We start from the raw sequence: 64,759 nt of genomic DNA, 5'->3' as shown, positions 1-64,759 counted from the left end.
AAAGACTTACTTCTGGCATTGTGGCTTTACATAGCAGTAAATTGCATTCCATGTATGTTGGGTGTTATTGGTACGTTTCATCCTTTGCTGTAATACTAACATAATTTATTATTAAAATGAAGCAAAAAATGTTTCAGGAAGATTTTACTGAACTTCCTAGTATATATATAGTTGAGTAATTTTTTTAAAAAACCTTTTTAAAACTAAATTCAACAACTACTGCTGTTGACTGAATCATTCACTCCATTCCAGCAGGGAAGAGAGATGAGATGTTAAAATGTTATCTCCTTTTTAGAAACAAGCAAACAAAAAACAGCATAGCAATATTCTGGTGGGATTAATAAATATGTCTCTTCTTTTTTCTAGATCTCATTAGTTATTTCAGTTTATCATATTCCACCAAATAAGATGATCCAAAGAATTCCATCAAAAGTGAAAACTGGTGTCTTTGGTGTTGATGTTCAGAAAGTTGCTCTGTAAGTAAAAAAAAACATTTTAAATTTATCTACATTTACTTTATAAACACAGCTATGAGAAATCCTTTAACGTCTTGTGATGATATTTTATTAAAGTATCTTTACAGCATGTTATATAGGTCCCTATATATATGTTATCATGACATGATTGGTATTGATATATCATTAAATCATTCTGTTAGTTAATCCTTATATGACTAGATTTCTAGAAGGACTGACTGTTTATTTCAATTGCTTTTCAGTATAATCAAGACTTTAAAGGAGTTTAGTTAAATATCTGTAACTTTACATATCTCCCAATATAATAATGAGTGTAGTGTTTTTATATATTTGTATATATATTATATATATTTGTCCATAATCATGCCAGGCGCAGAGGAGGAGAGAAAATAGTAATTCAGTGAAGAAGTAGTGAGAGTAATAGCCCTAACTGAGAGGGAGTGAGAGAAAGTAATAGCAATGAGAGAAAGGAAGGGGTGATAGATGAATAAGGAAGGGGTGGGAAAAAAAATCAGTGTTTCAACTCTGTGTAAGTATATATGTGTGTGTATACAAGGGAAGTATGTGAATGTTTGTATGTGTGATTATTTATTATGTACCTTATTTTGTACCTAATTTATATATATTATATTATCTTTTTTTTTTTTTTTACTTGTTTCAGTCATTGGGCTATGTCCATGCTTTGAAATGGACCCCAACACTTATTTTAATTCTATCACTTATCCTATTGACCTCGGCTCCTTTTTTGCCCTATATTTACTAAAACTACTAATTTGTGGGGACAACAAATTATGGGAACATTCACTGAATGTCAAGCAATGAAAACCAAACATAAACACTCAGATTTTTTATATTAAACTTTTTGCTCTGTGTGTGTGTATAAACAAAAGAAAGTAGCACTCAGTTCATTTGTTTGGAGCTCAAACTATTATTAAATAGTATATATACATAGTTAATGTCATAAGAATTTAGAAACTCCAAGACAATGTGATATAATTCTGTTGTTGAAGTTGTGAAATTCCATGCAGATAAAGCTATAAATTATGTGTAAACATTGGATTATTGAATTATAAAACCTTTTGAGTAGTCTTCAGCTTTTTTTACCCAAAGGTTTTTTAACCCAAATTTTGCACACTGTTATTTATAGCTTAATCTCCTTCAAGTTTCACCATTCAAAAAAAAAAAGTATATAAGACAAGATTCCACACAGTTTCTGCCACTTTGTCTACCAATAGCATTCACAAAGCATTGGTTGGCTCAAGATTACAGTAAAAAATATTTGTTCTACCTAATTATAACATTTATTAATTATTGAAACATTTGTGGTGTTATTAATATTATGGTATATTAAAGAACCAACTGTGTTTATGGTGGTACTGCATGTGTAAATTAATCAAATATCCTAAATAGTTGTAAATGACTGTCATTACTTGTATATTTTCTGTTGTGGACAGAAAATGAGGGATCTGCTCAGCCAGTTTCACTCATTGTTGTGTTTTTATTTGCAACTCATTACCTTTCTCTGTCTTTCTAATAGTAATAATATTGTATTTATAGCTACTAATTATTAGTGATTATACTAAATACAAGATTTTGATAAAGTTTTAATTTTAAATATATTTTAGTTCAAGTTGTCCCAGGTGAGTTGATGTTAAAACATTAGCTTATTGGCTTTCTTTACTTTTATTGTATATTTTTAATAAGAACTTAAACAATAGGTTTTCTTACTTGTGGAAAGTGTTTTTACTATTAACCCATTAACATACAGATTATTCTGTAAAATACAAAGCTCATTTATTCACATTGTTTTAAATTAATCATGCATAACCTTGTAGCTTCAATATTTTGATAACGTAATAGTTTATTTTCAAAATAATATTGCAGGGTAGGTGTGAGTGACCAGATATGGTAACTCTGAACATAAAACAAGTTGAATATTTTGGCCAGATATGGCTGGTTTAAAGGCTAAAGGGTTAAGACATTATGAAAATTATTTTGAGTTCCTATGACTGACATATTAACATTTAGTTTGAATTTTAATACATCTTTGATGATAAGAAACAACAGACATTTTTTTTTAGAATACATGTTTTGCTGTTGGTTTGTATCTTTTCACTTAAATGTTGTTTTTTAAAAAAAAAGGAAGAAGTCAATAAAAATGTAATAATTCTTTCTGCTTTTGGTACAAGGCCAGTAATTTTAGGGGAGGGTAAAGTTGATAACATTGACTCTAGTACTCAGGTGGTACTCTATTTTTATCAACCCTGACAAGATAAAAAGCAAAGTCAACCTTGGCAGAATTTGGACTCAAAATGTAGAGAGCTGGAAGAAATGTTGAGCATTTTGTTTGATGTACTAACAACTCTATCCAGGTCACTGCCATGGTGTAATAATCCTTTCTTAATTTGGCATAAGATCAGAAATTTTTGAGGGTTGGGGAAGTCAATCGCATTGACCCTGATGCTTGACTGGTACTTATTTTATCAACCCTGAAAGGATGAGAAACGAAGTTGACCTTGGCAGAATTTGAACTCAGAACATAAAGACAGATGAAATGCTGCTAAGCATTTTAAATGGTGTGCTAACAATTTTACCAACTTGCTGTCCAACATTATTACTGAGAGAAAATATCTCAGGGGAGCGTTCTGCATATATAATACTAAAGTCTCATGTATGTAATGTAGTGAATTGATAAGCAGTCATTAACTGAAATTATCCATGCCATTAGTTGACAAATCCTTCTCTTGAAGACGTTTAACATCTAAAACTTAATAGCAACAAGCAAGAGAGATAACTCCAATAAAATCAGTTGAGTGAAATTTTTGAACAATTTAGACAATGTGGATTAGAATGAATCTGGTTGTTAAATATGTTTTGTGTCATTTCATCTTCCTTTTGTTGATTTAGTGTCCTTAATCTTTTGGAATCTGACATATTTACCTTTATTTTTAGCCATCAAGGAAAAGCAATACCAGACATCATTCCAATCTGCACTCGAGAAATAGAAAAGAGAGGTATGTAAAGCTGAACCGATCTAAACTCATGCATATTACTATAGGAAACATATTATCTTATTGTCCTAATTACCAGTGGAGGTGGATGCTTTGAAAGCATAACAGCTACAGTAAGAACAACATGAAGAAAGTTCAAGATACTATTATCTCAGTTTGTAACAAAATGTCTCTCACTCTCAGAATGAAAAGCAGATTGTATGATGTTTATGTACAAAGTGAAATGCTACATGATAGAAGTGGGTCTTGAATGCTGAGAACTTTCAAAAACTGAAAAGAAATGAAACTTGCCTACTCTGTTGGATGTTCAATATAAGTGTGCATGAACGATAAGGTACAAATGTCTTGAGAGAAATACTGGATATAAGGAGATTCGTATGTCATATGCAAGAGAGAAGACTGTGCTGGTATGGGCATGTGATGTGTATAGATGAGAGCAGCTGTGTAGAGAAGTGCTGATTGCTCAGTATGGAGTTTGTGGAAGAAGGAAACCAAAAAGATATGAGACAATTTAAAGATTTTGAACTTCAAAGAGGAGATGGCAAAGAATCAAGGTGATTGGTAATATACAGTGCTTAAGGAATTGACCCATCATTGTGAAACTGAGATTCTGGGGGTGTAAGGTGTATGCACACAACTGAGTTCATTGCCCAGTATGTCCTTCTCATGCCTCTATAAACATCACATCATCTTTCTATCACTGATCCTTCCATCACTCTCCTAACTACTACAGTACTCTGTTGCTGTAATTAAATGAGAGCAGAACTACATATTTCATCATCCTTTTCTGTGTGACTAGTTATTTTCCTCCCTTTCTCCCTCCAAATCATTTCCTTTGACATCCACCTTTCTCATTTTACATTCATTATCCACTTCTTTGCTACCAATTATCACTCTCTCTTTTGAAGCACTTCCTGATGACTCATTCCTATATACATCTGATAATGTCTATCCCTATTGCCATGTTTCTCACTCTCCCGTTACATTATGTCCCTCACTCTCCTTGAGCCTTATTTCAGCCCCCATTTACCAAATCCACTCATAAACCCATGGTTATAGTAGAAGACACTTATGGAATAAGACTGAATCCAAGGCCATGTGACTAGAAAACAAACTTGGTGCCCCCCCACACACACACCATGTGAGCATTTTATTTTAAATCGTTATTTTCTTTGTATTTTATTTTTCAATTTAGGTCTAGATGAAGTTGGTATCTACAGAGTGTCAGGAGGATTAACTGAAGTTAAACAATTAAAATGTGCATTTGAGAAAAGTAAGTTACTAATTTCCCAGTTCATGTGTTGTATTTCTAAAGAATTAGTTTTTAACTTTATGAAGCCAGAAACTTTAATGGCCAATCATTTAGGATTAAAAAATTTTTTTTTTTCCAATTTAGTTGATTTAAATGTAAAATTTAATGTAAATGTTTATTTATCATCATCATCTAACTCATTTTCTTTTTTTTTTTCTGGAAGCTGGAATGGGGTGGGTAGGTCTGTTTTAGCACAATATCTTATCAAAAGGATTTACTGAACAAGTGCGAATGTACAAACAGACAAAAAGGGGTGTGAGTGATTAGGGAAATGTTATACACTATATTATTGCATATTAAATATTAATGAATTAGTAAACACACATACACACACACACACACACACACACACACACACACACACACATATACACACATGTATATTTGTATTGTTCTGTTTCAGATACAATGAAAGCCCGGCGTGTAGTAGAAGATGCTGACTGTAGTGTTCACACAATTGCTGCTGTTTTGAAACTTTACTTTAGAGAATTGCCTGAACCATTATTTACCAATCTTCTGTATGACAAATTTATTAGCATTTCTGGTAAGTCACTAATCAAGTTCACAAGTCTTATAATTCTTAAAGGAGTAATTGTCTGAGCCAACAGGAGCTAAACATTTCTTGTTAAGGTTATCTCTATAGATTTAGCAATTATAACAATTATAACCAGCACTCCTAAAAAGCTCCTGAAATATGCATATATTGCCCATTTTTCATCGTTCTTGTTGTTTACATCAAGTGTCTCAAATACGAGACAACATAGTAAAATTAGTGCTGGCCATAATTTCTATAGAAGATCTGTAGAGATAACCTTAAGAACTGATGTAATAGCACTGGTAACACAGTAGAACATAGTTTTCATTTATAAAAAACATTTAATATACTTTGTTGTATATTAGGGTTGCATAACAAAATATGGTGTCTCTACAGGTCATTAAACAGTTTTGTTAGAGGCATGGGCTACGCAGAGTGGGACAAATTTCAATAACTCAGACAACTGAGTAAACAAATCAAATTGTTTTGGAGTTATATGAAGAAAAAATCATGCTAAAATACAGTGGTTATACTAACTAACCATTTTAGTATCTTTTTTAAAAATATCTTATTTCAATCAAAATCTGTGCAGCTTAGAGGTTAGGGTGTTGCATTCCTAATCATAACATCATGGGTTCAATTGCTACACCATGTGATGATGCAGTGTGCCCTTGGGCCAGGTGCTCCATTTCATTTTGCTCCAGTTTTCTCAGCCTTGTATTGGGTGTAGCCTTTTCAATATCCAACTCTTTCATCCTGGATGTTCCACTGCACCAAATGGTGGAAGGTTGAGTGTGTGTTGATGTCTGCTCATGACTACACAGTCAATGTATTATAGATGTTACTATTAACATTAAAACTATTGGCCAAAGTATTATAGATGCTGCCAGTCATACTTGTTTATGAGTCACAGGTATGAAAATAATTATTAGCAACAGAGGCAGTATTAGTACCAAAAAGCAATCTTTATACCCAACTTAATGTGGATGTCTTGTTAGAACATCAAATACATAGACACATGGTGCATAACAGCACAAATCATAACAGACCATTCTCGTCTGCTATGATTCATACCTGCACTTTAATTGCACCATACATCTATACGAGAGGACCTCTCAAGGCTAATACTGCAGTATTTGGTGTTCTGACAAGACATCCACATTAAGTTGGATATAAAAGTTGTCACAGGTATGATTTTTTTCTTAATGGAAAATTCTAAATGTAGATTTTTTTCTATCTGTTCTCATTGTAGTAGAAATATACTCTGTTATTATGGTATGTTATATAGATGGATGTTAATACATATATGTATGCATACTCCAGTGGGTTTCAACCTCTTTGACTTTGTGACACATTGTAGATAAAATAATATTGCTGTTAAGTTAAAAAATTTAGGAAAAATTATAGAACAAGATATTACTTATGTTTAATTAATCACATTTTATGTCTAAATAATAATACCAACAACATAATAATGCTGATGTTACAATAAAAACAGCAACAGTCTCCATCTCACTGTCTCGTTTCACATTGAACAGATATAAAAGAACCCGAACAGAAAGAAAAAGAACTCATTTCACTGATTCATTCTCTTCCTGAGGTCAATTATAACATACTTCTACATATGCTTGATCATCTCAAATGGTAAGTTACTAATACATTCTCTCATTTATTAGTTTTAATTATTAGACTCTGACTGTGCTGGAGCACTGCCTTCAAGGATTTTTTTCTTTTTGTTTTGTTAATTATACTGATCTCCTGGTACCTATTTTCGTGATCTATATCTCTTGATTGGCTAAATTCTTTTGAGTCATACACCTTTAGAAAATTACCTCCCCTTAAAAGTCTGAACTATCACAAGATATTTACACTAGTGTACCAACATCATCATCAGCAGCTTTTAACGTCCTCTTCTGTGCTGACATGGGTTGGATGTTGTGTCAGAATCCAACAAGCCAGAGGACTATGTTGAGCTCCAATGTCTGCCTTGGCATGATTTCTACCTCATGCCATCCACTGGGTGCTTTATTTCATGGCACCAGCACCAGTGAGGTTACCAAGTGATTCACAAGCCATCTCCCTCTCTACTACACCTGCCACTCAATCGAATGGAAGGAGGGTAATGTAGAGAGGGAGGTGACTTTATGTCACATGTTGAGAGGCTAAAGAATAACAGAAGGACAGGAACAGATGTCTTACTATAGAGGAAATACATGGCTACTGCACATAATATAAGGGTTGGTGGGGGTAGCTGGGAAGAGAGATAAATATGGTGATGATGAGGTATCACAGCATGCCCTCAAGGTGCAAGAAGGTGAGTATAAGAGCGAATAGAATACAGAGAGAAATTTAGGAAGGGTGAGAAGGTGAGTTTATGAGAAGGTGAGAGGAGAATGATAGATAGTTATAGATAAGTACAGAGGTGAATGTAATGAATGGTGAAGAAGGGTGGAAGTGCAATCAATGGTAAATATCAGTTTAGAGGAAGAGAAAAGTGAAAGAAATAGTTGAGGGTCAAGAAGGAAAAGGTCACAAGCGGCAGTGTAGAAAGGGTGGAGAGTAGCAGTATAATAAGACTGTAGATACATGTGAAACAAGGAGATGATGTGCGGTGTGGGAAAGTGAAAGAGCACTGTACATTGACAGAGATATGGTGGGAGTGGATATAGTGAGTGGTAGATTAAGCGGGGTAGGCATTGATAGCAGTTATGAGAGGTTATTGAGAATAATTGTAGATATTAGAGGGTATTAAACACGAGGTATAGCATCATAAGATGTAACTCAAAGTGAAGGGTGAAATAACTGGCGGCACAGAAAGGGTGATCAGTGGAAAGTAAAGTAGGAAGGGATGATATTGAGAATGAAGGGTGTGTGTTAAAGGGAAGTGGTTTCAGTGAGAGGGGGTTACTGATAGCAGAAAAGAGGGATGGAATGTGTGCAATTCTATAATCATATGATTACAGCAGCTGAGTAGTTCCGTAATCAAAAGAGTAATGAAGGGTTAATTGTAAGTAAGATGAGAGATGGGGAAGGCTTGACAAGGACAGGGTCCAGATGGCTGGATCTTCTGGAGCACAGTGAATTGACTATCATCTCAGTTCTTTGTCATTCTCCCCATGAAGCTCTACAACCTGAGATATGCACGCACACACACACACACACACACACACACACACACACACACACACACACACATATATAAAACCAATTATTAACAAAGTTAATCCAGTGAAATATGGAGGTGGATTCTGTAATGAGCAGCCATCTCATTATCCTTTGATATTACTGCCTTTCCCAACAAACTGATAAACATTCCCTCCCATGCATTTCACACCTTTCCCTCCCTTTACATGTACACATGACCCCTCTTGTCTTCTATCTCCTATCCTTCCACTTATTGCATATGTACACATACCATTTTATTCTGTTTAAAACAGCTACACAGTACACACACACACATACACATTATACATAACACATACACACTGCCCCACAGAAAAATACAATTTCAATCACACATGCTCATACATAAAAAAGCATAAACATCAAGTTCCTTGGCCATTAATTCCCTTGATTCAAAATCTCTTTGCTGTTCAGAAACAACACATGTTTGTCCTACTACTTCTAGTGGCTGAACATTGTTTTTTTCTGAATTCGTTTTTTTTTTCTTTTCTTTCTCTTGAAAAAGGGTCACAGTTCAAAGTATGAAATCTCTCTTATGGTTCTTCTTTGCAGCATAGAATTAATTACTTTGTACACTTCATTCTTTTCATTTTTGTTCTTGAAATCTTTTGGTAAAATTGTAAAGTACGTTGTTCACTTGGTTTACAACTGTTTTTCCATGCTAGTATGAGTTAAATAAGTACATATTATTGAGATATTGTTTTACAACCAAATGTCCTTCCTTTTGCTAACCCTTACCTGTTTTTCAAATAAAGCATGTTTTATTCAATATACATTAAAAAGCACAAAGCTAGCAGACAATTTCATGACAGGGAATTGTCTGCAGTGTTCACTGTCATGTGAACACAGAATGTAAAAATACACACACACACACACGTACACTGAACTGCATATGGTTTCCACCTACTAAATTCATTCACAAGGCATCAGTTGATCCAGGGTTACAACAAAAGACATTTACTCGAGGTGCCATGAAGTAGGACTGAACCCAAAACTATGTGGTTGAGAAGTCCACTTCTGAGCTGTGTCTATGCCTTAGCACTTAAGCAATGAAATGAAATTGCAGTTTATATTTGTCACATTTTTTAAAATACAGCTCTATTATAACTGCTACATCATGCTGCACACTGTTTAGAAATGATATGTCAAAATGACACATTTTGAATAGTTTTGTGATAATTTTAATATGAAATGGCAACGAAGATCATAGACTAAACAAATATGAAACAGAGTATAACTGAAGTTCAGTTTCTGATTCTCAGTTGTAACCATTTCACTTATGTCAATAATACTCTGGAGAAAGACATGAATATCATATATCATTTACAGCAACCTCTTGTGAAGAAACCATCACATGGACACTTGATCTGCTACTTTAAATTACAGATTGGTATCTTATAAAAAAGAAGGTGCATGGTTTAGTGGTTGGACTCATGATCATAAGATTTAGGTTTTGATTCCTAGACTGCACGATGTACTGTGTTCTTGAGCAAAACACTTCATTGCACATTGCTGCAGCCCACTCAACTGGTAAAATGAGTCAATCTGCAACAGACTGGCATCCCATCCAGGGAAGAATATATATATGTAACATCTTAGCTCGTAAGTTACCTCATCATTTCGTATTTGTCTTGCTTTTATCTGTTTATTTGTGGATTCCCTGAAGATGAATATATGAGGAATTCCAGCAGCTCTTACTTCTTTGTAGAAGAGCTCTCTCATATATTTTGAAACATGTGTAGGAATTAAAGGAACTTTTATTTATATGCGTTTTGCTCCATTTATTATTATTATTTATATCTTCTCAAAATGTATCACTTTAACTTGGTATCTCTACCTGTAAAACGGCTGTGATATCTTGGTTTCTAGTGTAATTTTGATACCTCTGGTAACTATTAACATATTTACATTATCAAAGGTTTTTTTAAAACTGAGATAATATTAATATATACATAAACTAATTATATATATATATATATATATATATATATATATATCTGCTAGAGAAACAGGGAAACCAGCCCTATGTTTCTTATGGAATAATGTGGACTAATTAACCACCATCTTATGAAAAATAAAGGTTACATCTCACAGTGTAGTCCCAGATATACAAAAAGAAAAAGAAGCAAACAAACATCAGGCATGATTGTGTAGTTAGAAGCTTGCCTTGTAATCATGTGGTTTCAGGTTCAGTCTCAGTGTGTGACACCTTGGGCAAGTGTCTATGTGTGTGTATACCTGTGGGTGTACATCACTGCCACTGTGTGACAACCAGTGTTGATTTGCTTATGTCCCCGTAACTTAGTGGTTCAATAAAAAGGAACTGATAGAATATGTACCAGAGTTTAAAATAATTACTAGGCTTGATCTGTTTCACTAAAACCCTTCAAGGCAGCATTCCAGCATGCCATAGTTTCCTTGCTCACTCGATGGAGAAGGGATTGGGCCATTGCTGAGTGATGGTTCATTATCTGGTGTGAAGTGTGTGGTGCATGTCGTGCACCTTGATAGGTGCCGACACAGCCAATGCACAACCCTTAATCTGGTTGCAGTTCAATGACTGAAACAGATAAAAGATACTTTATGGGCTGAAATGCTATTGATTATTGTTCTTCTTAATCAGAAGTGATTTGGAGCTAGACAAAAGCTCCTTATAAATCTGAAATCCATGTGGTTCTAAATGAAATCAAATTCTAATGTTTCTTTTCTTTTCTTTTCTAGCGTCCATGAGTATTCCTCCCAAAATAAGATGACTAATGGCAACCTATCTGTGATTTTCGGACAGTCTCTGATGCAACCAGCACCGACACCGGAGCCATCACCAGCAACGGAACCAGGTTCGGCACAAGAGGCTTTAGCTTACATGAATGCTCTTCACCAGAATAATATTCTGAAATATCTCTTGGACTTAAAATGCTCTGGAAAAAACTTTCTTAAACCATGAAGCTTCAAACTCATTATTTTTATGTGCAAAATAAAAAATTAAAAAAAAGAAACAAATGCATAATGCCTTCACACATTTTCATGATTTGTTTTTAAGTTGGAGAGGAAGAGAGACTGCTTGCTAGCCATTTATTCACACTGCATTTTTTCAAACAGTATCATCATTGTTTACTCCTTCATTACTTTTAAACTTCTTGCCAAGCTGATATACTTCTTTGTTTGATTACAAAGTACGTCAGCCATGATACTTATACAAACATGGCTATTTGCAAGCTTGATAAGATGAAACCAAGAGATAATGTCATTATTCATCATGATAATGTCAATCATGAAATTGTTATTATTATTATTATTATTATTATGAAACTCATGATAATGATAATTGACATGATTTGGTTTTAAAAAGGGTCGATGACTAGAAGGGATGTTTGCATTGATGACAATGCTATTGTTGCCTGTGTTGTTGCTACTGTTGCTAATGCTGCTGTTGATGATAATGATGGTATTGAAACCTGAGGTAATTAATCAGCATGGTGTTAAATGTTACATTATTCTTGCCTCTCCACCAAATCTCATCTCACTTTTTCATCAGCTTACTTGTTGAAACACTGGACTTCAAAACTCTCTTGTTTGCAATCTAATTGCTTTAAAATGTTCCTAAAACTTATACATTATTTCACTAAACCTCCACACATTCATCCTATATTTTCCGATTTTTGCCTCACTTTTTTTAATCAGTTATTGAGGCAGATATTGTATATGCTTATGTACATATCATTATTTTTCTCATTTGTGCCTGTGTGTATATGTATGTGTGTTGGTGTGCATATGTATGTATGTAGTGTATGTATGCATATGTATGTGTGTGAATATATATATATATATATATATATATATATATATAATCATGTACATCAGAAGTGGTATATTGTGAACACTGAAAGTTGGTGATGTAAACGTTCTAAAAAGTAAATTTGAACATTATTTTATGAATATGATATATTTAGATGTTAATATATATCATTTATAAATATTACAAGAAATCATTTATTGAAATGACTTTCTGTAGTTGAAAATTTCGTAAGAAGAGTTACTAATTTCATTTAGGATTGATAGTCACTCAATTTTAGTTTTTTAAATAGTTTTGTCACAGTTGTTTGAAATAAACAAAACACTAAGACTAAAATAACAGTTAAGTAGCATGCTTTGAACTAGCTAAGTGATGCTATCTCATAGCTTGGCATATGGCATGATTCTCCTATGAACTACTCACTCTCTATGCTGGGCTACATATTGTAATCGAAATCTTTAGTTCCATGCGCTAATTGCATTACCTGCTTGTACCTGAAGATTAACAATGAAATTTTGTGATTATTTATAAGTAATGCACTTTTGCAATAAACACTAAAATCTATTCTAACCCCTTGCAGACATACTTAGTACTGTCCGTCTATGCTGTATACCAGTATTAGGCTGTTCAGTTTGGTATATTTGAAAACACGGTGCTGTACAGAGCGAGACATCACACTGCTCACACACATAGTGTTTCAATACAGTCAGTACTGCTTCCCGTCTGCAAGGGGTTAATAAGTTTTCCTCAATCCCACTAAAGTCAAAGATACTCTTCATCCTTCTAGGGCCAATAAAATGAGTACCGCTTACAGAGTGGGGCCAGTCTTCATCATGTGTACCCTCCACTAAAATGTGAGACTGTGTATGTATGTTACAGACTATTATTCTTATAACTTTTAACTATCTTCAGGATTCGAACTATGTAATTTGTGCTTTGTTTCTGCCACTGAGAGAGAAAAAAACTTGATGTGGAAAAAAGTCAAATATGAGAATTTTAATCCTTTTTATCTCAGTATATTATTTAGTTTGGTTAAGGCAAATTTTTTCTTTATGTTCTAGCAGAAAAAAAAAAAAGCAAACAAGATATCTGTTTTACCTCACAAAGTTTTACTCTAATTAAAAAAATGACCTGGAGAGAAATCACCAGATGTCATTGCTGTATGGTTCAAGTAAAGACAATGACACAATGCAACAATTCTGATATGATAAAGTCATGAAAAACAGTCTTGCTTGTCAAATATTAGCAAAAGACATTTTGTGCATGACTCAGAGAAAGAATGTATGTGTGTGTGTGTGTGTGTGTGTGTTTGTGTGTGTGTGTAAAGCATTTTATATTATTAGGAAGTAATCTATTTCAAATAGGTAATTAACTTACTTAAACAAATATAATTGTTATTTCATGACTTTCGCAGACAGCACATAGCACATCCTGAACACACACACACACATATCCATAAACACATATACACACGTTATTGTTACCAAGTGCAATTTTACCAAAATTTTACCAACTGGTTTTTTTTTCCTTTTCTTTCATGTTAAATATAAATATATATATATAATTTGTTGAATGTATTTATGATTTACTGCAATAGATGTACACAATATAATGCATCTGTAAATAATATCTTGATTTTTGGGAGCATAATTTAACAAACAATAAAAGTGAAACTTTGTATTTTTATTTGTTCTGTTTCTGATGGTGTAAGAATTAAAAATATCATTAATTTCAAGTTCTCACCATTCATCTTTGCTATCAATGTCCTGCTTATGAACGACAGTCTTGTTACCAAGAGAGACAAAAAAGGTGTGTGTGTGGTGGTGGTGGTGGTGGTGGTGGGGGGGGGGGGTTTAAATGCTTTATATTACAATATGAGTTGGGTGTATGCTGAAGTTTTTTTCCACTGTTTTATATCATTAAGGGTATATGATATGTTCACCATCAGTACACATGTGTGTATGTATACACACAAACACACACATATATATGACATCGATACATTGCATGTTCTCATAATTACACTTACATCTGCATAAAACCTTTTAAACTAGAAACCTTCTGAAGACAACAGCAGATTTCCTTACCAGTTGGAAGAGGAACATTGAGGGTGAAGCCAAGAAGTTTATTGGGAATTATTCAAAATGATTGATTTCTTTGTGATTTGAGGTGAGAGAAGAGAAAAAGTTGTTTGAAATAAAATTATATTTTTTTATCAACATTTCTCCCCCTCTTCTTATCTCTAAGTCATCATGGTCACTTAAAATAAACAGCTTTTTGACATATTATTCCCCATACCTGCTATATCATCATGTCTAATTATTTGAAATCATTATCTAATTTGCTGGAGTGACAGAAATGGTATATACCAAAACTAATTGAATCAAAGCATTTAGTTTAGTTCAGAGTCTTTCATATCTGACAGTCAATAAAATGCTTAGCATGATTATCTCCTTTCCCTTTTTAACAAATTTAAGAAATTAATATTTATTGTTATATTTTTCTTATTTTGTACAGTAATAACAAACCATAAAAATTTGCAGCTTTCCTGGTCAGTATCGACCTACTGTTGTTAGGTTTAATTTTCATGACTAGACATGAAAGCTTTGAAATTTGACAATATAGGTTTCATGACAGCCACAAATCCTTCTAATTATTGCTTTATGAATAAAAATTGTTGAGGAAAGGTGTCAAATGAAGCAGCTGAACTTTCAAATCTTACTATTTATCACAGATGTATCATAATGTTCATTGAAGTGTAGCATCCAGTTTCATAATTAATTGTAGTTTTTCAGTCCTTCAATTAGACACTGTTTTGTGATTTATTGTATTTCTTTAGTCATTGAATTAGTTTAACTCTTTTACTGCAAAAATCAGATATATTCACTCAAAATTTCATTACTTTTAACTGCAGAAAGCAATTTTATATATACCAATCTAGCTTTTATTTAGGAATGTCATGTTTGAAACTATTTTTTGTGGGATGTGTTAAGTTTATTGTGGCAACAAAACTTGCAGAAAATACCAATTCTATTTTTTGGTAGATGTTTAACATCATTACTGGAATAGCCATGAAATTTAATTTCAAAGTTAAAAGGCTAATTTGTAATACAGATTTCTGTCTTAACTGCGAGTATTTGATTTGTCTGGCTAATAAAAGTTACCATTTCTTAAAGTTTAACAGAATTTTTCAATATCTGTAATTAATTTTGTTGGTGAGTTGGCAAAAACAGAAGACATGAACTAAAGGTCATTACACTATTTTTAGCCTTAACTCTGTTACCTAATACCACCTTCTGCTGTCCAACTTTGCCTTTTTTATGTACAAAATTGGTAATAACTTCAATCATTTCAACCTTACCCTTGCAAAAATTGGCCTTGTCACTATGCAAACCAATGACCGTACTTAACCGACAACAATGGATTATACTTTCACAAATATCTTACATTCCAAAATGAGATCTTTGAAAATATGGAAATATATATTTTAAACCCAAGAAAGAAAAGTCTATAAAATAAATTTTAAAATATTCTCAGAAACATCTCCCATTATTTCTTTTGTTTAAAAACAGCAAATTTGACAAAATCAGTACATGACAACATATTTACCTCGACTACATACATACATATGTGTGTGCATGCATATATATATATATATATATATATATATATATATATATAAGTGTTCGTATGTAACTTGAATCTAAATTTGAAATTACTCCTATGTTACGTGTACCTAAATATAAAAATAAGATTTTGTTTCAGCTTTCATGTGTTCAACCATATCAATCCTAGAAGAATGAAAAGCTGAATCAATTTTTGCTCTCTAACAGAGTACTCCTGATTAACTTTTTCCAGTATTGTCATGTTGATCAAGGAAATGTAATATCTCTCTTCCTCACCTCATTTTTTTTTTCTACATTTATAATTGTAAGAGTATATGAATACATGGAAATATATCCATATATAGATATAAATATATGTATATCCTCCCAAATGTACAATGTAATGTAGAAAAGCACAAACCATATTCTACTTCTCCACTTTTGTTCTAAAACAGCCCCTACAAGGTGTTCGGGAGCTTTTATAGTTAGGTGTGTGTAACCATTAAATGCACATGCACACACGTGCATGCGTGCGCACACACGCACACACACACACACACACACACACACACACCCACCCTGAACTCCCTTATAGTTACCAAGTCTTTCCACGAAGCCAGTCTTGTGATTAACTCTGAGAAATACACACACATGTACACAAGTGTATACATAAATTGCATAAATGAGTGTATACATTTTATTACAATAACTTGTAAAATTGGATTTATATAATTTTTATTGGCATATATGTACATTATATTATTGTTGCTGTTATTATTATCATTATTATTATTATTAAGTAGCATTTTTAGAAATTACTTGTTCTGCAACAACTTATATTATTCATTATTATTATTATTATTATTATTGTTATTGTTATTGCTGTTGGTTACTGGATACCAGATAAATGTCACCTCCATAGAAATAGTGTTTCCTTATAGATTAATTTTGTGAATATTAGTTCATGAAGAGAATTTATGGCACCCATGCCATTCTTTGTTTGTATTAATTGATTACTACATGATTTATAGTCCTTTGGCATGTTTGTATTGGTTGATTGCCACACGAACATCTAGAGAGTTCCTGGGCATGTTTTAGCTATCTTAGCTAAATTTATGTTGGAAGTACTGTAATAGTAAAACAGAAAAAAACATTGAGCTGGAGGGTGTTGGCTTGGGAAGAATTTATCATGATGACACTGATGACCATCGTCAGCATTACATTGTCATTGAATCCCCTGTGGCTAGTTAGCTCCAAGTCTACTCTGATTGATCTGACCTATTGATCAAAAGTACTCCAGTGATATTTTCATACATAAGTACATCTAGGATTACATTGTCCAGTGTCTCCTGCCTTGCTTGAGATGCTAGGGTGTGATTTGAAGGATATAAAGCTGATATTTTTAGATGGTCATGAGACCACTTAGAGAGCCTTCCCTCATTGGTTCATAATGTCCTTGGACTGTTACATGGTTGATGAACTGTGTGGTGGGTATTATCATAAACAGACTGTAGGTGGGTGTAACCAAGGATGGACTGTGTGGTTGGTGTTACCAGAGAGGGATTGTGTTGTATGATAGATACCTGTGTGGTAGATCTTAAGATAAATGCACTTATATATGATAAATACTTCGTGATGGTTGCCTATGTGATACATGGGCTTGCACAGTAGAAATCACACAGCCAACTAACAGAAGTGAAGTCTGATATAGAATGACCAAGAAATGTTGATGCATTTATATACATATAAGAATAACTTACTTCAAATGTTATTTAAAATTCCAACACCTAGATAATTTATAGGAAGATAAACTTTAAAAAAGGGCCCCATTAAGCATATGAATGTTCAGTTTAACACAAATGCACAAACATATCAAGCCTGCATCTCATCATAAACAACACTGGATTTGGCTTTCATAGATCCTCAGGGACAGTTTTTCTCTATATTTTATGCATCACTTTCATGTTTTTATGTTAGTCATGATCAACTCAATTATTCCAGCTGTCAACTGAGACACCTACACACTAACATATACCATATATATATATATATATATATACACACACACACACACTTATGTACATTCATATATACATACAAATGCTTGTGTGTGTGTGTGTGTGGATGCAGGCATGTCTGAATGCTTAAGAAATTCTTTTCAAAACCATGAAGTCCTGGGTTCAATCTCACACAAGGTTATGATGCCATGCATCTTGGACAATAAGAGCATTTATCTTAGCTTCAGGTCAACTCTAGCCTTGTGAGTGCAATTTGTTTGATAGAAACTGTATAGAAACCTGTCAGACAGACTGTGCCTGTAATTCAAAGGTCCAGAGAATTACATTAAAGGAGAAATGTGTCTGTAGAATATTCAGCCACTTTGCATACTAGTTCAATACATAGGTTGCCTAGTTGTTAAAGCAACTGGACACACATATTGAAATTGATGCAAGAATCCATTATTATCATCATCATCATCATATATATCATTTTCATCATATACATGACTAAAATGTTCAATTAATTTCTCTCTTCATATTTTGTTGCTAATTCTGAAATTCACACCTGCCACCAGCTTCATTGCACCACTGAAACAAGGGAAACCAAATATGATTTATTAAAGTAGAAAATAGCATGATTATTTTAAAAGACACATTTTATAGTGAGGGGCATGTATTCAGGATTACGACTTTAACATGTTCCTGTAGCATTATTTATAACTATTGCAAAGGCAGTGGATTGACAGAAACATTAGAGCATTGGACACAAATGCTTTGTGTTATTTGTCTGCCTCTCTACATTCTTGAGTTCAAATCTTGCTGAGGTCAACTTTGCCTTTCATCCCTTTAGGGTCAATAAAATAAAGTACCAGTCAAGAAATACTAGAGTCAATGGTATCAGCTAACACCCTGCTTCCCCCACTGCCCCAAATTTCAGGCCTTGTGTCTACATTTGAAATAATTATTTATAAATATTGTTATTCAAACATATTACGTTTATATAATATGAAAATAAGAATAAATAAATCAAACCTAAACCAATAGAAACAATTATCATAATGTTTGGTAGACCCTGTTTCAGGACCTGGGGTATGCCATTGTTTGTTGCTTAGAGATAGTTTCTTTTTTGCTTACAGCTATCACTTTAATGAATATTCTTATTTTGTATGAAATATAAAGTAATCCAGCAGACCATGATGACATTCTGGGTACATGAATGGATTTTCTGGGGGGGAACTTTTGTGCTTTTACTGAACAGGGTTTGTTGTTTGTGTACAAGTTCATATTGTCCTGTAATATATAAAAGCATTGATAAATTTCTTCAAACCTCAATTGTTTTCTGTTATATTTTTATATTTCATTTCTTCTGCTTTCTTTCTCTGTCATCATTTACATATTATTAACTGTAGGAAAGGATGGAAGTTTCATCTTTTTGATAGAATCAAGGCTCTGCTTTCAGATGCAGCATTGCAGAAGGGCATCTGAGAGCGGAGCCTTGATTTGAGAATTCCAAGGTTTTGAGGAGTTAGGAACCACCTCTTAACCACTGTTGTTCTCATGTCTACCCTACCTGGAGTAGTAGCATTTGTAAGGGACCCAGCTATGGATTAATTAATATGTAAGTAAAGTGACCCCTTGACAAGGCCTAATACTTGGTAACTACCTGAGTTAGGGTTGCATTGAAATGATGGGATGCTGCTTAGTGGATGTGAACTATTGTGGCAAATAAACTTATTGAATCAATGGTGAGTATCAGTAGATGAACATACAACAAACTGTCTATGACCAGAATCAACCTGTTCAACTAACAAACTATTGCTACCATCTGTAGTCATGGCATGCACAGATGTGACATTCAGTTATTATGTGTGCGTGTGTGTAGCAGGAATATTCAGGAATCAATCACTATATCTGGTGTTACGATTTGCTAGAATATTACCCATAATAGCAAATCCTGACCAATCACAACTTTGCCTAGAACTGGCTCCTACAACAATTCTATCATATGTGCCTTTCTCTCTGAGACTAAGTAGCATTATAAATTCAGCAAGCCTTAGCTAATTGATAGAGGGTATTGAGAGACAGCATAAAGAGATGACCAGGAGATGGTGGAGAGCTATTGCAGCAAATGAACTTATTGAATCACTGGTGAATATCACTAGATGCTGAGCAAATGAATAAACAACAAACTGTCAATGACCAGAAACAACCACTTCAGCTAATGAACTGCTGCTATCATCTGTAGTCATGGCATGCACAGATGAGACCAATATGATTCTTTTTGTCCAGGTAAGTCAACCGACCAGATGGTGATGATAATAGTATTCAATGAAATACTACACCTACATCAATGACTGTTGCTGCTACTCACACAAACATTCTAGACTGCATTCAAAATGGCCACCTAACTCTGGCCCTCATCTATACATACATATATGCACATACATAATATGTGTGTGCATAGCAGGAATAGTCAGCAATCAATCACTATATCCAATCTTGGGATTTGTTTGAATATTATCCATAATATCAACAAAATCTGTCCCATTACAGCTTTTCCTACAACTGGCTCCAGAAACAATTCCATCTTTCTGTGCCTTTCTCTCTGAGCCTATCCATCAGTAATGACAACATTAACATTTTGTTTATGGGAAGAATGAAGAATAAAAATTTTGTTTATCAAAAAAACTCTACAGCCTATATATATATATATATATATATACACATATATATATATACTCTTTTACTTGTTTGTCATTTGATTGCGGCCATGCTGGAGCACTGCCTTTAGTCGAGCAAATGTTAGAGATTGGAGTTCAGTTGGATCGAACCAGCTGTTAACTGATAACTCTTCCCAGATATGATCCTACTGTTGCTTGACATGTAGCCTGTTGTCAACCATTTTTCTGCTTTGGTCCAATCAGTCATCCTTAAACAACGTAGTCCTAATGAACTCTCCCACCAGCAGCATACTGGCATGGACATCTGATCTTCATAGAAGATCATCTTCCATTCTCAGGCTTGCCAACCAATCAATCTGCTTAACAGTTGGATTACAGAAACACACCACAACTCCCTGGCTGAAAGAAGGAATGAATAAATGAATGAATGAAGGAAGGAAGGAAGTGTATGTGTAACTTTTTCTTTTTGTAAAGTTATAGTCTATGACTTAACTGTACACCTCCGAAAGACAAGGTTTGGGTGCATGTGGTAATTTTCACCTTAATTCTATAAGGAAGCCCAAAGTAATAAAGTCCATTGTTCAAAATAGGAAATTAACAAAACTCAACTAAATCTAAAAACTCAATAGAATATTCTCCATAATGTCTTCATGATCTGCTGGAATGACCGTCTTCCCACTATATCTATGTATCATGCAGTTAAAGAAAAGAGATTATTGGAATTAGTCATAGCTCATTTTAACCCCATCTTAGATATCATTTTTTGAAAATTGAAAATTATCTAATTAGGCATTAGTGTGGGGGAAAATTTGACTTAGAATCCAACACAGAAAAGAATATTGATTGTTAAACACCAAAAATTATTCTGATATTTTATTAACAACCTCAATTACAATAGAGTCAAAGCTGAGGAAAAATTTCTTGAAAAAAAGTCCCTGTCAGCTGACTATGTTCCAAACTCTCTCAGCTTCAACAACAACAATGCTGGCCAATTTTTACTCCTAAAGGTGATGCAATAATACAAAATGATAATGCAATACTTGCAATGGAATGATTTCAAACAGGTAGGGAGAAAATAACAAGAAATTACTAATTTTACCCCAGTTAGTAATTTTGCAACCCTACTCCATATATCGTCTTTTCAATTAAAAATTAACTGATATGGTGAAACTTAATAGAGCAGAATCATGATGGCATGCATTACAGCGTTACTTATCCCGACTTTTTTTAGGGTTACATCATTCACTGTGGTCTTTCATAAGACTGAAAGGTGAGATCTGAATAAGTTTTGATTGCTATATCTAGCAGATCGCAGACCACATAGAGGTTTCCTTATTGGTACAGGGAGACAACTCCGTGTCTCCCTGTATCAATAATGAAACTAAATTAATTAGTCATTTTACATATCTCTAAAATTATATATCGAATTCTTCAACATAATCATTTAAATTCAATAAATGATTTTAAAAAATTTTCATATTTGATTTATATAATATAAACCTCTGTGCTATAAAATGGAATAAGAAAATTTTACTAAACTTTGTCTTTAAATGGTTTTCCCATGTTTACATTAAAAGGAGATGGCGATATAGCTGGATATTTTTTGTCCGAGAGAAACCAAATATTCTTTATTTACCATGGACGAACAAGGCTGTCCACGATGTAAAACTACAAAATATCGGAATCCATCCTTAAAACTTTTGGTCAATGTCTGTGGTCATTCTTTGTAAGTCTGTATTTAATATTTCCATCGTAATTCTTAGAAACAATAACACGTGTGTTTTGTATGTATAAATATTAACAGCAGTATTGACATGTCACACATTTGAAGACCAGTCTATTTTTCCAGAAACGTATGAATGCTAAAAAGATTCGTGGTGGAAATCCTACCTTTTTCTTTTCCGATGAAGTATGGAGCTTCGCGGGACAGCTGTTCCAAAATTTCACCCAATTATTTGCAATAAATTATAAAAGCCATTCAGCCGTTCATTTTGGGTGGAATTTTGGAATAACTGTCCCGCGAAGTCACACATTTCGTAAAAGAAAAAGGTTGGATTTCTACCCCGCTTCTTTTTAGTATTCATACGTTTCTGTGAAAATGTTTTCCCTCTCAAATGTCAATTTTATATATTTTTATCCAACTTCCGTTCCTTTTCCCTTTCTCATGTTGTGTTTGAATGACAGCTGCCCCAAACTCTGCTAATTTTTCCTTCATTTTATGTTACCATTCCTTTATTCCATATGGACAGTTATACAGGCCATAGAATTATTTATCCGTTAGTCAGCAGAGGCAGTAATATCCATGAGCTTTTCAGGTTGTCCCATAATAATGAAGTTTATTTACGAGCATTTATTGGTTGATATTTATTGTATTGTAAAGAAATTCCTAAAGGATGTCTTGTTGGAAGGAAGGACTGGTTGAAGTTGACGGCAAGACAGTATAGATGACGGGTGCACCTGGGTGAAGAAGTTGTACAGGTAGCGGTTTCAAAAGTAGTAGTAGTAGTGATAGAGAAGGTAAAAAGAGGAAAATACATGTCAAAGGTATGATTGTAGCGAGGCGGTGAATGAATCATTGAATCGCTTTCTTTTGGTTTTTGTATGTATATGTGTAACAGCACATCTGCTATACACTTGAGTTTAGGTTCTATCCCACATATATGTGGGATTACTGTGAGAAATCATCAGAGCGCGATGTTTGAGGATAGTAAATGGATAACATCAGGACGTGGTTGACTTGGAGAAATTGCAAGCTAACAATTTTTTGCACTTTGGCAGTTTTATTGTTGCTGTTTGGTTGGTTGAGACTCCTTTGCTAAAGGGACAGCAAAATCTGTTACAATTTAGTTGGCTGGAAAGTTTGCAGGAAGTATGCTGTAAGAAGGTATTCTTTTGCTTTCATGATGGTAGTTTTGCAGGCCATGCGATGGCGGTTAAACCACATTCTAGTCGCTGTTGTTTAAACTCTGGTCAAAGTAGTGATCATCTACTCTTTTTTCCAGATATAGTGCAAGTAGGATTGCATTACCAAAGGTCTCCTTTCTTTTATAAAACAACAAAATGTCATTTGAAGGAGATTGGCTCTTTTTCTGGCAAGTTGAGTATCACATATACAGGCTCCTTCATCTTGAGAAACTATTGAGAGATAACTTGATTAGATTGTGCAAGAGGTGTAATTTGGATCAGAAATCAAAGAAAAAAATATTTTTTTGCTACAATATTCTCAGATGTCAAAAAAACAATTGATAATTTTATCAAAGTATGTTGATAATAACTTATTACAAAAGAGCTTGTTTTATAGAAGAGTTTCACAACTGCATGATGATATACAGACGAATGGATTAAATTTTACACAACATTGGATTAATTTTAGTTTATCTTTTGCTTATGTTTATTGACAGGTGTGAAAACTGTGTTGATCTGCTATTTATACGAGGTTCTGGTGCATGTCCTGAGTGCAATACAGCACTCCGAAGGAACAACTTTAGGGTTCAACTTTTTGAAGATACCACAGTTGAAAAAGAAGTAGACATACGAAAAAGGATTTTAAAAGAGTAAGTGGTTGTTATATTTCTTCTGCTGATAACTTTTCATGACACCCCTATGTATTATAAATTTTATAAGTAAAATATTTTTCTGGGAACAAATTACGATTTATAACATTGCTACTATTGGAAATTATTGCTCTGCTTTATGAGTGGTGCCTGGAAACAAATTGAGTCATATATCAAGGAATTACTGTATATGTATATATATGTCTGTCTGTCACTCTATTTGTTTGTCAATAAATAAAATAAATAAATAAATGTTGAATTTAGGAAATTAAAGTGATATGCTTTGAGATCTTTCATTTTTTGTTTCTTTGTCTCATTTAAATTTCAGCTTCAACCAGAGAGAGTCTGACTTCTCTTCCTTAAATGAATACAACGACTATTTAGAAATGGTAGAAACTCTTAGTAAGTTTTATTCAGCTTAAATTTTTTTATATAGTTGTAATTGATACCTTAAAAGTATTATTTTGAAGTTTTGCTTTGATTTTTTTTTTTTATATGAATTATTTTTCACCACTGATTTTGAAAATGGTGGAGATTTCTTTCAGCCAATGTTCTTGTTTAATTGGGGATAGGAATGATATTTACTGCATTTAGTTAGGTTGAATGAAGTCTCATGAAATGCACGGCAATGATTTTAGCAAAATTTTAATCTATAGGTAAATGATCCATAATAGTCCAGCACTAATTAATCAGTTTCTTATTTCTTTACTGCCCACAAGGGGCTACACATAGAGGGGACAAACAAGGACAGACAAACAGATTAAGTCGATTATATCAACCCCAGTGCGTAACTGGTACTTATTTAATTGACCCCAGAAGGATGAAAGGCAAAGTCGACCTCGGCGGAATTTGAACTCAGAATGTAGCAGCAGACGAAATACTGCTAAGCATTTTGCCTGGCGTGCTAACGTTTCTGCCAGCTCGGTGCCTTATTAATCAGTTTCTGTTTCTTTGCAAAATATATTTCATGTAAATGTTTACTGAATTATCATTACCATTCTTAAGGATTTTGTTAAATTTTCTTCCTATAAAATTCTCCAATGATTATTTGTTTTGCTGAGCAATAGAAACAGATTTTAAATTATATAATTTATTAAAATTATTAAGGTGGCAACTAGCTGAATTGTTATAGCATCAGAAAAATTGCTTTGTGATGTTTGTTCCAGTTCTTTATGTTCAGACTTCAAATCTTGCCAAGATCAACTTTGCTTTTCATCCCTCTGAGGTTGATAAAATAAGTACTTTTATCTACTGGAATTGACCATATTGACTTCACCACTGTCAAAACTGCTTGCCTTGTTCCAAAATTAGAAACAATAATTCATTAAAATCATTGAAAAACTTTTTGTCATAAGTTCTAAATTTAACTCTATTTCTGCATTTCCTTATAATTTATTATCGTCATCATGTCAGCAGCAATTTTCCCTGTTGCCACAGGGCCAATCTTCTTTATACTGTATCATATTACCTGTGAGGCTCAACATTATCAGATCTAACCACATCTTGTTTATGTCTTCTTTGTGTTTCATGTGCATTAGGTTCATTCTGCTGTCAGTAGCAAGTTTAACCGTGAAAATATTATCCATTTGTGTTACATATCCACACAAGTGATGCCACCTTGTATCATCTAATATCTTTAATACTTGACCAGTTTTAAAGTTCATCTACATTCTTGATTTCTGTGTTGTGTTGCATATCAGTGATTTTCAAAAAGACAAATACCTCCTGTTTTCTCTCACTAAAAAAACTTTAGTGCAGCTTTTTTTTCTCATCCCTTCTCTCTTTCTATTAATGTGAAGACAGAATTAAGTTTACATACATATAATTCTTCTTGCTTTGTTATGGACGAGTTTAAAATATAATTTTAATTTGATTAAAATTGCAATTTGTTTGCGCTTTTTCAACCATCACAACCTTACCCGCATGGGAGTAGGGAGGTTTTCATATAAGAACCACTGTTATACTTTCAATAGATTATGCCCCACTCATTTTCTCTCACATTCACAGACTTTCTGCAATTAATACCCACATGAAAAATATGTACCATCATATTGCTTACAACTGCTTCATACACTTTGCTCATTGTAAAGAGAGAAACAAGTCATATTGTAGACCTCTCCAAGCAATATTAGCCTGGGAAAATGGATATTAAAATGGTGATAATTTATCTCACTTTCTTTATTCACTTTTCATAAATTCTTCATCTCTTACAGCATATTGTTAATATCAAAGTGATTAGACCAGTCTTTAGCTTCTGAAATTAACTGTTGATTACAGTAAATTAGTTATACAAAACTGTAAAATAAGAACAAAATTTAATCACTTAGATCTGTCTTGAGTCATAGGACTCATAAAGCCAGAGCTTTATCTGGTGTCCATGGGATGCCAGTCTATTGAAGGGTTAACATCTTAGCTGGCTCTCATTTACAGCTGAGTGGACTGGACCAATGGGAAATGAAGTATTTTGCTCAAGAAATATTGATCTTAAGGGGGATCAAGAGAAATGCCTGTACACACAAACACACACACACACACACACAGCTGTTTTATTATATAATAAGATAAGATTAAGTACAGCTTGATTTCTTGCAGCTTTTAGAAAAATGCTTACATATTTCCCCTCTCATTAGTGGTTATATATTAATTTTTTAGTTTATAACCTGAGCAACAATATTGATGTAGAATCAACAAAAAGGCGAATTGAAAACTATCGCAAAGATAACAAGGAACAAATAATGAAGAATCGATCAAAAGTGGTAAATATCAATGAATTTTATCCATTTTATAACATTTTGTTTTGGCAATACTATGAGAATTTTTAGTTATTACACTAGTGGAAAAAATTTGAATCCTTGTATGATTAACAATATCAGATTCTTTGTTGTGTATATGTCTATGTAATGTATATATATATATATATATATATATATATATATATATATATATGTCTGTACATATACATTTTCATTTAGCCTCTTGTCTGAATGACTCTGTAAGTTCACAGACATTAGAAGTGGCTTAGTTTACTAATGTAAGCCATAACAGTCTTGAGGAATTAACAGGCTTGCAATACTGAATTGAATTGCCAGTACCACCTGACTGGCCTTCGTGCTGGTGGCACGTAAAATTACTCACTACACTCTCGGAGTGGTTGGCGTTAGGAAGGGCATCCAGCTGTAGAAACTCTGCCAAATCAGATTGGAGCCTGGTGTAATCACCTGGTTCACCAGTCCTCAGTCAAATCGTCCAACCCATGCTAGCATGGAAAGCGGAAGTTAAACGATGATGGTAATGACGATGATGATGATAATTCCTCCTATGGGCAAATTACCTTTGTTCTTCAAATATACTGTCTCTTCACACTGCTACTTCTACTACAATGGTTTCTGCTCCCCAGAGTTAACTGCTATCATTCCCCCTGACTAATCTTTTCTTCTCTCATGACTCATATTGATTGACTCTCACCCCCACCTTGACTTCACATTAACCGCTATACCTTGTCATTCATCTCTTGATGGACTTCTCTGGAATTCTTTCTCTGTCTTTTCTTCACTTGTCAACTTGGAATTACTAAAAAGAAAAAACATTATTCAAATCAACCTCATCAGTCTGGAAATACATAGGAAATTCAAGAGTATGCATCTTTCCTCTATACTTTGTCATTAAAGAAAATAAACTTGATCAATGTCCTCATGTCTAGGGAGAGATTTGACCCACTCCCTAACATAATTTTGTGTAAACTAGACACCATTATGGCATAATTATTTGTGGTGTCAATTATAGAAAGTGTTAATTTTTGTTTTGTTTGTCCCTTCAAGAGCCAAGATGAAGAATACTTAGATATGTTATTGGATGAAGAGATTCAGAATACCGAAAAACGTTTAAAAGAAACTTTTGAAAATGAGCAAAAAGAAAAACAGCTCAAAAGAAAAAACAAGGAACTACTTTTGGATGAACTTGTAAGTTACTTTAGAGTCTCATTAATATTCCATTTATTTGCAACAATGAGTCTGTTATTTTATAAAAGTGTTGATGTTGGATTATTTTGTAGCATTGTTGAAAGTTTGTAAGTTAGAGACCTTGATAATTGTTTAATTATAGACCAAGATAATTGTTGAATTAAAACCCTAGATCATTGTTCAGTTACATTATGTTTTAGACAAGATAATCTGTGCTATTAGCTGAATTATAAAAGAATTACTGTTTCTCCTTTGCAGTTGTGAGGCACCTAACTGTAAAAAATGATATCACTTCCAAAATATAGATTGGATATTAGTGTAAAGATGCATATTATGATATATAAAGTCATAAATGACTGAGAAATAGTTTGATAAAATTTTATTTAACGTCGCCTTCCTGGCACTTGTGCCAGTGGCACGTGAAAAGACATTCGAGCGAGTTCGTTGCCAGTGCCGCTGGACTGGCTCCTGTGCAGGTGGCATGTAAAATACACCATTTCGAGCGTGGCCGTTGCCAGTACCCCCTGACTGGCCTTCGTGCCGGTGGCACGTAAAAGCACCCACTACACTCTCGGAGTGGTTGGCGTTAAGAAGGGCATCCAGCTGTAGAAACTCTGCCAAATCAGATTGGTGCCTGGTGTAGCCATCTGGTTTCACCAGTCCTCAGTCAAATCGTCCAACCCATGCAAGCATGGAAAGCAGACGTTAAACGATGATGATGATGAATAAGAAAATTCTAATGTCACGCCAAATTGTTTTGTAACTGAAAACAAAGACTTTCTTTCGCTTGAGTATGTAACTGAAATTCTGCATTATTTTGAAGGATTGCTTTAGTGCAGACATGTAATTTATTTAATATCAAATTTAATAATATAAATTACTTACATGTTTTTAAGTCATGAAACAATTTGTCATATTAGAATTTTCTTATTACTCTTTTACTTGTTTCAGTCATTTGACTGCGGCCATGCTGGAGCACCGCCTTTCGTGGAGCAAATCGACCCCAGGACTTATTCTTTGTAAGCCTAGTACTTATTCTATCGGTCTCTTTTGCCGAACTGCTAAGTTACGGGGATGTAAACACACCAGCATCGGTTGTCAAGCAATGTTGGGGGGACAAACACACACACACACACACATATATATATATATATATATATACACACACACATATATATATATATATATATATATATACATATATATATACACACACATATATACGACGGGCTTCTTTCAGTTTCCGTCTACCAAATCCACTCACAAGGCTTTGGTCGGCCTGAGGCTATAGTAGAAGAAATTACCCAAGGTGCCATGCAGTGGGACTGAACCCGGAACCATGTGGTTGGTAAGCCTTATGAGTGGATTTGGTAGATGGAATGAAAGAAGCCCGTCGTATATATGTATATATATATATATATATATGTTTGTGTGTCTGTGTTTGTCCCCCCAACATCACTTGACAACTGATGCTGGTGTGTTTACGTCCCCGTAACTTAGCGGTTCGGCAAAAAAGACCAATAGAATAAGTACTAGGCTTACAAAGAATAAGTCTTGGGGTCAATTTGCTTGACTAAAGGCGGTGCTACAGCATGGCCGCAGTCAAATGACTGAAACGAATAAAAGAGTATAATAATAATTAATAAAAGCACAAGGCCTGAAATTCTGTGGTTGGGGATTAGTCGATTACATCGATCCCAATGTTTCAGTGGTACTTAGTTTATCAACCCCGAAACGATGAAAGACAAAGTTGACCTCGGCAGAATTTGAATTTAGAATGTAAAGATGACCCCTGCATGGCCACAGTCAAATTGACTGAAACAAGTAAAAGAATTAAAAGAATGGATGAAATGCTGCTCAGCATTTTGCTTGGCGTTCTAATGATTCTGCCAGCTCACCTTAATAATAATTGTTTCACTTGTTGCACAAGGCCAGCAGTTTTAGGGAAGGGCTATAAATGATTACATCAATCTCAGTGGTATTGATTTTATTGACTCAGAAAGGATGAAAAGCAAAGTTGACCTTGGTGAAATTTACACTCAAATTGTAAAGAACTGGAAGAAAAGCTACTAAGCATTTTGTTTCATGTGTTACCAAATCTGCCTGTTCAACCTGAAGTTAGATTAGGATTAGGATTATCAAACCTGGAACTACATAGCTGTTATGCAAAATTCTTAAGCACATGGCTCTTTCTCATATATATACACAAAACCCTGCTTACGAAGACCTGTTGAGGCAAGTGAAATCAAAATAGAAAATTGAACCAAATTCATTGACTGGGACATATGCCAACCTTCCTTCATTGGACACTAAACTCAGCTTGCAAAGACCTGTTTGGACAAGTGAGATCGAAACTGAACCAAATTCGATGACTGGCACCCATGCCAGTGGAGCGCTAACAGCACCATCCAAGCGGGATCACTGCCATAGTAGTGGTCTTGCATCCGTGCCAGTGGCACGTAAAAAGCACCATTTGAGCGGGATCGTTTCCAGCTTTGCCTACTGGCACTTGTGCCGGTGGCATGTAAACAAAACATTGGACTGACTCCTGTGCAGGTGGCACATAAAAAAACACCATTTGAGCATGGCTGTTGCCAGCACTGCCGGACTGGCCCTCGTGCCGGTGGCACGTAAAAAGTACCCACTACACTCTCAGAGTGGTTGGCGTTAGGAAGGGCATCCAGCTGTAGAAACTCTGCCAGATCCATGCTAGCATAGAAAGTGAACATTAAATGATGATGATGATGATGATATATATGTATGTATGTACTCTGTAGAGGCTTCCTGGTCACTTTTTACCATCTTCTGAGGGTCTTTACCCAATTTTTGTAAGCTGTTGTCACAGCCTATTTGTGGTCAAGAATTCCTTTATTTTCTGTAGAATATTGACTCATTCAGCACTTCTAAGTTTGTTTACTATAAATATATCCTTATAAATTATTGATAAAACCTTGTTTTCTTTTGTAGATGTCATCTGACCTACCTGCGCAGTATATAATGGCATCACATAAAGATTTGTTAGAACCTACCTCAGGTGTACCTAAAGCTCCGACTACACAGTTCTCAACAGGAATTAAAATTGTTAGTTTATTTTCTTACTTTTACATTACATACATATATATGTATGCACACACATAAACACTCATTTGCACATGTGAGTGGGCTCACAGCGATAAGGTTATGGGTTCAATTTCTGGTCCTTTCAGTGTATTGTGTCCTTCTCCACTCAGCTGAAAGTGAGAACTACTCAGCTGCTGGTACATCTCTCTTTCCCTCCAGCTTCCAAAATTTCTGTTTGCAGCTAAATAGGCACTTAAAACAACTCACAAAAGATTGTTACAAGCTTCCAGATCACACATTTGTATATATATATATATATATATATATATATATAATACAAATGATATATGAGCATATGCATGTATACATACATACATATATGTACATACCTACATCTACATGTATATATAGATACATATCCGGGTACAGGATGTCAAAAAAGGAACGGGAACATAAACAAAGCACAAAAACGGACTTTTTTTGCGGACAACAGAATGAACACATAGGGAAACAGACGAGCCACTTATGGAACTTTTCCTTCATCAGCTGCCTCTATTCTAAACTAGCGTTTCATATATATATATATATATATATATATACACAGTTGGGACCAAAAGTTTGGAACATAGGTTTAATTTGCAATATATTATTACTTGGTCAAAAATTTGGAACATAGGTCTGAAAATTTTTTTCTTTTTGATATTGAACCACTGAATCAGTTATTAGGTAAGTGTATCTCTATGTTGTATATATTTGAATTGAATCGTACTTTAATGCACAGACAAACAGAAAAAGCATATACTGAGTGCATAAATGGACGGAAAACAAAAACAAAAGGTCACTAATTCTTCATCAGTTATCAACCAGATGGTATTACTTAGTTTCACACCATTAATGATAAGACATGCTTCCCATGCTGGCAGTTCCCATGAGAGTTGCAAAGAATATTGGACCAAGAACAAACAATACATGGAATGCAGGCGATACAAAAGTAGACATACGAAAGTGAATAAATGTAATTCAAGATGATGGACGAAGGATATATATTGGGTTGGCAAGAAAGTAATTTCGTTTTTCACAAATAGTTAAATGACTTTAGACAATGTTAGAATTTTTTTCCTTTTGACATTTGATAGTCATTACTTTTAGCTTACTTTAGAAGCAAATTGCATGTAATTTTGTTTACAGCTGTTAGCTCAGTGTCAATTTTAACATGGGAGTGTAAAAATGAACATTTTTGCCATATTTTGTTTTTTTAGTTCCGTAAAGGTAAGAAAGCTGCTGAGGCTCACAAAAAGATATATGAAGTTTATGGTGTTAATTGCTTAACAGAACACACATCAGAAATGGTTTTAAAAATTCCGATATGGAGAATTTTCACTCAAAGATGACCCAATGTTCTGGTCGACCTACTGAAATTTGATGACAGAATCAAAGCTATAATTGAATCTGATTGTCATATAACTGTGCGAAAGATTGCAGAGGGGTTAAATGTATTAAACACAAGAATTGAAAATCACTTAAAATGTCTTGGACTAATTAAGAAGCTTGATATTTGGGTTCTACATAAATTGAAAGAGATTCACTTAACACAACAAATCAATATTTGTGATATGCATCTCAAATGCAATGAAATTGCCCTTTTTTCTTTGCCACACTGGATTGGAACTGAGTTTATCATTGAGAATATTGTCATTGAAGCTAATGATTATGTGATTATTTTGGAGTTAAATTCTTAGATTTATGTCAATGTTGTTGTTCTTTGTTATTACAACAGGGCCATCACCAAGATAAATATCTACCTATACCAGCAACAGAATCTGCTCCACTTTATCAGTACACACCTCTTCTGATTACAATGCTTGGACCCAAAGTACCAACAGTACAAGAATTGCAGTTACATGGGTAAGTAATATGCTAGATCTGAACTTGGATTATTAATATTTTTTTACCTTGATTAAGATTAATATTTTTAATATGAAATATTAGCATTTTCAGACAATATTTAGTAATCGCAGTCTTTAATTTCCTCTTGAGAGTTTTTTTTTTTTTCTTAAAAGAAGGAAACTATTTTCCTTGATGTTCTACATATTGAAACAGCTTTTTAAATTTAATTATTACTGCATCTGAGAGGACACTCTTGTTCACGAAAGTGTCACAGATAAGCATATTTAATGTTCATTTTGAGTTCATTGTTTAATGTTTCGAAGGGAATTAAAAAAATTTTTTTTTGCCATTTATTTCTTTAGAAATAGACTTTGTCAAAATTCAAATTTTAGCCCTGATCTATATGGATGAAAAACTTCCATTATGACATACTATAAGCATGGGAGGTATTAGATATTAATAAAGCATACTTCCAACTGTCTCTGGCACTATAGACTGCATATAATTGGAAGCCATTTATTTGAGTAATAAATACTCATCAGAACACTTAGGACTCTGGTTCACCAAACATTTACATTTTATTTTATATTTTTTTATCTCAACTAAATAGTAAAGTTCCTTCCTCATCATTGTCGTTTAACATGCACTTTTCCATGCTTGCATGGGTTAGACAGAATATGTTGAGGCAGATTTTCTATGGATGGATGATCTTATTGCCAACCCTCACCTGTTTCCAAGCAAGGTAATATTTCCCCATAACCAGACATATTTTTCATGGAAACAACATCACTTGTATGATGGTGGTGCCTACATACAATTATCACTTGATGTCAAGACAAGGGTACACACACGTCATCATCAGCCTGGGCTCTGTGTCTGTTAAGGCATGGTTGCTATGACTGGATGCCCTTTGTAACACCAACTGAGTGCTTTTACGCAGCACCTACATGAATGCTTTTACATGGCACTAGCATGGGTGCTTTTTATGTGGCTCCAGCACCCATGAGCCTACAAGGTTAGGATTGCTCATCTGAAGAGGTATGTAGGGGATGTCTGTATGCTAGGACAACTATGATAAGAAACTATTCTAAGAGTGCGTCCTGCCTTATCTTCAAAACTCCTAGTTTAGAATAGAGGCAGCTGATGAAGGAATAATTCCACAAGTGGCTTGTTTGTTCTCCTATGTGTTCGTTCCGTTGTCTGTAGTTCATTTTTCTAACGTCTCGTACCCGAATATGCATCTATATGCACATGTAGATGTAGGTATGTACATATATGTGTGTATACATGCATATGCTTATATATCCTTTGTATTATGATTTTACTTAGCTTGATGTAAGCTTTCTCAGTTTCCGTCTACCAAATCCACTGACAAAGCTCTAGTTGGCTGGTGGGTGTAGTAGAAGAGAACTTGTCCAAGGTGCTTTGCAGTGGTACTGAGCCCGAGATGCAAGCTTCTTAATTTCAGAGCTACACCTGCACCTTAGTAAAGCTGGAAAAAAATACCTTCAATTCAAGGCAAATGGAAATAATTTCTTTAGATTCCTACAGACTTAGAAATTTAGGCTATAATTAATTATGTGAGGAATTATGTATAATGATTTCTTTGGATTTTGTTGAACAGGTACCTTAAAAATATTCGGTCAGCAACAGCAATGGAACTTGCTGGAGGATTCCATGATACTGTTGGCTGCAAGAGAGCATTGGAAGATGCATTTTGTGGACTTTATTTCTAATGCAAACTTTCATCATTCAATTTACTTGTCTTTTATTCATTTTTTTTTTGTTATAATAAAAACAAATTATTTTCTGATCATAAATTAGTGCTCTTTCTAATTACTCATTTAGACTTGATCCATTCCATGTTTACCCTGAGGTATCATATCATTTCTTCTCTATTTATTATTACTACTAAACACAAAAGGTTTCTCCCTAATCTTGCCTTTCAAAAATATTTCTCAGGCGTAGAAATGACATTATTCACTAATTAATTATTTGTTTTAAGGATTCACCAATTTTGTTTTCTTGATTTCATTCTAATGTCTGCAGTGAGTGTTGTAATCCACTGGATTGAAATAGCAGTCAAATCACCCTTAAATCACATACATTAATATTTGTAGTTCTACATATCCCTAAAAAGATGGAATGGTTATTGATCGTGAGTCTATTTGATCAGATATGACCTGGGTTGAAACAGTGTGTATTATGGGAAAATCAGCTTCATCAGTGCCCATCTCACCAAACTACTCCAACAAAAAAAGGTTGGACTTTATATTGCTAATTTTACAGTGTTGCTGCTATTTGAAAAGGTAAAAGTTATTTAGCTTCAGCTACTTGGAAAGGGCCAACTGTCTTGATCCTGAACAAAAACTACTCTTTATTGAAAACTTAGTGAATGCAATTGAAATAACATTTAATATATATATATATATATATATATAGAGAGAGAGAGCGAGCGGCATATGTACACTTTGTCTCTTATATGTAAGTACACATTTTTCTAAATCTTGTATGACTCTATTTCTGTCTATCAGCCCCTTCACCCTTATTCGTTCCCCCTCGCTCACATTTCCTTGCCTTCTCTTCTCCCTCCACTTTTCACTTTACTGTGTCCCTGTCATTTTTTCTCACTACCTCTCTCTCTTCTCTCCCCATGTGACCGGTGTTCGGCAAAGCCTGACCTTTCTTTTTTTGGGCGGCCGTTGTGCATGCAAAATCGTTATTCCTCCCTGTGCCTGTGAAATCTTGTATCCCGGCTGTAAGGCCTTATTTCCATATACGCCAGCTTTAATTTTATTTGTCCTTAGTCAAAAGACATCTGTATTTGTGTAACATTGTTCGTTTTTTTTCCGTCCTTGCTTTTGTATATATTCGCTGCTTTCTTCCAAGGAATCTAATGTTCTTAGCTTAGTTTTTCCCTGGGGCTGGCCAGATTGGAGAAATATCGAGAATAACCAGCCGAAATTGCAAAGATAATCTGGATCTCGACTGAAGAGAGAAAACCCCGAATGACATGTCTGTGTTTTCTTTGTATCGTCTATCTGTATGTTTTGTCCCTTTCTTGTATCACTTGTCTGGATGTTTTGCGTTCTTGTCCCATTCTGCATTATCTATATATATATATATCATACTAAATGTTTTTAAACTGTTGAAAGGCAGGATGCTGTATTCTTTGTTGGAGAGGAAATGTTTTCTATATATATCAAAGATTGAATTTCATCTAGATACGTGATCAGTGCATGGCATTGGCAAACACCATGTAGGGCAAAACACTTGTTTTCTTGTGAGGCACTGCTGTAACTGTATTTGTTTCATTCTAACACACATCTATGAAGAGATTTCCTCTCAGCCAAAAATCATACCTTCCAATGGAGAATATACATTTAGTATGATACACAGATGGCAATTTTGATTTAATGCTGTTTCAGTTGCATTCCCTGAGCTTTCTATAATATTCAGTGAATGCATTATTCGCTGTTTCCTATATATCGAAGTATAAATTTCATCTAACAAGCTGGTGCACAGCAGTAGGGCAAAATTCATGTCATTCTCATGAGTCACTGTTGTGACGATTTTTGCCTCACTCTGAGGTGAACATGTTTTCAATATGTCTATGAAGAGATTTTCTCTCAGAAATAAACTGCAGCATCATGGCAACTACTCTGTTATTTAGTTTCAGTTACTTAGACAGGGCCAATTGTCTTGACTATGGCCAGACACTATGCAGTACCACTGAGAGAATATAAATTGCCAATCTCTTGGCTTTTGTCCACTACCTCATTCACTGACATTTTCATTCAGATTAGCTCTGACAGACTAAAGTTTCAAAATGCACATAATGCACAATTCCATTAAGGAAAAAAAAGATGTGAACAGTTGTCACATACAATCCATTTACCCAACAAAACTTGGCATTTTGCCTCACAGTTCTTGGAGCTGGTTTACCAGAAATAAGATCTTTTTCACAGGCAAACCAAAACTTTGTTATGACTGTCCTTATCCATTATCTCCTATTTTATGCTGTTCCTGACTTGTTATACTCTCATTTCTAAATTAATACATGACATGCTGGTTGATTAAGAGATGTGCATCAAAGAAGACTTAGAAAATAATATAAAAGATTCAAGTTCAGATTAAAATGTTGAGCCTGAAAAATTAGATAATGCAAGAATGAGGTCATAGAAATATTATATTACAGAACCATTCTATCAATTACAGCACAGAGAAACAGATATAATAATGAAGATATAACTTAAAATTTTTAAGATGATACAAACAGAGGCTCTTTGCCAAATGTTACTGTGAGTAGTAAGATTGCTGTAAACTGAAGGTGAGTCTCACAAGGTGTTATTTTTGTGTTGGAAAAAAGTATTTATCAGTTTTGTCACCTCAAACAGAATTATTTCCAGTGATTTTCTATAAAAACTTTTAAGGCACAATGCAGTTTATATATATATATATTTATTAATTTTTACTTGTCTGCTTTAAGCTTTAAACTCTTCATGTTCTTGCGGAAATGGTATGGTAAATCAGCTTTTATGAACAGGTTTTTACCATCAAGTAGTTGAGGGAGAATTATAATTTTTGAATGGAGATGCATTGGTATGTAACGTACTTTACTTTGTCGAACATTTAAGCGCTGTAATATTTCTGGAAACAAACGCTGAAAAAGACCAAAATAACATTATTAGTTAGAATGTGAAATCTTGGTTGGTCTTGATGATAAATTAAATACTTGAACACTTCACAAAAATTTCGTCAGCACTCTTAATTCAATGTTAATTCAGAGATGTGGAGGCGCAATGGCCCAGTGGTTAGGGCAGCAGACTTGCGGTCATAGGATCATGGTTTCGATTCCCAGACCGGGCATTGTGAGTGCTTATTGAGCGAAAACACCTAAAGCTCCACGAGGCTCCGACAGGGAATGGTGGCGAACCCTGCTGTACTCTTTCACCACAACTTTCTCTCACTCTTACTTACTGATTCTGTTGTGCCTGTAATTCAAAGGGTCAGCCTTGTTACACTTTGTCATGCTGAATATCCTCGAGAACTATGTTATGGGTACACGTGTCTGTGGATTGCTCAGCCACTTGCACATTAATTTCACGAGCAGGCTGTTCCGTTGATCGGGTCAACTGGAACCCTTGATGACGGAGTGCCAACAACAATTCAGAGATATCATAATCTTTTACATCCATACTAGCAAAAGTTGGATCAGACTAATCAAGGCTGTTTTCAACAGCCAGATTCTCTTCCTGATGACAAATTTCTTTCAATGGTTTTCACAAGTTATGAGATGTATTGTTTACAGGACACATACATAAAGTCTCATTGTTTTTACTCAAATGAGGACAAAGTGAACACATGGAAACAAGCATGGATGGATGGAATATATTTAGGCAAATTTTCTACAGCTGGATGCCCTTCCTGTTGCCAACACTCACCTCTTTTCAAGCGAGATAATATTTCTGCAAGAACATGACTAGATATGTTCTTACAAGATACTTGTAATGAATGGTATGGCTTGTATAACTGGGACAATGATTTACAACTATCACAAGACAATAGTTGGGAAGCAAATTTCTCAACCACAAAGCTATATCTGATGATATTCCATACAGTTTCCATCTATCAAATTTCACACACAATATACTGGTTGGTCTGATGCCTGTCCAAGGTAACACAGAGGGATTGATACTAAAACCACTTGGTGGTGAAAGAAATCTTACAACCACACCACCATCCCTATACTTTAGTATAAGCTATGGAAACTGAAAAGGTCAATTTAATATGTTGTTTCCTTGCACTTGTGAAAAAAAATGAACATTTTCTATACTGCACTAAAACTGGGAATTATTTTTACCAGTCAGCCACATGAACTTTTCTTCAATCATTTATTGGTTCAAGATCTTAAATGTTTTCAGCAATATTTCATTCACAAAAGATCACTATGAATTATCAAGTCATACTTTTATGTGCTTGACCTTTTCTTAGTCTAATATGACAGACAAATTTACAGAAACACAAAGATTATTTACCTGAGGAGCAAGTTTGTTAATATGTGAATATTTGTGGTCTCCAATAATAGGTGTGTTAAGACCAAATGCTAAATGAACTCGAACTTGATGCTTGACACCTGAAAAAGAATCAGTTTTAAAGTTGCTATTAAAAAGAAAGAAAAAAACTATTAAAAAACAGTGCCATATTTTCCACATACAAGCTGAATTTTATAGACCAGAATTTACACTTGAAAAAGGTAAGCTGATTTTAGAGGAACAAAATTTCCATGTGAAATGCAGGAAGATTTGGAAAGATAGTGATGATGTTTGAATGTTTACATGTGTTTATACAATGTATTGAGTTGACTTGTATGTCAGAAAATATGGTAAACTGTTTTCTACCAGTAATGGGGAGTGGGGGCGATACATGTAAATTTGATATAATACTCCAAGTTAATAAGTTTGTCTTCAATAAAAAATAAAGTTAACATTTTAAAACACTGTATTAATATACACAATTCTCGTGTTAAAACATATTCCCTGTCTAAGTATTTTTCTTTAAAGTCAAATTTCTATGAAGCTAGCAATAAAAATTATGGCTTCAGACAGCTATAGACTCACATTGTTAACACAGGGAAGCAAAATTTGTAAACATTAAAAAAAAAAAAAAAAAAAAAAAAAATCAACCTTACTCTTTTACTTGTTTCAGTCAGGTGACTGTGGCCATGCTGGAGCACCGCCTTTAGTCGAGCAAATCGACCCCAGGACTTATTCTTTGTAAACCTAGTACTTATTCTATCGGTCTCTTTTGCCGAACTGCTAAGTTACGGGGACATAAACACACCAGCATCGGTTGTCAAGCAATATTGGGGGGACAAACATATACGCATACATATATATATATATATATATATATATACATATATACATATACATGATGGGCTTCTTTCAGTTTCTGTCAACCAAATCCACTCACAAGGCTTCAGTTGGCCCGAGGCTGTATTAGAAGACACTTGCCCAAGGTGCCACGCAGTGGGAATGAACCCGGAACCTTACGAAATTAGTTTTAATGACAGCAACAAGGACTAATGTAAAAACATTAGTTTCTTCTGACTGGCATAAATGCCTCAAGTTTTATAGAAGTAGAGAAGTGAGATGTGGCATTCAAGTATTTTGTATCATAAGATTTAAGACCAGCAACTGATCCTTGGTTACCTTAAGTGGAAGCCACTCTCTTACAAGCATGCAGACCAAATATCTAGTCTTTCCCTTGGTCTTGAAAATATACAAAGGTACTACACTTATTCTTCTAAATCACATAAAAGAGAATTTAACCAGGAATTGAACAGTGCGGCTATCCTTCGTTTTAATTATAATTCTTGTCAACTGAAGCACATGCTTTTGTTTACATCTAATCGGCCTTTTCCGTAAAGGAGGGATGGGAAATGACTGGGGAAGACGGTACGGTGAGCCTTTTCTGCTTTGCATAACCATTGACTAAAGAGGAAGTTTCATAGATACAGAAGAAAGCGATGGTCGGTGACCGATAGACAAAGAGAGAGAAAGTTTCATAGATACAGAATATATTTTTAACAAGTTATGCAAAGCAGAAAAGGCTCACCGTACCGTCTTAACCCAGTCATTTCCCATCCCTCCTTTACAGAAAAGGCCGATTAGATGTAAACAAAAGCATGTGCTTCAGTTGACAAGAATTATAATTAAAATGAAGGATAGCTGAACAGTGCTTTTTGAGCTCCATTTGTTGAGATGCTACATCACTTGCATTTACAGCCTTATGAAAATATATTAAAATAAGGAGAAACTGCATCAAACAATTCAAAGAGAATTACCAGTCTTTGGTTGGCATTCCACTAAAGCACTTTCATATGATTTACACAATACTTTGTAGCGAGTAACAGCTTCAAATCGTTTCACTGAACTTTTCTTCATTACCAATCGAGTTTCTTCAGTGTAGTCAGGTTTCAGAACCATCTTAGAGGGAACAGTAAAAAAAAAAAACATTGGTGCAGAATAAAGGTATTTTATACACATCGTTTATAGCCAGCAGAACAAAATAAAGCTGGTAAGTGTTTAATGAATAGGACAAGCAACATACTTGATTATTTAAGATTTAATGAAGTATTTCTATTATGTTGAGTATAGTTTCAGAGTAGAAAGCAGCTATTAAAGTAAGTTATTGACTATGTGAGAAGGCTTTAGTATCCTAATATAATTGCATAGAGGAATTTGATGTAGGTAAGCATATATGTATGTTTTATATGTGTGTATATCATCATCATCGTCATCATTTAATATCCGCTTTCCATGCTGGCATGGGTTGGACCATATTTATTAGGCCATCCCATAAACAATGTGGTCTTTTTTATTGCATGAACTAGAAGTCAGAGAGGGATGGGATAAACTAACTGCATCAACTTGCTATAAAAGCAGATAGTAATTTCACCTTGTCCTTATTCTTAGTGCAAGTTTTGAAGAGTGTAGCTCGATTTTAAGCTATTTTTTCAAAGTTATAATGGAAGTGACAAAGGAGCATATTCAGCATATTTTGCTGAATGAGTTCAATAAAGGCAACAATGCAACAGAAAGTGCGAGGAATATCAATGCAGTATATGGAGATCAGAGAATAAGCGTAAGCCAGTGTCAACAGTGGTTCCAGAAACCCGAGCGACAAACTACAGTGTATAAGATAAACCTCATCCTAGAAGATCTGTAGAGCTCAACAAGGATGTCCTGCAAACCCTGGTGGAACAAAATTCCATCATAACTGTTGAGGAACTAGAAGAGAATCTTGGATTTGGTCAGTCAACCATTCATTGACACCTGCGTGCCATCGGAAAAGTCAGCAAATTGGATCAATGGGTTTCTCACAAACTTCCTGAGTCTAATTGCACACAGAGAGTGAATGTGTGCCTTTCTTTTCTGTCACATCTCACAAATGAACCTTTTTTGGACCGAATAGTGAATAGTGACGACAAATGGGTTCTCTATAAAAATGTCAAGCACTGGAGACAGTGGGTAGGGAAAGGAGGAACACCGGCACCCCAGGCTAAAGAAGGTCTTCACCCACGTAAAGTGTTGTTATCTGTTTGGTGGGATATGAAAAGTTTAGTCCATTTTGAACTTTTGAACCCAAACCAAACGATAACAAAGGAGATCTACTGTGAGCAGCTTGAGTGGCTTAAGTCAGTGCTAGAAGAAAAACGACCATCTTTGGTTTCAAGATGAAAGGTGTTCTTTCACGAGGATAATGCTCAGCCACATACAGCAAGGATGACATCCCAAAGGCTGGAGCAGTTTGAATGGGAAATGACGTCCCACCTACCATATTCGCTGGACATTGCCCCATCTGATTTTCATTTATTCTACAGTCTTCAAAATCATTTGAACAGAAAAAATATGAATTCTGTAGATGAGGTCAGAACAGTACTGGAGGAGTATTTTTCATTACAGACAAGTGAATTTCAGAAGAGGGGACTTGCAAGTCTACCAGATAGATAGATAGAAGAGCATTGTAGAAAATGAAGGAGAGTATATTTTAGATTGTGGAAAAAAAAATTCCTATCTTATTGATATGCAACATCTTCCAAGGCTATCCTTGTTCAATTCATTCTAATTAAGTACTTCATCAAAACTCTTTCCATAACCTTGCTAAATGCAATGACTGAAGTTGGTTTTGTCTCCAAGAAGATTTGAACTTAGGAATGAAAGTGAAAGAAAAACAAGTTCTCCAACGCCCTAATGCAATAAACTGTAACTGTTTGTGGTATTTATTTACAAATAAGTGACAGTTAAGTGTTTTAGTAAGCAATACTGTGCACTGGTAGCAATGGGTTAAGTATCTTCAACCCAAGAATGGTAGGTTGGCACCTTAATAACCTAGCAAAATATCAATGGGTATTTATTATCAGCAATGAATTCCACTCATTAATTGTAATTCAATGTACTGATGTGAATTATATATGATTAGAAGTAAAATCTTAAACTTACTCTTGATTTCCCATCAATTGATCCTTCAGCGATTGGGATATCAATAATTCCTTGACAAATAAAAAGAAAGTTATTATATAAATGGAGAAAATTAAAGCACCCCTCCTCATCTCCAAAAAAAAGCCAAAGTGGTTCCATTTGCAGGGAAGGTGATGGCCTTTGGTTTCTGGGGATGCAAAAGGCATTGTATTTATTGATTATCTTCAAAAGGGCCACACCATCAATGGAGGGTATTATGCCAGCTTGCTGTGATAGTTATGAAAGACTATCAAGACCAAATGCCCAAGAAAACTGATGAAGGGATCTCTTTTATTTATCAGGAGTGTGATCCAGCACACAAATTCTTGGTTTCAATGGCTGCTATGCTTAACTGTGATTTTAAACTGGTTGATCATCATCCCTAATCTCTTGATTTGGTCTCATCTGACTATCATCTGTTCTCCAACATGACAAATGATTCAGAGTAGCCAGAGGCATGTATCTGAGCAACAATGATAAGAGCATACTAAATACCATACAAAATAAATCCTAGATCACTGAAATTATCTTTGCTTCCAGAGAAGACTGAACTATTTGCTTGTTGGTAATTGAGAGCAACTCCTAATGGGAAGGGGAGAAAATCTCACAAATTCTCCAAAATTGACATGTCATTAAGGAAAAGACAGTTTGTATGAAGACGAGAAGATAGCTGTGAACAGGTGTTCCAGCCACAATAGGCATCATTAGCTCAGCAGTAGCCCTACCTTATCTCCAGCATAATGAGACATTTAGAGAAAAAAGAACAACATATTTATGGCCTACATAATTTGCATGAATAAAATGAATCAGTGACAATTAATTGTTCTAACTTAGCTGGGAACAAACATAATTTCAATAAACCAGTGACACATATTAGAATAAAACAAAGATGATAATGATATACAAAATACCATACAAGGTATATAAAAAAAAACTGGAAGTATCACACAGGTGTGGATGGAGATTGGTATGAATGCAGAGATATCATCTTAAGCAGAAGGGTTGTGAAGAGAGGACAGTGAGAGAAAGAAACATAGGGAAGTAGTAATGAATGGAGATTTAATTAGAGAAAGAAAGGCTGGAGGTTTCCATAGTAGTAGAAGAGAGCAGAGGATGAAAGTAGAGACAGCATCCCATGTAGGGAGACAGTTGTGAGAGGATAATGAGATAGAGACAGGGGAGGAGCAGTGGGTGAATGCAGTAAGAACATCCCAGCCAACAACATTCCTCTCATTAGCATTCATTGTGCAATGCTAGATCAGGAGAGTGGGTTTTGTACACTACAGCATATCACCAGTTATTGCGGTTGGTTGTCAACAACTCTGTGAGGCTTAACATATTGGAATTGGTTTCCACTATTCCATGTCTTTCTAAGTGTTTCTCTTCTACTGGTATCATCCACTTTGTGCATGCAGTACCTTTTTATGCAATTATCTTCACCTATGCACATTATATGCCCATACCATGATTCCCTCTATACGTAGCTTTTCTCTGGAATTGAAAGGCCTTAAAGTAAACTAGCCATCACAAAAATTATAACAAATAGAAAAAGAGACAGGACTCTGATGCATCAGGAAAACAATCATGTTTGCCATGCAGAAAAGAAGTAGGTAAAAACTCTTTACAGCATGCTCATTGTAAATAATGGTCACATAAAATAATGATGACAATGACAGCAAATGGTACTAAGAAAATATTTTTGATTTAGAAAATGATTTTAAAAATCCACAAAAATTAAAATAAGTTTGTTTTGGAATCTGAGATAGTCAGAAATTTTAGAGGCATAATACATACCAATATCAGGATTTGGTACACCTTTAGTTATGGCCCAGTACTTTTTGATAACTTCTTGTTCTCTGAACATCTTATGAAGAACAGCTGCCATTTCTGCTGTCCTATGTGAAATATAATTTTAAAAACAAATCATTTATTATTAGCTGTCTTCTGATGAAAGAATAACTGAATAGACAGAGAGTGGGGGAGAAGTGCCAAGGAAAATACTGTTACCTTGCAAGTAAGAGAACCCCTGTGGTTTCTTTGTCAAGGCGATGGATAAGATGGAGTGTTCCTTTGTGGTAAATCTTAGCTGCAAGTTCTGGTAGTAGATCTGCTAGACTCACATGTACACCGGGACCACCTAAAGGTAAATATATTGTATAACAAAAATGAAACATGTTCCTTCCTACCAGCAATTAAACTGAAATTCTAAATCAAAAAATTATCATAATTATTTTTAACATTAGCAAAAGTCTGTCATGCTCCTACATGAACCACATAAAGATACCTTCATTAATTTGTTGCCAATTGTTATTGACCACAAATTAATGAAGGTGACCTTTCATGGCTCCTAGAAATAGGAACCATAAATAAGGAAAGGATATTAGATTATATAGTTTTACATTTCCTTAAATAATATTTACTAGCTGTAGACAATTTTGTCATCTCATTGAACTGTTATTCTCAGTCCACTGGCTCTAGATAATTTAGTCCATTAATTTACTGTTTCTTTGCTCACTAGTTCTAGTTAGAAGGTGCTATGAACACACTAATAATAAAAGCATTCAGTGATGGATGATTATGTAGTCTTTCTTGAAAGTATATAACAGTTTCTTAGGCAAAAGTGAGCAAAGATAAGGGTAAGTAAAGGATATGTATTTGACTCCATAATATATATATTTCTGTTACTTTATAATATACTAGCAGAAATACCCGGCTTTGCCCGGGTTAAAGAGAATAATGAAATCTAAAAACGCCGTCTAGACTACGCAACCCTCAACTGTTAGTAGCTACGATACCATATTTCTACATTAATAACTCTCCAATCCATGCCAGCATTCAACATAGACATTAAGTGGAATGCCAGTCTCTCATCTAGGAGGGCCTTGAAATCAATGTTACCAACTGGGGACTATGTGTGTCGTAGTGATAATAAAAAGACCCAAAGGAGGTCTGCAACGAAATAATTTTACTCAACACTTTGCAAGTGAATCAGTGGAGGCAAAGATGCGTCTCATTTACTTGACAATTTATGCACCACATTGCAGAAATCACAATGTAAGTATATCTGAAAGGGTAGTCTTACACTGTTGTACCGTTGAATTACAAATAATGCTCATCTGTTATGTTCGGGTTAAAATTTCATCAACATCAAAAATATATGAATTTTCATGGGAGTTATGGCCGTTATACACAGAATATAATTTCCAAATTTCATAAAGATCCGTTCAGTACTTTTGACGAAGTTTTGGATAAGAAAACAAATGACTAATGTGTGTGTTTGTGTGTGATGGGTGTATATATGTATAGATATCTGTATACATGTATATATATGTATATATGTGTACATATTACATGTACATCTATATATATATACATCTACACATGTGTATGCATATAGATCTATATCTATATATATATATCTATGCATATACGTGTACATATACATGTATATGTATACATATACATCTCTTTCTCTCTCTCTCTGAAAGTATCTGTCATTACAGTATCGAAATGTGATTGTTTCAGTTAGTGGAATAACGTGTACATATACATCTATATGTACACATATACATCTCTTTCTCTCTCTCTTTGAAAGTATCTGTCATTACAGTATCGAAATGTGATTGTTTCAGTTAGTAGAATAGTTTCATTTTTAAAGTGAATATGTATACATATACATGTATGTATAGATCTAGATCTCTCTCTCTCTATATATATATATATATATATATATATATATACATACATATACGTGTACATCTATATGAATACATATACATCTCTCTCTCTCTCTCTGAAAGTATCTGTCATTACAGTATCGAAATGGTGTACATATACATGTATATGTATACATATACATCTCTCTCTCTCTCTGTGAAAGTATCTGTCACTACAGTATCGAAATGTGATTGTTTCAGTTAGTGGAATAGTTTCATTTTTAAAGTGAAAGTATTTGACATGAGTGTTTTTGTTTCACTTTTGACACTTAATACTTAAATAGTGGAGGAGATATTATGTTGCCGTGTGCTCGAACTCTGCAAGAAGTTAATAATTTTTTTTTACTAAAACACAACTGGAACCCTAAGTAAGGCATATGTAAAATTTGAATGAAATTGGTTGCGTAGTTCTCGAGTTTTAGGGATTCACACAGACAGACACACATTCTCATTTTTATATATATAGATATATATCCTGCATTATAGCTACATCATACTACGGGATTTTGTACTTACAGAATTATAAAGTATTATTAATATGGGGATATGGTCTGCAATAGAAACTCAAATAAATTGTAACAGTTCCTTATGGAAACTCAAACTTTTACAATTATTTCATCATCGTCGTCTAACGTCCGTTTTCCATGCTGGCATGGGTTGGATGGTTTGACTGAGGTCTGGAGAACCAGCAGATTGGGCTCTGGTGTAGCCGCTGGCTCTCCAGACTGCAGTCAAACCGTCCAACCCATGCCAGCATGGAAAATGGACGTTAAACGATGATGATGATGATAATGAAATAATTGTAACAGTTTAAAAGTTACACTTTTCCTTCACCAAAAATGCTGTTTTATCTAACATCAAATATAGTTGATTGGAAAAACTAGTCACAATATATACATACATGTGTATATGTGTGTACACAGGTGTTTGTGCCTCTTGTGTGAGGTACATGGACAGGTGAGCGAGCAAATAAGTCTCTGTTCATTTGTCTATCTTAGATATAGTTGTCAAGAAGTGGGCTGCATGAGACCTGGCTCATAATTAGGTAGGCTAAACTGCCACAAAAATCCAAGGTAATTTTTTGTTCAGTGTGTTGTTCAGAAAGTCCTGCAGATTGCAGGTTGCCCAAATGCCCACCCATCTGCCTAGGAATGAAATGAAACCCTCAGATTTGAATGGTGTTTGGGAAAAAAAAACACGGCTAGGCTGTATCTGTGACTTTACAAATATTCCAAGAAAAGAAAGCTTACATCAAATTCACAAAGATATCATGACATTTGCAAATAAAGTAGGATGATGTGGTCGTGCTCCATAGAGAAAGTTTAAGGAGGAGCTGGTGCAAAAATACAGGTTGAGAATACAAATACTCCAAAAATTCCACTTGAATTGATTGCTAAGAGTTGGCACTCAGAGGAACATCTGCAAATTTTTGCTGATAACAAGTCTAATTGTGAATGTAACATAGAAATCATGAGAAGTTTACCAATTTACAATGAGCAGTTCCTTTACTGAACAAAGAGATGATGCACCATAAAAATCGAACAATTTCTTCACCATTCAAGATAATGATGATGATGATGAATTATAGGATAAATAATGTCACTCATCCTCTCAGTAACTCATTCGGCTGCTATCCTTCCTTCAGTAACCAGCACCTTTTGTGGAAAGAACATACCATACCCTTTTCTGATATGACAACTGTTATTTATTCTACAAAGTTGTTCTCAAATGTTATGTATGCATATTGTTCCATGGAACTGCCATGACATTTCCCCCAACATGAAGATAAAGGTGTACAATGCCGCAGTGCTCCCATGCCTCCTGAAAGTATTTCAACTGCAAAACATCTTCACACATTTGAATGTATGTTGAATACATCTAATATGACTTTTAACAAATATATTTCAATCCTGCTTTGTGTGACTTTAGCCAGTTTGCGTGCATGTGTGTGTGTGTGTGTATATATATATATATATATATATATATATATATATATGTGTGTGTGATGGACTTAATATGTTTACTAAATTCACTCACAAAATATTAATCAATCAGGGGCTTTAAAAGAAGACACTTACCCAAGGTGCCACATAGTGGGACTGAACTCAAAACCAAGTAGTTGAGAAGCAAAATTCTTAACTATACAGCTCACACTGACTAATTTTAGGGTGTGACTTGTAGGAAATATGGTGACTATTTCTAGCAGGCCAAGTGATTGTGTAAAGCAGTGATTTTCAACCTTTTGCAATCCAAATACTAAAACTGGAGTAGTTTGTCATTGCCTTGCTGAAGTTATATTACATAAGAAACAAAATTTAATTATTTTTGAAGTGGAAATGGGTAACATATTACACTTTACCACTAAACAATAAATACTTTGACATTTCTGAAATGTCTTAAAACTGTGCAGTATATTTGGAAAGCATAAGTGTCACTGGTTAGAAAAGTCAGGTGTAAAGGCTCTTTCATTAGCTTGATATATTAATGAGGTTGTTAAGGCATTTACTGACTTTAAATAAATGATAGGTTTCATAAATATCAACTTACCATGAGAAGACAGGCCATATGGCTTATTGATAGCAACAATGTCATCTGTAACATAAAATAAGGAAATACATTTCATATTCTTTCATTTTTATTATTCAACCCTTTTATTACCATATTTCTGTTGAGATGCTCTGTGTTTCTTTCAATTAATTTTATAAATATAACAAAGAATTTAGTAAAATAACTTAGTTATCATTAAGCTTGTGTTAGGAACATAAATTGTGACTAAATGTTGGTGGAAGATTTTAATTTAGAACTTTTGAGAACAAGACATTTATGTTAAAATCAAATTACGATAAACGTAAACAAACAAACAAAGTTTGCTTTTAGAAGCATTGAGATGTCTTAGAAAGTTAAAGTGATTTTAAATTCTCAAACGCAGGATAATGCTTATTATATAGCCTGAACAGGATAAACTACCCTTATTTTGCAGAAAAAAGTGTGGGCGGCCAGCCATGAGACATTTATACTAGAGCCAGAGGTGGTTTCAGCTGGGTTGGTATCAAAAGGGTTAAGAAATAAAGGTGGTGAACTAGGAAACTCATTACTGCACCAGAAAAATTACATTTCTTCCCGCTTTATGTTCTGATTTCAAATGCCATCAAGGTTGACTTTGCCTTTCATTGTCTTGGGGTTAATTAAAAAAGAACCAGTTGAATACTGGAGTTGATGTAACCCACTAGTCCCTCCCCACCAAATTTCAGACATTGAGCCTATAATAGAAATGATTATATAAAAATAAAGAATGCAGATTCATTAAACCAAATATTTAAAATAAATGAATAGAATATTGCATTAATTGTTAGCAATAGTATTATATAATTAGAGCCTAACGAGTAATTGAGTTTGTTTTTCATAACTTCATGAATATTAATAACATTACCTACACATTGGTAATAACATTACCAATACAATAGAATATTAATAACATTACCTAAAACTTCTATCACGGATTAAAATAATTTTCCTAGAATTGTAATATCCATATTTTCATACCAGTATACATTGCACTGAGCTGTAATGAATTTCAATCCTGTGTTATGCTATCAACTTGACCCACCACTCAGGTCTGATCATATCACCTCCACTCAGGACCTCTGATTTACTCAGTTGACCACTCATCACCTATACTGTTTCCCTTGCAAGACTTTCATGTCACCACTTTTCTAAATCTCCTCTCTCCAGAATATTATCCCTCTGGAATTACCTCCCTCCCAACATTGCTTCCTGCAACTGTCAGCTTTCTATTATCAAGAGAGCCAACTTTGATAGAAACAATAGTGACAATTCTCTAAACTGCATTCTTTCATTCTATCTCAATGTTAGTCAGCAGTAATGTCACCCTCTTCCAATGTTAACCACCAAACTATTGGTAGCTCTCCATCAGCACCCATATTATCTTCTCTTTTTTAAATAATGTTACTCATGAATTTGCATCAGATGAAAACTTTATCGATTCGCAATATTTCAACAAACCGATGTCCGGAACAACAGATGAGCAACCGTTGTTAGAACTAAATTCTACACATCGAGCACATTCTTTGGCAGAGAATAAAGAAGATTTGCAAAGAGAAAATCAAAATTTTATTGATAATCAATATTTTGGGTGTAATTTTAATTAATTAAATATTGTTTCTAGCTTCCTAATTTTATGTTCACCAACTTTCTACTTTATTATATATATATATGTGTGTTTTATGCAGTGCTAATAAAGTGATTACTGTTGCAATATTTGTATCATAGCCATACAAACTGTTCTCGATTTTGTTTTACATCCATTTTTTCATGCTAGCATGGCTTAGATGACTATGTATTGAGACAATGTTTTCCATTTTACAACTGCCCTTCCTGTCAGTATTTCACACTATTTTTCAAGTAAGGGATTTAAAGTTTTGTTTTATTCAGCAAGTTTTCAAAAGTGCAGAGCTAAATGACTCATTGGCATGGAATGATACCAAACTTCACTGTTACTCAACACAGAATGTAAACATTCATAGACATGCATGCACACACAAGCTTCTGTACAGTTTCTGTTTACCAAATTTACTCACAAAACATTAGTTGGTCGAAAGCTATAGTAGAAGATGTCACACAGTGAGACTGAACTAAAAGCCATATGGTTGAGAAGCAAACACCTTAACCACATAGCCAAGCCTGCACATATATATCGAATAAATATAAAGAAAACACAAAAATGCAATAAGAGTTATACTTACTCTTATTATAAATAATTCTGCTTTTAATATGATTTACAATTTCATAGCTTGTCAGTTTAGTTAAATCAGTAACTTGGTCTTTCAAAATACGGAAACCCTTACTGTCTAAAAGAGGACCGTCAGGATCTGTGGTAGAAACCGAGTAAAGAATGAGAAGAAATATCTGGAAATATCACAGTTGAAATAAGGGTAGCAATAAAATAAGAGCTACAGAAATAAATGGGACAGAAACAGAAAGGACTTAGCATATTTAGAGCCACAGTAATTTCAACCAATTCAGAAGTCCCAAGTTTAATTAACGAAGCCTAATTCGAACATGCATTTTCTGGCTACTTTGTTCATTGGTGATTTGGAAATGAAATGTAGATTTGATGCTTATAAAGAGGAATGCACAAAAAAAAAAAAAAACTATATAGAAAACTAGCTGAAAGACCTCCCCCAGGCGGTTTTCTGCTAGCCACTTGATAATATCTTCACATTTGATTCCCATTTCTAATAATTTTTATGATATTGTTTGCCGTCGTGCCTTTGCTGCTAAATGTTCTTTTTCTGTCGCACATTTTGGCATGCGGGTTCAAGCGAAAGAATACCCATATTTTTTAGACGTCCCATGTAATGCGATATTTGTGTAATAACGAAATCAAACCTGGTGTTTATGTTACAGAGACAGTGTGTTTTTATATTAGAGAGATAGTGTGTGTGTGAAAGAGAGTTGGGGAGAGAACTACTGCAAACAATGAATGAAATAAACCCAAAGATAATGCAATTTACCTCGAACATTTTCCTTCCGAAGTTTTTTTCGAATCTTCATAGCTACATTAAATGCATTCTCTGTTTCCTCCTCATGGGTAGGTGGTTTTGACTGAGCCTTTATTTCAAGAGGTTCTTCTTTAGTCAAAACAGGTTCAATCTTTTTCAGGACAGTTGATGCTCCTTCGTTTTGATCGCTAAGGCCAAAATATTGATTATCAATAAAATTTTGATTTTCTCTTTGCAAATCTTCTTTATTCTCTGCCAAAGAATGTGCTCGATGTGTAGAATTTAGTTCTAACAACGGTTGCTCATCTGTTGTTCCGGACATCGGTTTGTTGAAATATTGCGAATCGATAAAGTTTTCATCTGATACAAATTCATGAGTAACATTATTTAAATTATGATTCTGGCTTCTGTGCAAATCCTTATCTTCTAAGTCCATTAAGATATGGTTAGCAGATGACGAAGTAATTTTTTTATTATCTATTAATCCCTTCGATTCGGAAGTATATTCGGTTCGTGAAAAATATTGATTATCGATATATTCAAACTCTGAGTTCTTATTGCTGGAAGCATCTAATTTACGAAAATTGGAAATATTACTTTCGGTCTCTGTAGAAATTCTGTTATCAAATGACGAGTCTCCTAAATGAACGTCATGTTTCTCTCTTACCATTTTATCAGCAAGGGTATGTTTATTATAAGAATCTAGTCGTATACTACCAAACGGTACTTGAAAAACTTTTTCAAGCGATGGGTCTGATATCTTATTGGTCATTTTAGGTAAATATTTTCCGTATATATAATCTTTATCTACAACTTCATCAACCTTTTCAGATGGTTGACCGAGGGAGTCCTTTTCACTGATTCCAAAGAAGTCTTCTTCCTCTGCAGAATCAACAGACGAAGAGTATTTCTTAATTAACGGTATACAATTCCAAACATTTCGACATAACTTTTTTCGCTTAAGAAAATAATGAAAATGAAGACACTGTCGAAGCTGTGACGGGTTCATGATGTCACTGGAATAAGATAAATATATTTATATAAATCATATATATTCAGTAGAAGACAATAGAAATTCTTCGTACCGCACAAGAATATCCTATGAACACATGCTTGTAAACATAAACTTATCTCTATTTCTAGAGAGGGACATTAGTTACGTTTTTTTCTTTTTTATAGAAAAAAAGCCTCCCAAAATAAAATTAAAATTAAATCCATTAATTTGTTAACTTTCTGTGGAATTTATATAGTACAAATAATAAATTAAAATCCTATAACAATTTGATTTCCGCTAATAACATAATTGCAGAAGCCTTTTTAAGGGAAGTAACTCTAAATTCTTTGATTTAAAGGTTATTTAACGCCCTTCGACTTCGTCGGTATTGAATGCAGGTTGCATTCGTCACCGTAAAAAGATAAGCCTGATTATTAAAAGAGCCCCAGCCAGGGGAACGTTCTCTAAGTTGTGGAGTTAGTGATTTATCCCAAGATGATGTGAAGATGCCTAATTGGTTCATTCTTTGCTCCTGGGATAGAGACAGATACCATGTATTGGACATCACCGTTATCGACTTATTTGCTCTGTCTGACATACTTAATCGTGTGTGTGTAGAATAAAAGTAACTGTATGCGTAGCTGAACAAAATAGAGCTTTGAAATATCGTAATCTGTTGGTAAATTACATATTTCAGGCTATGGTTTTTGAGACGCTGGACTGCTGACATGCAGTGGAAGTGGGGTTTGAATTTTTTTCATGTGGAGCAAGCGAGTGTCTTTTCGCGGATTTCGTTGTTGGAGAACATCAGGCTTTCCTACTTCACAGTAGTGAAGTAGGCGGGTCACTCCTGGGTGGCACAGTTGTTTGTGAAGGGTTACCACTGTTGTAGTGTCTCTTGTGACTGCACATCAGCTCGATAAAGGACAATGGTTGACGACCCTTCCCATTGCACTATCAGCCATGAGAGGACTCATACATACATACACACACACACACACATTTACATACACAGGCCGGCATTGGTAATTGATGAGGTTGAAAAGCTGGTTAGTACTTAATCTCCCTAGGTAATAAAATCTGGAAACAAAATTCTCTCCTTACCAAAAAAAACAAAAACAAATTATATCAACATCCTTATAGGTACATATACACACACTTAAAAATGAATTCATGTATACAAATATATAAATGTATAGCTATATACATATGTAAATGTATGTATATATGTAGATTTATATATATAAATATATATTATACACACACACAATAAATATAAAAAGCGAAAAGATGAAACATGGTATTGAATCTTGTGGTGCGATGGAGGAAGAAGACAACAAGAAGCAAAAGGACAATGAAGCGTTGGACCGACCGCAGCGGGGTACACGATCGCTCCTAACCAGAACACGTCTTTCTCGTAACGTCGCTGTTTTCTCACTGGCCCCACGTGCTAGCCTTCGACCGCGTGTCGCCGACTTCCGATCTGACCCTTCCGGTTTGGCCCTTCCGGTCTGGCTTCACCTCTGTTTGCCTCACCCCTCTCCACCACAACACATAGCTCGTCACAGTCCATAACACCACACGCCCCCCTGATCTATAGATCATTCAACCGGCTCTCCCACTCACTCCTCGCTCCCGAACTACCTTAATTGGTTTCATAATCAGCCAACCAGGGAGGAGGGTACCGCTCCCTCTGTGGTCGCTGTGCGACCCAGGGACTGGCCTGAGTTCCTGGCGCGCTGCCTTCATCATCTTGCCTACTGCTGCTGTCTTCATCATTTGCCCACTGCAGCTGGTTCCATCCTCTGAAGCACTGACAATCTTCCGCACATCCAAAACATGGCGTGGCACACCATCGACTGAGACGTTGTTCTTTGAATTGATGGAGGTTATAGTTCCTTTCCCCCATTGTGATGTGCACCGTGCATTTGGGGGTTTTACCCAAACTTCTTCCCCGATCTGCACGAAGGTGTGCTCTTCTTCTCCCCGGAGTCGCATCGATGCAATACACGGGTGCCTCCACTCGTACCTGAATATTGCCCTGTGTGGCACCGACTCCTCAGCCTGTCCTGACCTGGGTGACATATTGTACCAAAATACGGCCTCGATTGGCGAAATGTGGCCCCTCTCTGCCATGGTCTTGATGGTACGATGATGCCTTTCCACCACTCCATTTCCACTTGGCCGGTATGCCGCCCTGAAGAAGCGGCTGACCTGCCACCCGTCAAGCATTTCTTTCAGCACCTCCGAGCGAAATGCAGTGCCATTATCCAGCAGCAGCTCATCCACGGAGCCTCGTTCCAGGAATATCCCATTTAACACTCCTGCGATTTCCTCTGCAGTCCCCGTCTTCATCTCCCTCCATATGGCCATCCGCCCCGGTCCGCAGTCAACCATTGAGAGGTACGTCCCCTGCCGGTAGTGTGTTACGTCCACTGCCAGTCGTTTCCAGTTGTGGGCCACTGGAATACTTCCCGCCTCATGTACGCCGGGAGCAGGGTCAATAGACTGGCACCTGTCACAGCTGCTAACCACTCTCTGCACGCTCCGCCTCGTTACCTCGGAGTCAACTTTCCTGGCGAGGAACAACGTCCTGTCCACTCCCATGTGATGCATGGTATGCAGTCTCCTCAACTCCGAGTCACTCAGACAGCATACTGCAGTCACAGCCCGCTCCGCATCCTCTGACACCTGCAACCAAGCTCGCTTTACCCTGGTTAGGACGTCTGCCCTGTTCTTTTCGGAAGGCACAAAGATTACGCTCAGCTCCAGATCGAACTCAGCGGTTAGCTCCCGCATTATTCCCAATCGGCGCTTTACCAGCATCTCCGCAGCCCCTTTGGTTCGCACACTCCGCTCATCGGTGAGGACTGTCATCACCCAACCAAGCACAGTGGCCGAATCGGTTCTAATCTCGATGGTGCACAGCCCCCACTTCAAGGCCAGGTTCACCCCCTTCAGCACGGCATCCAACTCCGCCACGTTGATATGGTTGCAGTCATCCATCTTCCTGAGCCAGGCTGCATCTTCCACCACGGTGCCTCCCATTTCCAAGACGACCCCTATTGCGATGCTACTGGCGTCACACCAAACGATCCCACTCTTTGATTTGGGAACATACCAACTGCCCCTCACTGGATCCTCTGCTCTCACTCTGACCAAGACTTCCTGCATCATGTCGGTCGTTTTCTCCCCAACTCTGTCATTCCACTTTGCTCCTTCGGCTCGTCTCTTGATGAAGCTACATGCTGTCCGAAGCCATCCTGCAACCGGGTAATGTCCCACCAGCTTCCCGCACACCGAGAAAAGTTCCTGCCTACTCACGCTGGTGCCCAGTTCAGGGATCTCGTTTCCTCTCCGGAACACCAGCTCGCCCGATCTGTCTTTTTGTAGCTTCAGCCCCAGCGCAGCTCCCCCCAACATCGACTCAGGCGGCTTCGCAATCAGCCCGAACCTCTCCAGGTGTCTCACTACCTCGGTGGCTGGCACTACAGTCTCGTCAACCAAAATGTCGTCGATGTAGGAACTGGTGGCCTTCCTTATCCTCTCCTCTTTCCCTAGGACGGACTTGAGCACCATCGCCATAATTTTCGGAGCGGAATTCAGCCCGAAACCCAGCCTGGTTAAACAGTACGTCCGGCCCTTGTACCACACCAGCTGGTATCGCCACAGCTTGTCACTCACACGGAGCTTCAAATATGCCGACTTCAAGTCGACGATCGTCGCTGCCTTGGTCGACTGTCTCCACACACGTAACGTCTCACCGCAAACGTCCGTTGCCTCGCCTCCCGTGTGGCACGATATATGGTCGTTCAGCTCCCTAAAGTCCAGCACTCCACTCACCACCTCCTCTTTCCACGGGACGAGGACTCCTTCCTTGATCCATCTCTCTACCTCTTCGTCGAACTCGACGTGACCTTTCAACGTATGCTGGTAGCAGCTCACCCTGTTCTTTAGTAGTGGGGGCTCGTCTTTCCATCGCCACTCTATCGTCCACCTCCGACCATCAAACGCCGCCTGAAAATCTTTGTCTTCGATGGTGTAAGCGGCGCTGTCCTCGACGGGGCTCTGCTCTCCCTGGCGGTCCCGACTCACGGCGCACGATGCCCCCACGCTTCCGAACGTGACCTCATCTCCTGCAATCCTAACGCCACCAAGACGGTTGATGGCGTCCATCCTCAACACCACGTCAATCTCATCCACCAAGCGGCCAACTACTATTGCTTGCAGCGTTAGCTTTGCTCCCTGCACCTCAATCTGCACGTCAGTAATGCCTACACAGCGTACCTCTCTTCCGTCGACTGCCCTCACATTGCTTTCTCCACTCCACGTCTCTACCACTCCCGGAGTCATCATGGTCGTTGTACAGCCCGTGTCCACAAGGGCACGCGACATCTTCCCATCCACTAGCACATCAACAACGGGTAGAAAAAATTGCGCCGTTAATGATCTGAAAGGGAGACCGCTGGCGCAGTAGTCTCCCTTAGACCGTTTTCCTGCAGACATTCGCTGGCCATATGCCCCGTTTCACGACAACGGTAGCAGATGACCTCAAGCTTAGGTAACTTACAGTCTCGCACCATGTGCGGGCCCTGACACCGGAAACACTGACCTTTGAACGGACGCGCACGTTCCTTGTTCGACCCCTCTCCGCCACTCCTTGGCCGGCCACCTTTTGCTGTCGCCGCTGCTACCAGCGGTGACGACCTACGACAGGAAACTAACATACGAGCTCTCGATATTATATCCGCCATAGGCATGGTACTCACGTCCAGCAGTTTCTGCAATTCGACCGACAGGTGGTCAGGAAACCCAGTCACAAAGGCCAACTTTACCGTTTGATCCAGCGATTCTCCCTCGTACCCCGCCAGTCTAGCCAACCTCCTAAGTTCGTTGGCAAACATGTCAACCTGTTCGCCGGTTCACTTCGCTCTCCCCAGGCGAGCGTACGCCTCGAACATCCCTTCTGCGAAGGCCTCCATCAAGCGGATTTCTATTTTCTCCGCGCTAACTTGGTCCCTCTCTTCCATCTCTAAAAATAGCGCCAACGCCGGACCATCTAAGTAGAGCGGTAGAAAACTTGCCATGTCGCATATTCCCTGGAGCTTCGCGACCAGCTTCATCTTCTTTAGCCATGCGACTACGTCCGTGTCGCCGCAAAACGGCTTAATTATATCACTAGCAATCCTGACTACACTCATAATTTTTTTTTTCTTATGGGCCGAAATAGCTTGTGGTGCGATGGAGGAAGAAGACAACAAGAAGCAAAAGGACAGAATGAAGCGTTGGACCTTACCTTGCCGACCGCAGCGGGGTACACGATCGCTCCTAACCAGAACACGTCTTTCTCGTAACGTCGCTGTTTTCTCACTGGCCCCACGTGCTAGCCTTCGACCGCGTGTCGCCGACTTCCGATCTGACCCTTCCGGTTTGGCCCTTCCGGTCTGGCTTCACCTCTGTTTGCCTCACCCCTCTCCACCACAACACATAGCTCGTCACAGCCCATAACACCACAAATCTGACAATATTTTTATAACAAATCATATGAAAAATAAAAATTAAACATCTTATTGAATGCCTGTTGAGGAGGCCAAAAGTCAGCAATGTGTTGAAGTATTGAATCAAAAGGATCTAACACTTTTAATCCAATCTCTTGTCGCCACATAAACTTGAACATATATGAGTCCAGTAGACCTCTGTGAGTGCCATTTTGTCTTATTTTTTTTTCCTTAGCACTCTTCCGAAGTCTTTTAATATTTGAGCTCCATTAGTAGGATTGGCAAAGTGTAGAGAATGATTCACAGTGAGATGTTGAAAATGACCAATATTAATTATATTTTTATATGCTGACCATTCATCATTTATGATGGTAGTACTTGGTCTTATATTATTTTCTATTATTGGAAGAAGTGTTGTCGCAGACCTGTCAGAGACAATAAACATGAAATACTCTTTTGTTTCTCTACAAATATCTCCAAAACCCATTGTTGAAGTAGTTGATGTCCGACACAATCTTTTCTTTTAGTGAACATACTTTCGTCGATTTCAACAATCATGTTGGGTCCTCCGATCACTCTTGGGTTAGCCAAAATGTGTGCAACACAAACTTCTTTCAAATAGTTATTCCAGTCAACAATGCAATTGACTTTCATTACAAGCTCACATTCCCAAAATTTGATACCTGTCATTCTGTGTGTTCAGCAATATATGAAAAGTGCTGCTTTACAAAAAGATAAACATGAATTAGCAAACCAATTTTCTGTTCTTAGTTCTTGTTCTTGTCTGCATCCACGAATTCTATACCACCATCTATTTTGACTTCCAACTGAGAAATTCATAAAATGACCATTGTTGCATTTTCTTTCTTGGTGAAGAATTCCTTTTTCTTGAAAAAAAGTAATACTGGATGTTTCATCTTTGCAAATTTTGCCTAGACATAAAAGATTCATAATGTAGCATAGCCACTGGTGAAATTATTCTCTCCTTTCATTATATATACATGCATTCGAAAGTAGTAGAGAACAACTAGCCTTTGGCCACTATTTGGATCTTGTGTCCACTACTCTGGTTGGTTGGTATTGGTGCAATTTGTCTCTTACTCGATTGTGCTAACTACCGTGTATAACTAAGATCACGTGGGACACTGTTCACTACCTTCTTTTAACCTATTGCTCCTTATAAAAACTCACCTCCTCGTTTCGATGTCTTTTGGTTACAGACCTCTTAAGGTCAAACCACTGACCACAAGACACATCCAGTTCCAGTGACAACAACAACACCTCTACTACAGCGTGAAAAACAGTCAATATAAGTCAGGATTAAAGAAAATCCCTCACTGACAGGCCAGGTTCTAACAAGATCAATGTGAATATTGCGAAAATAAGTGTCAGGAGTACTAAAAGTGCTGAGGGGTACACAAATGTGCTTATGTACCTTTGATATCTGGCACTGAAGACAAGAATGAAACCACTCAGTAATTTCACGCCTCATATTAGGCCAGAAGAATATAGCTGAAATGCGCTTTACTGGGGCAGTGGTGTCAGGATGTGACAGATTGTGCAAAGCGTCAAAAACAAGTTGTCAATGCTTCTCAAGAACAAAAGGATGTGGTACATCAGTAGATACGTCACATAATATTTCTTTATCAGCAGTTGATAGAGGCAGGTACTTAAACTTACATATAGCAAAAGCTGCAGATGAAATGACCAGTAAGTCCAGTGGAGGTTGATTGGATGATAAATCAGTCAAATTGATTTCTGCAGTACATGGCAAAGAATTTATAGGCAGAGGAGAAACTGAGATATCTATTATATAAATCCCGTTCTGTGTGTGTATAAAAGATTACGATGGCTGTATTTTTCAACTGATTTTCTCCATACTAGGAACATACATTACTTATGTTCCAGGGATGATTTTAGACTCTTAAAATTTTTCATATAATGTGTAACAGGCCCCACTGGGGAAAGAAAACATCCATTCCTGGGCTACATGGAAAACAGAGGTAACTCTTTGCGAAGTAACTTTCAGAAACTGATTGTCTCCCTTAGATCCATTGGTCAAAAAATTATCACAGTCTCATCTAATATATAAACAGAACGGGATTTATATTATAGATTCATGTCTTTGAAAGTTTTTAAAAATATTTACTTTCAGTTTTCTAGTGTCAGTGACGTCTATATCTCTGTATCCACCTGCCTCTATCTCTCTTTCTATATCTCTATTTATCTCTCTGTATCTATCTGTCTATATCTATCTTATTTGTCTAACTAGCTCGCTCTCTCTCTAAATCTCACTTACTCTCTATTGTTTTCACTTTCATTTTTCAAATGCTATTGTTTTCACTGTGAGTTTTCAATTGCTATTTACAAATAACAATGACAAATTACTGACAGAAAGATGTTCACAATCACTGATGAAAGTAATTTCATACATAATTTACTGACAGAAGTAACTTCATAAATTTCATTAAAATCCGTACACTTAGTTAATTTCCCTAAAAATTTCTTACTTATGCAACGGTTTTGTGTTTTTCTGTTGTTGACAGCTTTTTTCTGGTTCCTTCGATACAGTCTCTTTAGTTCACTAAGTGACAAATTTCGCTTCAACCCATGCAATTCTTTATTTTCCATAAAAATTTCTTATTTACTTTCTGCCCATTGTATTAAGAAATATAATTTCCGTTACCCAGTTATTTTCATTCTTTAGTATCTTCTTCCCCCCGTGTATTTCTGTATAGGTACATAACCATGCCTAGAAGGAAAGTGTCAAATTTGTCTATAATGTCAAGGTCAGCCAAAGGAATGTCTCTGTCCAGGGAAAGAGACATCTGCAGAAAAGGAAGCATAGAAAGAAACAAACAGACTGTGCACTACAAAAGCCAGAGCATCTTAAAGTGATGAACAGATGTATGCATGGCTGACAAAGAACAGGATCTGCAGAACGAAGAGCAGTCGCAACATCTCAGCGAAGCAACTTCTATGAAGCAGCTTTCGATTATGATCCAGCAGTTCATTATGTAGATGACACTCGAGTTTCCATTGGTGCAATGACAACTGAGTGCATACATTGTAAAGCAAGGAAGTGGCCTGGAGAGACCTGCACTGTACTGCAGTGGTGGAAAGGTTAAAGTCCCTGCAATCCCCCAACATTCAGAGCCATTGAAGAAACTGTTGTTGTCAACTGACCAAAATTTCAAACACTTCCAAAACAAAATTAGACAATACATCACTGCATTTGACAGAGGTAGTAGTGAGCCAATCCAATGATAAATCTGACCTTGGATCTTGGAAGTTTGCATGAATCCTGCCTCAGTTAAATCTTGTGTAGCGATATATTGTCTAATTTTATTTTAGAAGAGCTTGGAATTTTGGTCAGTTGATGACAACAGTTTCTTTAATGGCTCTGGAGGTTGGGGTATTGTGAGTTTAATCTTTCCACTACTGTGGCACAGTGCAGGTGTCTCTCCAGGCCACTTCCTTGCTTTACAATGTTTGCATTCAGTTGTCATTGCACCAATGGAAACTCTAGTGTTGTATAAAATCGAGATGTCGAGTTTCCCTTGGTGAATATTTTTCTGGCTTCGATCGTAAGACAAAAGAGGCTTACACTCATTATAGACCATAAAATTTCTTCCCTTGAGAATATGCTGAAAATGTTTTATGGCAAGGTAAATGGCCAAAGGCTCACATCCAAAAGTACTGTGTTGTGTCTCGGCAGGTTTCAACTTCCAGGAGAAAAATGCAAGAGGTTGTAGCTGTCCTAAATGAAACTATTGTAAAACTGCACCAACAGCTGTGTCTGATGCATCAACCACAAACTTTGCATCAGAGACAAGGTGCGATAAGAGGGACACTTTAGCAAGTTTATGTTGTGTAGAATTAAAAGATTTCATCTGGTTCGAATTCAATACAATATCCTCGTTTTTCTTTTGATGATTCTTTGACATTTCAATAAGAGGAGATAGAAGCTCTGCACAGTGAGGAATAAAGTGTCGTTAAAATTCAATAGGGCAAAGAAATGACACAGAGGAGGAGGCGGATGAAAAATATTTTCCCCACATTTTGTTGTGTCTGGGGATAATCATTCTCTTTTAGTGCCTTATTATCTAACACACTCACCAATAAAGTTTCCACTCATTTATTTATTTCCCCATAAATTTCTTTATAATCGCAATCTATACCGTTTGAAAGGTGTTTCTACAAAATTTCATTAAAAGATATCCATTTTCTTGAAAGTTATGAGAAAAAAATCGCATCATGTGATTTTTCCAAAAGTTCTCTCCCCACCCCCGTTCCTTTGAGCAAATTTTTGTTTTCATATTTGTATTCTACACGTTTTTTTGCACCTAGTAGACTGCCTTTTTTTCGTATTGGTGAGCGGGAGCTAAACGAGATCCTGAAAGTTAGGGAAAAAAATGGATCGTGTGAATTTTCTGACAGTTCTCTTTTCCTCTCCCCCAGACCCTTGGAAAATATTTTCCCCAGAAATTTCTTTATAATCATAATCTGTGCCATTTGAACGGTATTTCTATAAAATTTCATTAATATATATCCATTTTCCTGAAAGTTATGAGGGAAAAATCAGATCTTGTGAATTTTTTGAAAGTCCTCTGTTTTTATATTCGTTTTCTATACATTTTTTAACATTTGTTTTCGTTTTTGTGACATAAACTGTATATTGACCGAATTTTCTGTCATTCTTTATCTCTCCTGCCCAGACTTCATTACCACGAAACTTCAGAATTTTCACTTATTCTTTTCAAACTTGTTTGAATTTTCAATCTAATGTAATATACACTCTCGAAAATGTATTTCTGCAAAAAGCTATCTAAAAATATAGGTAAAGAAATGGGGCGAATGCCGTTTCGTTCTTCACCTTCAAAAATGCATTTAAAAAAATTTCTTTGGATTTCTAGGTTTTATTTAGATATTGGATATTTAGATATCAGAGATTACGAAAATGCAAATAAAAAAATATGGTAAAGGTGCACTTGTAAAAATTAGAGATTTAACCAAAAGGTAGCTCCATTGATTTGGAAATAGGGCATTGTTATCGCCACACACATATATATGTGCTAGCGGTCGAAGGCTAGCACGTGGAGAGAGTCAGAAAACAGAGAGGTTACGAGAAAGACGTGTTCTGATCAGGAGCGATCGTGTACTCCGCTGCGGTCGACAAGGTAAGGTCCAACGTTTCATTCTGTCCTTTTGCTTCTTGTTGTCTTTTTCCTCCATCACACCACAAGTAATAAACCCAGGATGAACTTTTAATTCATATCATAAAACAATAATGCCAAATGCAACAAACATGCACACAATGTTTGAACCCGTTTCTCAATATATACTTCGTAGCATATCTGCTTAAATTTTTTTTTAGAGAATATTTCGGAAATATTCTAGCGACGGGTAGTCACCAATTTAGCAAGTATATGTAGATAGTCTGGTAGAGATGGACTATATGTAATCTGAACCTTCTCCCCCCCTTATTTATCCCACGTTTTAGGCTATGGAGATTCCGATTCTGAAAAAAAAATTTTTGAAAAATTTCAATCCCCCCCCCCACCAAGCAGGCTATTTACATGCTAGAAATAACAACCAAATCTCACAAAACTAGTGTTAGGGTTAGGTTTAAGGTTAGGGGCAGGGTTAGGGTTAGGGTCAGGGTTAGGGTTAGGGTTAGGGTTTGAGTTAGGGTTAGGTTTACCCTGTGGATCTATATAAAAACCGGGGGGGGGGGTCGAAATTTTGAAATTGAGATTTTTGAAAATTTTTTTCCAGAATCGGATTCTCCATGGTCTGAAACATAGGATTCCGTAAAAAAAAAAAAAAATTTTAAGGGGGGGGGTATACCCAGATTACATATATTCCACCTCCACCGATAGTCTTTTATTACGCTGAACCAATGTAAATTACAGGAAAAATTGATGTGTGTGCAAAACATCATAATG

The 64,759-nt window shown here is 35.8% G+C and overlaps 3 protein-coding genes across 7 annotated transcripts in view; 2 read left to right on the top strand and 1 right to left on the bottom strand.

Annotated features, from left to right (window-relative positions):
• LOC106873811 (active breakpoint cluster region-related protein) overlaps window positions 1–13,988 on the top strand; it is a 43,227-nt gene extending 29,239 nt beyond the window's left edge. Inside the window, exons 12-18 of the mRNA XM_014921323.3 lie at window positions 367–476; window positions 2,102–2,116; window positions 3,429–3,490; window positions 4,683–4,760; window positions 5,203–5,343; window positions 6,873–6,978; window positions 11,239–13,988. Of these exons, the coding sequence (XP_014776809.3) occupies window positions 367–476; window positions 2,102–2,116; window positions 3,429–3,490; window positions 4,683–4,760; window positions 5,203–5,343; window positions 6,873–6,978; window positions 11,239–11,461 (735 nt within the window). The 3' untranslated portion in view covers window positions 11,462–13,988. The remainder of the gene's footprint in view (window positions 1–366; window positions 477–2,101; window positions 2,117–3,428; window positions 3,491–4,682; window positions 4,761–5,202; window positions 5,344–6,872; window positions 6,979–11,238) is intronic.
• An 8,149-nt stretch (window positions 13,989–22,137) lies between these two features.
• Window positions 22,138–34,876, top strand: LOC106873812 (CDK-activating kinase assembly factor MAT1). 2 transcript variants are annotated; one of them, XM_014921324.3, is made up of 8 exons: window positions 22,138–22,322; window positions 23,998–24,150; window positions 24,479–24,552; window positions 26,803–26,906; window positions 27,969–28,109; window positions 31,077–31,190; window positions 32,947–33,074; window positions 34,681–34,876. In XM_014921324.3, exons 1-8 carry the CDS (start codon window positions 22,234–22,236, stop codon window positions 34,790–34,792), a joined length of 915 nt encoding a protein of 304 aa, XP_014776810.1. In that variant the 5' UTR covers window positions 22,138–22,233; the 3' UTR covers window positions 34,793–34,876. The 2 variants fall into 2 exon arrangements, with proteins under 2 accessions (XP_014776810.1, XP_052824846.1); XM_052968886.2 differs by lacking the exon at window positions 22,138–22,322 and adding an exon at window positions 23,745–23,855.
• Window positions 34,877–37,227: 2,351 nt separating this feature from the next.
• LOC106873813 (uncharacterized) lies at window positions 37,228–58,720 on the bottom strand. Of its 4 annotated transcripts, none has more exons than XM_089353793.1 (10): window positions 58,610–58,720; window positions 52,332–53,335; window positions 51,561–51,686; window positions 49,345–49,389; window positions 45,089–45,218; window positions 44,876–44,976; window positions 43,064–43,113; window positions 40,906–41,047; window positions 39,095–39,192; window positions 37,228–37,719 (listed from the first exon to the last, which is right to left on the bottom strand). In XM_089353793.1, exons 2-10 carry the CDS (start codon window positions 53,326–53,328, stop codon window positions 37,528–37,530), a joined length of 1,881 nt encoding a protein of 626 aa, XP_089209919.1. In that variant the 5' UTR covers window positions 53,329–53,335; window positions 58,610–58,720; the 3' UTR covers window positions 37,228–37,527. The 4 variants fall into 4 exon arrangements, with proteins under 4 accessions (XP_089209919.1, XP_014776811.1, XP_052824847.1 ...); XM_014921325.3 differs by lacking the exon at window positions 58,610–58,720 and adding an exon at window positions 54,686–54,823; XM_052968887.2 differs by lacking the exon at window positions 58,610–58,720 and having other exon boundaries at window positions 52,332–53,442.
• Between the last annotated feature and the right edge of the window lie 6,039 nt (window positions 58,721–64,759).

This window comes from Octopus bimaculoides, chromosome 6 (assembly GCF_046866305.1).
Source record: "Octopus bimaculoides isolate indiv1 chromosome 6, ASM4686630v1, whole genome shotgun sequence".
In the NCBI taxonomy this organism is placed as follows: domain Eukaryota; kingdom Metazoa; phylum Mollusca; class Cephalopoda; order Octopoda; family Octopodidae; genus Octopus; species Octopus bimaculoides.
The sequence above is the reverse complement of the archived record's forward strand: the minus strand, read 5'-3'. Positions and strand labels throughout refer to the sequence as shown.

Coding starts and splice junctions, on each gene's coding strand:
- LOC106873812 (XM_014921324.3), top strand. CDS start 22,234: ATGGACGAACAAGGCTGTCCACGATGTAAAACTACAAAATATCGGAAT. Junction 31,191..32,946: donor TCTCAACAGGAATTAAAATT/GTTAGTTTATTT, acceptor TTATTACAACAG/GGCCATCACCAAGATAAATA. Junction 33,075..34,680: donor CAAGAATTGCAGTTACATGG/GTAAGTAATATG, acceptor TTTGTTGAACAG/GTACCTTAAAAATATTCGGT.
- LOC106873813 (XM_089353793.1), bottom strand. CDS start 53,328: ATGAACCCGTCACAGCTTCGACAGTGTCTTCATTTTCATTATTTTCTT. Junction 45,219..49,344: donor ATATGGCCTGTCTTCTCATG/GTAAGTTGATAT, acceptor ATTTACCTTTAG/GTGGTCCCGGTGTACATGTG. Junction 39,193..40,905: donor GGAATGCCAACCAAAGACTG/GTAATTCTCTTT, acceptor ATTCTTTTTCAG/GTGTCAAGCATCAAGTTCGA.